The sequence below is a fragment of the Cupressus sempervirens genome, chromosome 4 (genome assembly GCF_028749045.1).
Source record: "Cupressus sempervirens isolate cs-2001-9-10 chromosome 4, ASM2874904v1, whole genome shotgun sequence".
In the NCBI taxonomy this organism is placed as follows: Eukaryota; Viridiplantae; Streptophyta; class Pinopsida; order Cupressales; family Cupressaceae; genus Cupressus; species Cupressus sempervirens.
The window spans coordinates 400294969-400367057 of NC_143121.1; the positions used below are offsets into that span (position 1 = coordinate 400294969).

General features: G+C 35.9%; 1 protein-coding gene across 1 annotated transcript; it reads left to right on the top strand.

Moving 5' to 3' along the window:
* Window positions 1–34354: 34354 nt before the first annotated feature.
* LOC149561741 (NDR1/HIN1-like protein 3) lies at window positions 34355–35104 on the top strand. The gene has a single exon (XM_089823830.1). It carries the CDS (start codon window positions 34393–34395, stop codon window positions 35023–35025), a length of 633 nt encoding a protein of 210 aa, XP_089679956.1. The 5' UTR covers window positions 34355–34392; the 3' UTR covers window positions 35026–35104.
* The last annotated feature ends 36985 nt before the right edge of the window (window positions 35105–72089 follow it).

A 72089-nucleotide genomic window follows, 5' to 3' on the forward strand; every position in this document is an offset into this window, starting at 1 on the left:
CTTGCGTCACCTAGGGACCCATTTTGTTGGTTCAATTGTGTTGAAAGGGAGCATAGGTTAACCTATAACCCCTTTCAACGTATTTCATGACAACATATGTCCATAGGTTATCTAGGACCCCTAGGGAACCATTTCTTTTTTTCAAATGCATTGAAATGGGTCATAGGTTAACCCATGACTCCTTTCAACTCATTTTATGACAACATATATCCCCCTAGGACCCCTAATGACCCATTTAGTTTGTTAAAATGCATCGAAAGGGGTCAAAGGTTAACCTATGACCCCTTTCAATGCATTTCATGACAATATATGTCCCTAGTGGCCCTAGGACCCCTAGTGACTCATTTGGTTGGTTTGAATGCATCAAAAGGGGTCATACATTAATCCATGACCCCTTTTGATGCATTTCATGACAACATATGTCTCTAGAGTCTGATTTGGTTGGTTTGAATGCATCAAAAGGGGTCATACATTAACCTATGAACCTTTTGATGCATTTCAAGACAAAAAATGTTCCTAGAGGCCCTAGGACTCCTAAGGACCCATTTGGTTGGTTCAAATACATCAAAAGGGGTTTTAGGTTAACCTATGACCCCTTTCAATGTATTTCATAACAACATATGTCCCTAGGGGGCCTAGGACCCCTAGGGACCCATTTGATTGGTTCAAATGCATCAAAATGGGGGCCCTAGGGGCCCATTTGGTTGGTTTGAATGTGTCGAAAGGGGTCACACATTAACTTATGATCCCTTTCAATGCATTTCATGACAACATACTCATTTTTTTGGTTCAAATGCGTCAAAAGGTGTTAAATGTTAACATATGACCCCTTTTGATGCATTTCATGATAACATATGTCACTAGGGTCCCTAGGTGTGTCTTGGGGACCCATTTGGTTGTTTTGAATGCATCAAAAGGGGTCATACATTAATCTATGACCCCTTTTGATGCATTTCATGCCAACATATGTCCCTAGCCTAGGGCCCCATTTGGTTAATTTGAATGTGTCAAAAGGGGTCATCTGTTAACCTATAACCTCATATCTCCCTAGGTCCTAGGGGCCCATTTGCTTGGTTTGAATATGTTGAAAGGGATCATAAATTAATCGATGACCCCTTTCAACACATTTCATGACAATATATGTCCCTAGGGGCCCTTGGACCCTAGGTACCCATTTGGCTGGTTCAAATGCATCAAAAGTGGTCATAGGTTAACCTATGACCCCTTTTGATGCATTTCATAACAACATATGTCCCTAGGGACACTAGGACCCTTAGAGACCTATTTAGTTGGTTCAAATGCGTCAAAAGGAGTCATGTGTTAGTTGTTTCGAATGCGTCAAAAGGGGTCATAGGTTAACATATGACCCCTTTTGACACATTTCATTACAACATATGTTCTTAGGAGCACTAGGACCCCTACAGACCAATTTTTTTGGTTTGAATGCATCGAAAGGGGTCAAAGGTTAATCAAATGTTAACCTATGATCCCTTTCGACACATTTAATGACAACATATGTCCCTATGTCTCTAGGGGCTCTAGGACCCCTATGGATGCATTTGTTTTGTTCAAATACATCAAAATGGGTCAGAGTTTAACCTATGACACCTCTTAATGTATTTCACGTCAACAAGTCCCTAGGGGCCCTAGGACCCCTAGGGACCCATTAGGTTGAATTGAATGCGTTGAAAGGAGTCAAAGGGTAATCTATGACCCCTTTTGATGTATTTCATAAAAACATATGTCCCTAGGGGCCATAGGACCCCTAGGGACCCATTTGGTTGATTTCAATGCGTTGAAAGGGGTCATAGGTTAACCTATGACTCCTTTCGACATATTTCATGACAACATATGATCGTAGGGGATCTAGGACCCCTATGGACCCACTTGTTTGGTTGAAATGCATCAAAAGGGATCATATGTTAACCCATGATCTTTTCAATGCATTTCATAACAACATATATATCAAGAGGCCCAAGACCCCTAAACCCATTTGGTTTGTTCCAATGCATCAAAAAGGGTCAGAGGTTAACCTATGATCCCTTTCGACACATTTCATGACAATATATGTCCCTAGGGGCCCTAGGACCCCTAGTGACTAGTTTAGTTCATTTGAATGCATTGAAAGGGGTCATATATTAATTCATGATCTCTTTCGATGCATTTCATAACAACATATGTCCCTAGAGGCTCATTTAGTTGGTTTGAATGCATTAAAAGGGGTCATACATTAAGCTATGACCCTTTTGATGCATTTCATGACAACATATGTCCCTGCGGACCCTAAGACCCCTAAGGACCCATTTGGTTGGTTTGAATGTGTCAAAATGATTCTTAGGTTAACCTATGACCCCTTTTGATGCATTTCATGACAATATATGTCCCTACAAGCCCTACCCCTAGGGACCCATTTGGTTGGTTTGAATGTATCAAAATGGGGGCCCTAGGGGCCCATTTGGTCAGTCTGAATGTGTTGAAAGGGTTCATAAATTAACCTATGATCCATTTCGATGTATTTCATTAAAGAATATGTCCCTAGAGACCTAGGACCCCTAGGGACACATTTGATTGGTTCAACTGCGCTAAAAGGGGTCATAGTTCAACTTATGACCCCTTTCGATGTATTTCATAACAACATATGTCCCTAAGGAATCTAGGACCCCTAGGGAACCATTTGGTTGGTTAAAATGCATTGAAAGGGGTCATACGTTAACCCATGACCCCTTTCAACTCATTTCATGAAAACATATATCCCTAGGGACCCTAGGACCACTAGGGATCAATTTGGTTTGTTTGAATGCATCAAACGGGGTCAGAGGTTAACCTTTGACCCCTTTCAATGCATTTCATGACAATGTATGTCCCTATGGGGCCCTAGGACCCCTAGTGACTTATTTGGTTAGTTTGAATATGTCAAAAGGGGTCATGCATTAATCCATGATCCATTTTGATGCATTTCATGAAAATATATGTCTCTAAAGGTTGATTTGGTTGGTTTGAATTTGTTGAAAGGGGTCATACATTAACCTATGAACTTTTTGATGCATTTCAAGACAACAAATGTCCCTAAAGGCCCTAGGACCCCTAGGGACCCATTTGGTTGGTTTGAATGTATTGAAAGGAGTCTTAGGTTAAACTATGACCCCTTTTGACACATTTCATGACAACATATGTCCCTAGAGGGCCTATGACACCTAGGGACCCATTTGGTTGGTTCAAATGCATCGAAAGGGGGCCCTAAGGGCCTATATGGTTGGTTCAAATGCGTCGAAAGGGCTCATACATTAACTTATGATCCCTATCAATGTACTTCATAACAATATATGTCCCTAGGGGCCATAGGTTCCCTAAGGACCTATTTGGTTTGTTTGAATGCGTCAAAAGGGTCAAACATTAACATATGACCCATTTCAATGCATTTCATGATAACATATGTCACTAGGGACCCATTTGATTTGTTTGAATGCATCGAAAGGGGTCATACGTTAACTTATGACCTCTTTTGATACATTTCATGATAACATATGTCCCTAGGGGCTCTAGGACCCCTAGGCACCCATTTGGTTGGTTCAAATGTGTTGAAAGGGGTCATATGTTACCTTATAACTCTATATGTCCCTAGGGCCCCTAGGACCTCTGGAGGCATTTTTGGTTGGTTTGAATGCATCGAAAGGGGTCATATGTTAACCTATGGCACCTTTCAATGCATTTAATGACAATATATATCCCTAGGGGCCCTACGACCCTAGGGACCCATTTGGTTGGTTCCTTTTCGATGCATTTCATGACAACACATGTCGCTAGGGGCCCTAGGACCCCAAGGGACCCGTTTAGTTAGTTTAAATGCATTGAAAGGGTTCATAGGATAGTTGTTTCGAATGCTATGAAAGGGGTCATAGGTTGACCTATGACCCCTTTCGACACATTTCATGACCTCATATGTCCTTAGAGGCCCTAAGACCCCTAGGGACCCATTTTGTTTGGTTTGAATGCATCAAAAGTCATCAAAGGTTAACTTATGATGTCTTTCGATGCATTTCATGACAACATATGTCATTAGGGGCCCTAGTACCCCTAGGGACACATTTGTTTGGTTCAAATGCATCAAAATTAGTCAAAGGTTAACCTATGACCCCTTTCAATGTATTTCATGATAACATATGTCCCTAGGGGCCCTAGGACCCCTAGGTACCCATTTGGTTGGTTTGAATGCATTGAAAGGAGTCATACATTATCCTATGACCCCCTTTCAACACATTTCATGAAAATATATGTCCCTATAGGACCTAAGACCCTAGGGACCCATTTGGTTGGTTCAAATGCATCAAAAGGGGTCATAGGTTAACCTATGACCCCTTCCGATGCATTTCATGACAACATATGTCCCTAAAGGCTCTAGGACCCCTAGGGACCTTTTTAGTTGGTTCAAATGCATCAAAAGGGGTCATATGTTAGTTTTTTTGAATGTGTCAAAAGTGGCCATAGGTTAACATATGCCCCTTTTGACACATTTCATGATAATATACGTCCTTAGGGGCCCTAGGACCCCTACGGATCCATTTTTTTTGTTTGAATGTATTGAAAAGGGTCAAAGGTTAATCAAAGGTTAACCAATGACACCTTTCAACACATTTCATGACAACATATGTCCCTGGGGGCCCTAGGACACCTATGGACCCATTTGTTTGGTTCAAATGCATCAAAATGGGTTAGAGTTTAACCTATGAGCCCTTTTCATGTATTTCATGATAACAAGTCCATGGGGCCCTAGGCTACCTAGGGACCCATTTCATTGGTTTGAAAGCATCGAAAGGAGTCAGAGGTTAATCTATGACCAATTTTGATGTATTTCATGAAAACATATGTCCCTAGGGGCCATAGGACCCCTAGGGACCCATTTGGTTGGTTTGAATGTGTTGAAAGGGGTCATAGGTTAACCTATGACCCTTTTTGATGTATTTTATGACAGCATATGACCCTAGGGGATCTAGGACCGCTAGGGACCCATTTGGTTGGTTGAAATGCATCGAAAGGGGTCATACGTTAACCCATGACCACTTTCGATGCATTTCATGACAACATATATCCTAAGAGGAAATAGGACCCCTAGGGACCCATTTGGTTTGTTCAAATTCATCGAAAGGGGTCAAAGATTAACCTATAACCCCGTTCAACGCATTTCATGACAATATATGTCTGTAGGGGCCCTAGGACCCCTAGTAACTCATTTGGTTGGTTTGAATGCATCGAAAGGGGTCATACATTAATCCATGATCCCTTTCGATCCATTTCATAACAACATATGTCCCTAGAGGCTGATTTGGTTAGTCTAAATATGTTGAAAGGGGTCATACATTAAACTATGACCCTTTCAATGCATTTCATGACAACATATGTCCTGAGGGACCTTAAGACCCCAAGGAACCCATTTTCTTGGTTTGAATGCATCGAAAGGGGTCTTAGGTTAATGTATGACCTCTTTCAATGCATTTCATGACAACATATGTCCCTAAGGGCCCGAGTACCCCTAGGGACCCATTTGGTTGGTTTGAATGCATCAAAAGGGGGGCTTTAGGGGCCCATTTGGTTGGTTCAAATGTGTCAAAAGAGTTCATATGTTAACCTATGATCCCTTTCGATGCATTTCTTGACAACATATGTCCCTAGGAGCCTAGGACCCCTAGGGACCCATTTGATTGGTTTGACTGCATTGAAAGGTTCATAGGTTAACCTATGACCCCTTTCTACGTATCTGATGACAACATATGTCCCTAGGGGGATCTAGGACACCTAGGGAATCATTTGGTTGGTTAAAATGCATCAAAAGGGGTCATATGTTAACCCATGAGCCCTTTCAACTCATCTCATGACAACATATATCCCTAAGGGATTTGGTTTGTTTGAATGCATTGAAAAGGGTCTAAGGTTAATATATGACCCCTTTCAATGCATTTGTTAACAATATATGTCCCTAGGGGCCCTAGGACCCCTAGTGACTCGTTTGGTTGGTTTGAATGTATCAAAAGGGGTCATGAATTAATCCATGACCCCTTTTGATGCATTTCATGACAACATATGTCTCTAAAGGCTAATTTGGTTGGTTTGAATGCATCGAAAGGGGTCATACATTAACCTATGAACTTTTCAATGCATTTCAAGACAACAAATGTTCCTAGAGGCCCTAGAGGCCCTAGAACCCCTAGGGACCCATTTGGTTAGTTTAAATGCATCGAATGGGGTCTTAGGTTAATCTATGATCCCTTTCAATGCATTTCATGACAACATATGTCACTAGGGGTCCTAGGACACTTAGGGACACATTTGGTTGGTTTGAATGCATCGAAAGGGGGGCCCTAGAGGCCCATTTGTTTGGTTTGAATGCGTTGAAAGGGCTCATACATTAACTTATGATACCTTTCAATGCATTTCATGACAACATATGTCCCTAAGGATCATAGGACTCCTAAGGACCCATTTGGTTGGTTCAAATGCATCGAAAGGGGTCAGACATTAACATATGACCCCTTTCAATGCATTTCATGATAACATATGTCACTAGGGTCCTTAGGACACCTAAGGTCCTAAGGACCCATTTGGTTGGTTTGAATATGTCAAAAGGGGTCACATGTTAACCTATGACCCCTTTTGATGCATTTCATGACAACATATGTCCCATTTGGTTGGTTTGAATCTGTTGAAAGGGGTCATATGTTAACCTATAACCCCATATGTCCCTAGGGCTACTAGGACCTCTGGAGACCCATTTGGTTGGCTTGAATGCATCAAAAGAGGTCATAGGTTAACCTAGGACACCTTTCAATGCATTTCATGACAATATATGTCTTTAGGGGCCCTAGGACCCTAGGGACCCATTTGGTTAGTTCAAATGCATCAAAAGGGGTCATAGGTTAACCTATGACCCCTTTCGATGTATTTCATGACAACATATGTCTCTAGGGGCCCTAGGACCCCAAGGGACCCGTTTAGTTGGTTCAAATGCATCAAATGGGGTCATAGGTTAGTTGTTTTGAATGCTTTGAAAGGGGTCATAGGTTGACCTATGACCCCTTTCAACACATTTCATCACAACATATGTCCCTAGAGGCTATAGGACTCCTAGGGAACCATTTTTTTTGGTTTTAATGCATCAAAAGGGGTCAAAGGTTAACCTATGATGCCTTTTGATGCATTTCATGACAACATATGTGCCTAGGGGTCCTAGGACCCCCAGGGACACATTTGTTTGGTTCAAATGCATCAAAATGGGTCAGAGATTAACCTATGACCCCTTTTGACATATTTCATGACAACATATGTCCCTAGGGGCCCTAGGACCCCTAGGGAACCATTAGGCTAGTTTTGAATATGTCAAAAAGGGTTAGAGATTAATCAATGATTTTTTTTATATGTTTCATTAAAACATATGTCCCTTGGGGCCCTAGGACCCCTAGGGACCCTTTTGGTTGGTTCGAATGCATTGAAAGGGGTCATAGGTTTGATGTATTTCATGAAAACATATGTCCCTAGGGGATCTACCCCCCCTAGGGATCCATTGGATTGGATGAAATACATCGAAAGGGGTTATACATTAAGCCATGACCCCTTTTAATGCATTTCATGACAACATATATTCCTAATGGCCTAAGGACCCCTAGGGACTATCTTGGTTTATTTTGAATGCGTTGAAAGAGGTCAAAGGTTAACCTATAACCCCTTTCAATGCATTTGATGGAAAAATATGTCCCTAGAGGCCCTAGGACCCCTAGTGACTCATTTGGTTTGTTTGAATCTGTCAAAAGCAGTCATACGTTAATCCATCACCCCTTTCAATGCATTTTATGACAACATATGTCCCTAGGGGCTCTAGGACCCATTTGGTTGGTTTGAACATGTCAAAAGGGGTTAGAGGTTAATCTATGACCTCTTTTGATGCATTTAATGACAACATATGTCCCTATGAGCCCTACAACCCCTATGGACCGATTTGGTTGCTACGAATGTGTCGAAAGGGGTCAGAGGTTAACCTAACCTATGACCTGTTTCGATGCATTTCATGACAACATATGTTCCTAGGGGCCCTAGGACCTATACAGACCCATTTGTTTTCTTTGAATGCATCGAAAGGGCTTTTGATGCATTTCATGATAGCATATGTCCGTAGGGGACTAGGACCCTTAGGGACCCATTTGGTTGGTTTCAATGTGTTGAAAGTGGTCAAAGGTTAACCTCTTACCCCTTTCGATGCATTTCATGACAACATATGTCCCTAGGGGCCCTAGGACCCCTAGGGACCCATTTGGTTGGTTTGAATGTGTCAAAAGGGATCATACATTAACCTATGATCCCTTTTTATGCATTTCATGAAAGCATATGTCCCTAGGGATCCTACGATCCCTAGGGACCCATTTGGTTGGTTTTAATGCATTGAAATGGGTCAAATGTTAACATATGACCCCTTTCATTGCATTTCATGATAACATATGTCCCTAGGGTCCCTAGGACACCTAGGGACTCATTTGTTTGGTTGGAATATGTCAAAAGGGGTCATATGTTAAACCTATGACCCCTTTTGATGCATTTCATGACAACATATGTCCCTAGCCTAGGGCCCCATTTGGTTAATTCAAATGTGTTGAAAGGGGTCATATATTAACCTATAACCTCATATGTTCCTCGGGCCCCTAGGACCCCTAGAGACCCATTTGGTTCATTAAAATGCGTCGAAAGGGGTCATACATTAACCTATGACCCCTTTTGACATATTTTATGACAATATATGTCCCTAGGGGCCCTAGAACCCTAGGAACCTATTTGGTTGGTTCAAATGCATAAAAAGGCCTTTCAATGCATTTCATGACAGCATATGTCCCTAGGGGACCTAGGACCCCAGGGGACCTATTTAGTTGGTTCAAATGCATCAAAAGGGGTCATATGTTAGTTGTTTTGAATGTGTCAAAAGGGGTCATAGGTTAACATATGACCCCTTTCAACACATTTTATGACAACATATGTCCTTAGGGCCCCTAAGACCCCTAGGGATGCTTTTTTTTGGTTTGAATGCATTGAAATGGGTAAAAGTTAATCAAAGGTTAACTTATGATGCCTTTAGACACATTTCATGACAATATGTCCCTAGGGGCCCTAGGACCCCTATGGACCCATTTGTTTGGTTCAAATGCATCAAAATGGGTCAAAGTTAAACCTATGACCCCTTTCGATGTATTTCATGACAACAAGTCCCTAGGGGCCCTAGGACCCCTAGGGACCCATTTAGTTGGTTTGAATGCGTCAAAAGGAGTCAGAGGTTAATCTATGACCCCTTTCGATGTATTTCATGAAAACAAATGTCCCTAGGGGCCATAAGACCCCCAGGGACCCATCTAGTTAGTTTAAATGTGTTGAGAGGGGTCATACATTAACCTATGACCCCTTTTGACATATTTCATGACAACATATGACCCTAGGGGATCTAGGACCACTAGGGTTCCATTTGGTTGGTTGAAATGCATTGAAAGGGATCATACGTTAACCCATGATCCCTTTTGATGCATGTCATGACAATATATATCCCAACAGGCCTTAGGACCCCTAGAGACCCATTTGGTTTATTCGAATGTGTCAAAAGGCTTCAAAGGTTAACCTATGACTCCTTTTGATGCATTTCATAATAATATATGTCCCTAGGGGCCCTAGGACCCCTAGTGACTCATTTGGTTGGTTTGAATGCATCGAAAGGGGTCATACATTAATCCATGATCCCTTTCAATGCATTTCATTGTAAGAAAACTTGGCAACAAAGAATATAACCGTTTCCACATAACCCATAATAGATCTAAAATAAATACGGAATTCAAATTCATATGCAAGAGAATAGACAACATACCCACAAAAATTGTGACATAAGATATACCCTGGGAAACCCTCATTGAGGGAAAAACCCAACCTCCAAAAGCATCCATCACCATGTATTATTCAGCAAAAATACCATTGCCATACAACCATGGAAGCCTTCATGGCCATAGCCATAACCGAGTAAACTATGTGAACAAGCATGAATCCACACATCCCATGCCATACTTCCAACTTTTACAAATGCTCCCTTGGCTAACCTGTCAAGCCTTGTCCCGCTCGACTCTTGCCTTTCTCACTCTTACTCTCTCTACAACAACTACCCTTTTGGTTGCTTATATAGTAGCAAGTCCCACAAAACCACTAAGTGGTATTACATAAACCATGTGCTACCTAACCCACTGACCCCACATTTAATATTGGGAATTTAATTCTTTTCTCCAATATTAAATAATTACATGAAATATTATCACAATGTCACAATACAACTCATCAAGTGTATCCCATGGGAATCTTTACATGTTGCACGTCCATCTAGGTGGAACATTACATGATAAAATAAAATAAAATATAACAATATTATGCAATGTGTGCAACACCCATTATCTCAACATTCATGACAACATATGTCCCTAGAGGCTGATTTGGTTGGTTTGAATGCATCGAAAGGGGTCATACATTAACCTATGACCCTTTTAATGCATTTCATGACAACATATGTCCCTAGGGGCCCTAGGACCCCTAGGGAATAATTTGGTTGGTTCGAATGTGTCGAAAGGGGTCTCAGGTTAACCAATGACCTCTCTCGATGCATTTCATGACAACATATGTCCCTAGGGGCCCTAGTACCCCTAGGGAGCCATTTGGTTTGTTCGAATACATCGAAAGGGGGGGCCTAAGGGCTCATTTGGTTGGTTTGAATGCGTCGGAAGGGTTCATACATTAACCTATGATCCCTTTAAATGCATTTCATGACAACATATATCCCTAGGGGCCTTAGGACCCCTAGGGACCCATTTGGTTGGTTTGAATGCATCAAAAGGGGTCAGATGTTAACATATGACCCCTTTTGATGCATTTCATGATAACATATGTCCCTAGGGTCTCTAGGACACCTAGGGACCCATTTGGTTGGTTTCAATGCATCGAAAGGGGTCATGCATTAACCTATGACCCCTTTTGATGCATTTCATGACAACATATGTCCCTAGGGGCCTTAGGACCCATAGGGACCTATTTGCGTTCAAATATGTCGAAAGGGCTCATATGTTAACCTATAACCCCATATGTCCCTAGGGCCCCTAGGACCTCTATGGACACATTTGGTTGGTTTGAATGTGTCGAAAGGAGTGATACGTTAACCTATGACACCTTTGGATGCATTTCATGACAATATATGTCCCTAGGGGCCCTAAGGCCCTAGGGACCCATTTGGTTGGTTCAAATGCATCGAAAGGGGTCATAGGTTAACCTTTGACCCCTTTTGATGCATTTCATGACAACATGTCCCTAGGGGCCCTATGACCCCTAGGGACCTATTTAGTTGGTTCAAATGCATTGAAAGGGGTCATAGGTTAGTTGTTTCAAATGTGTTGAAAGGGGTCATAGTTTGACCTATGACCCCTTTCGACACATTTTATGAAAACATATGTCTCTAAAGGCCCTTTGAAAGGGGTCAAAGGTTAACCTATGATGCCTTTTGATGTATTTCATGACAACATATGTCCCTAGGGGCCCTAGGACGTCTAGGGACGCATTTGTTTAATTCAAATGCATCAAAATGGGCCATAGGTTAACCTATGACCCCTTTTGACGTATTTCATGGCAACATATGTCCCTAGGGGCCCTAGGACCCCTAGGGACCCATTTGGTTAGTTTGAATGCGTTGAAAGGGGTCAAAGGTTAATCTATGACCCTTTTCAACGTATTTCATGAAAAGAGATGTCCCTGAACCCATTTGGTTGGTTCAAATGCATTGAAATGGGTCATAGGCTCAATGTATTTCATGACAACATATGTCCCTAGGGGATCTAGGACCCATTTGGCTAGTTAAAATGCATCGAAAGGGGTCATACATTAACCCATGACCCCTTTTGATGCATTTCATGACAACATATATCTCTAAAGATCCTAGGACCCCTAGAGACCCATTTGGTTTGTTCAAATGCATCAAAAGGTGTCAGAGGTTAACCTATGACCCCTTTCAGTGCATTTCATGACAACACGTCCCTAGGTGCGTGGTCATTTGGTTAGTTTGAATGCATCGAAAGGGGTCATACGTTAATCCATGACCCCTTTCGATGCATTTCATGACAACATATGTCCCTAGGGGCCCATTTGGTTGGTTTGAATATGCCTAAAGGGGTCATACGTTAACCCATGACCCTTTCGATGCATTTCATGACAACATATGTCCCTAGGGGCCCTCAGACCCCTAGGGACCCATTTGGTTGGTTCGAATGCATCAACCCATTTCATGATAACATACCTATTTGGTTCTTTTCAATGCATCGAAAGGGGTCATAGGTTAACCCATGACCATTTTTGACGCATTTTGTGACAATATTATATTTAATAATAATAATATAATGCTATATATTTTAATTTAATAATAAAATATTACAAGATTATATGACAATAATAATCATATATATTAAAATATTATATTTAATAATAATAATCATATAATATTTCTATATATTTAATAATTGTTATTATCATATATATTACTATATTATATTTAGTTATAATAATAATCATATATATTACACTATTATATTTAACAATAATAATCATAATAATTATTATATATTACTATATTATATTTAATAATAATAATCATGATAATCATAATAATTACTATGTCTAATAATAATGATATAGTATTATTATATATAATTATAATAGTAATAATAATCATAATCATATATAATAATAATAGTTAATTATAATAATTCCCACACCACCCAAATTTTGGTTTCCCTCCTAAATTCACCACTTTTCATGTACCCATTATGAAATCGGGTACCCAATTAGGCTTGGTATTTACCAAACCTATTTGATCAACTCCCAAAACATGTTTGGGAAAGGTTTCACTGACATTCAAACTTTGAGTAGCCATTTGACAATATTATTTTCATCGAAATTCAATGAAACAAAAAGGGTTTTTTATGACACTCTCAAGATTTCATCAATATAATTGTTGTCAAATAATGAGTTTGATAAGTATTTGTTAATTAAATTTTAATGAAAGTGTTTTTAAAGTGTTGATTGACATACTGGTTGAAAAATAGCTATAACTTTCAAATAGTATAACATTTTTGAAATCCAAAAGTTGTGTCACATTCTATGCTTTGCCTAGTATAAGGAAAAAAAATTGGTAAAGTTTTCAATATCGTTAAGGTGGTCAAACATGAGAGTATTTTATTCTAGAAAAGTTATAGTAGAAAAGTCATATTTAATTATTTATTTGGAATAAAAAATACACAAAAGTGTGTGTCATATCTAGGCATGAGTCTACTTTTTTTTATCTATAATTATATTAAAAAATATTATCATTTGATTTTGATTAAGGTAGTCAGACATACACCTACTTTTTATTTTCACCTTGAAATTTTTGTAGTACTACATTAAAATCCACAATTTTGACCAATCAAATAACTTTTTCTCTAGATAAGACCTACTAGTTTAGAAACTCCATTCAATTTCCTATAGATTATTTTCTTACAAATTTTTGATATAAAGTCCATAACCACTTTAAAACTATGTGTCAAGTTGACATAACCTTGATTTGTTGGTTTTTCACTCCCACTTAAGGCCATAGTTTGGTTGACCATGATCTTGCACATACCCTGTTGGCAAGAAAAAGTCAACGCAACCATAAGTATAAAAACTTGCCTAAGAAAGCTTATTTCCCTAGAAGGTTGTCTATGAAAAAGAATATTTTACCCTAACACTAATTTAATTATATACTTAGTATAAAACTATCAAGAGATTGTTATATTTTTGAAGTGGATTAAGCTCTATAACAATATCCATGTATTTTTTATTCACTTATTTATTCATTATGAATATTATTATTTTTTCTTCGAAAACTATACTTCTAAATTGCTAAACATCAACAATACAATATTAGGATTCTCTATTATGTATAGATAGATTAATTATTTAAATTAAAGTTTATTTTAGTATATTGATGTTGATTAATACTAATGACTGGTTGATTTTATGAACTATTGATTTTAATTTTGTATTTGAAAACAACAAGTTTACTCAATGAGTCTTCTAAAAAGGGGATATCAAAAAGATTATATAAAAATATTGTACAAAACATGAGTAAATAGTATCAAAGTGAGGCAAGATCAAACATATATTATATCACTAATTAAATGTAAATAAGTGGGAAATTAACAAATATTATATGTTTAATCAAGGTTGGATGGTATAATATCAATATATGTTATCTAGATAAGCACACCAAACCCTTGGACAAGAATCTATCAATGTCAATTTGACTTCTTGTGGAAAATATGTCCTAATCAATTGATGAGTTTAAGGGGATTTATAGCAAATGGTTGATATGGTATAATACTTGTTCAATATTTGGACAATGGGTTTGAAATAAAAGTGGGCTTACCTTGGAGAAAACTTTTTAGTTAAGTTCACTTAAGTTGGAGTAGTAATTTAAGATGGGTTACCTCCTCAAAAGTATCAATGTTTCACCTTTGTGAGCATCACCTAGATGAAATGAGTGCTCAATGCTCTATTCATTCCTAGGAGAGATGGGTTTGTGTGAACTGCTACTCATGAAACATGGATCAATGAGTTTGACTCAAAAACTACACAATTAAATCCTAGTAGCAATATCACAATTTGACTTGTAGAAAATTTCTCCTACTAGTCAAGAACCTATCAATGAAGCAGAAGGATAAAAGAAAGACCATGTTTGAAAATAAGATGTAAAAATGAGTAAATTATATCATTCAAAATTTCAAATTTGATGAGAAAATTTAGTGTAAAACTAGGTTGTATTGATCATATATGCTCATCAAAACTATAAAAGAAATATAAATTTTCACTAAGATAACCATAAAATATACACACACTAATCTAGAATGATTATTGATGGTTGTGATCATATATTTAATAAGTAAAAATTATAAAAGGTTTAGAAATAAATGTAATAAAACAATGGTACATAGTCCATATCAAAGAATGAAGATTTTGAAATTGTGATGTCTCAAGACCATTATCAAATAATGAAGTTCACTTTAAGAGATCAAAGTATGTTGATTTTTTTTGTTAGAAGGTCACATTTATGGGTTTGGGTTAGAACTATTTACAACTATTTATATTTAGAAATATATCAGAGGGTTATATTTTGTCACAAAAAGATATGGTCATCAAAATTGGCCATAAAAATGTGTACAAAAGAGGTTTTATCTTTTTTAAAGAAAAAGCCCTAGAATGTTGTATGCAACTTTATTACTCTTTTTGTTGCACCAAAAGAAATGTTCTACTAATCACTCTTCCATACTTCACAATCAAAAATTAAATTGAGTATTTTAAAATGGTGAAATGAATGATAATGAGTATCTTTAGGTACCAACCCAGAGCATCAATTTTTGGGAAAAGAAAAGTACTTAGGCATGTTAAGGCTGAAAATTAGAGGGGAAATCACACCAAATTTTCAATTTGATGTTTGAAGAGCCTTCAACTATAAAAGGGATCCATGGTCAAATAACTAGATATAGGCGTAAATTATAATAACTATATTATTGTATTGCTACCAAACCATGGGTAAGGGAAAACCTATGAAAGAAGAGTCTATTGAGGAGAAAAATTCTACTGACTCTAAAAGAAAGGATACTAATGAGTCTAGAAAAGAATCTACTCAAAATTACAATAGTGCCAAACATGTCTCTGCTAGTATAAAAAGAGAATCCTTCGACCTTACTAATAAATTGGGTGGTAGAAGAAAAATAATTTCCACAATGGATATCACATCCCTTGCCAAAATTCTAATGCACAAAGGAAAGAATATTGTTGAAGGTAACAAGACTATAATTGATGACGATTGTGGATCTTTGTGGCTAATTGCAAAGAAATTCAAATGATAAAAATAAATATGGATTTTTGCTTGCTGATTTTTCTTTAAAACTCATGCACTTCTCGGCCGTCGCTATCTATCTTTTGCAGGAGAAAAAATCGGACACAAAGGACCCAAAGAATGATGCTTCCAAGGATCTTTTTAGTTTCTCACTAAATTCTACACCTAGTTGTCACTCTCCAAGCCTAGGGAGAAGAAGAAGAAAAATTAATCTTCCATGGTTGTTTATAGTTTTGTTAGCTCTCTCAATTAGGCTGCCATGTTTGTGTATGGACATTTAATAACTCAATCTTTAGATATGTTAACCTTTTGGAACATTTACTGTTTCAGACATAGTCCTGGATGGCATTATTGTAATCACCTAAAAATGGTCATCTAGACTATTAGCCTCCTTCTCAGCATTTTGACTAAATTAATTTAATCATTTACTGAGACCAAATTGCTAATAATCAATTTATTTGATTATAACATATAGTTTGACTATGCTATCCTAAGTTCATTACTTGATTAAAAGAACATGTCCCGTTTTAATTAAATAAAACAACCCTTTCTTCTAACCCACTTAAAGTGCACACATAAAGTCCTTTTTATATTTTACAAATAAAAGAAAAGGCTTGTGAGACTTTTTTCTAATATGATAAGTCAACTCATAATATATTGGTCGACTTGTGTGCACACATGGATTCCCTCTCATTTTTAAATTCAACCATTGATCATCCACCATCTTCATCTTGAGCTCCACCATTTGTATGGCTTTAAAAGAGAGAGCTCTCTCCTTCCCAAAGGATCCATCTTTTGAGTATTGTTATGTTGCAAGTTTTCTAATAGGTTTCCTTGGAGCTTTTGGAGAATCTCTCATTTCTTGTCTCATTCTTTCATCCACTTCATATTAGCCTTAAGATCACATTACATGTTAGTGTAGTTTCTTTGCAAATAGTTAGATCACATAGCATAATAGTGGGATTTTTAATACTCTCATCCATGCTTAGAATCACTGCACTTTACATATTCATTCTAGCTTAATCTTCATTTGCATTGCATCCTTGAACTCCTTGGGACATTTGCATTCTTGCATCTTGTCTTTGGAACCTCCCATTGCATGATTTACTAGCAAGAAGAGTATTCCTAAGGCTTAGTTGAGAACCCTTCAACTTGAAATACACTCTCTTGCACTCCATGGATAGGGAGCTCTAAGCCAACATCCAATCATTCCAATTTCATGGAATCATTTGGATAGAAAGGCTTAGAGTGGGACATTTTTTAGTGTAAATTTTTGGCACCCACCATGGGGAAAAACTATATGTTTTGTCCTTCATCTTGCTATTTTTGTTTCTTTTTCTTCACTGTTCTATATTTTCTTTTTTCTATAGTCACAGCTTTGGGCAACATTTTTCTAGTTTCATACGATAGTTCACAGTACTATCATGTGATACTTTTTGTGGAAATTGTTTCGCGTGTCCTTACTATGCTCTGTCACCTATGTATTGACATCTCTATCATAAGGCTTATAAAAAAGTATCACCTAGAAAAATTCTATCACATTGTTATACTATGAAGTATCACATGACATTTGTCTAGCAAAAAGTATTGCCTGATAGAGATTGCTTTTTTTTTAGAGGTTTTAATCAATTTTCCCTTGTTGTTGGCTGGTTGCTGGTTTTTATAGTCTTTAAGTTGTTTTACAGGGGTCTATTTACAGGTTATTATTATTATTTTTAAGCTAACTCGTAGTACTAATAGTTGTGGTTGAAGTTTTCCATTCTTTTGAAGACTTGAAACATTGCCTAAAAGATCGCATGTCAAAGCTTCAAATGCAAAGGGGCTACTAACACTTGTTTGCAGGGCTGCCCAAAGCATAAAAACCCAAACTTGCTTGATTTTTTATTTTCATGTGTGGCATTGACTAATTGTTTATTTTTCATAGGCATGTTAAACTTGTTGGATTTATTTGGTAATAGGAGAGTATGCTCTTCACCCTTGTGGTGAATCAAAAATCTAGACTTACCTTGGGATTTCAAAAGCAAGTGGATAATTAAATCTTCTTGGCATGTTTGGGAGAAAACAATTGGAATAGGAGAGTATGCTCTTCACCCTTGTGGTGAATCAGAAATCTTGACTTGCAAAAGTTGATTCACTTCTTATTTAGTCTAGAATCCTTTAGAGGGCCTGCTCTTGGGCAACCAAGAGGAATGACCCAAGTGGGGACAAGTGAACTTGACTATTCCAACCCACTATAAACTCAAGGCTACCAAGGACACAAAACCTTGGTAGACATAGTGTTTGTCTTCACCTAGTGTGATCACTAGGAAAGAACACTTAAGGTGCTCTTGTGACCGTGAGGTCTGTTACCCATTGCAAAGTGGGGTGTCTCCTAATTGGGTGTAAGAGGAACATTATGAATGGAAGCCCTTTCTAAACACTCTAAGTTAGTAACTACCCTTTTTAGCAACTCAACTTCTTGGTGCAAGGATCGATCCTAGTGGACTACCCAAATCACCCCAAGATTTTACACTCACCATATGTGTTCCCTTAGTTGTGCTTATGGCACTTCCATGAAAAATCCAATATCTCTTGTGGGCAACCATTTGGTGTGAGGTGAAGGAGCATCAAGCATAGGCCAAGCTGTTGAGTAATGAATCGTGATCTTAAGGTGGATTGATTGGCTACTATTTTTGAATGTGTTGACCTATGTTAATGTTCTTACAACATAAAAATTTTGGTAAAATTTCTAGGAAGGTTGTTCTCATATCATGAATGCATGTTGACAAGATTGTTTTTACCCTTGTTCAATTGTTTGAAGACATGTTAAAACACCTAGTATTTGCAAACCTTGCTAATAATTGACACAAACTGGAAAAACACACTATCTGACTTGAAAAACCATCTGATTAACAAACTAAAACAAATGTTTTAAGTCAAAATTTGATCTTTTTTTGCACAAAACTAGCACTATGTCACCTGTCTTCAAGAGAAATATCATGCAACATTATTTTTAAAAATTTGTGTTGCCTTTCAGTATAAAACTCTATCGTACTTGGCTCTAAATTCTACCACCCTAATTAGTGCGAACTATCACCAATAGAAAAAGTGTCACTCACAGTTGAAAATTCTATCGCACGATACTTTATGCTATCCTACTATCACCTGCTTCTTCAGAAAGTATCGCCTAAGGCTATTTTTTGCCAAAATAGTGTTTGCAGTTAGATTTTTCTAGTTTAAGGTACATCACACCAGTCTTCCTTGGTCTTGGCTACATATCCATGTGTTAGGAATTTTTCCTAACTTGAAAAGATGGGTTTAGTGCACCAAATATAAGTCTTAAAACATCCTTAATGAATCACTTGTCAAAATCTTATTATTATTCTATTATAGCTATTCGCTATTGAGCTTCTTGCTCACTCGCTCAGCTTGAGTCACTAGTGTTGTAAGCTCTTGAGTACTATTTGACAAGCCATCTATTACACTTTGACAAGTGACTAGTCCTAGTTGTGAAAGCTTCAAATCCTACATACTTCTCTTGTCCTATTAAACAAAGATGAATCTTTACATGCCGGTCACAACTAGACATCAAGTTGGTAATAGTAACCATACACCTTTCATTTTCAAGCAATTGGAAACACCACCTAAACATCCACACAAGCAACCTTGTGATAAAAATCTTGAATCTGCTCAAATGCAAATGACTAACATTCAACATAACCCACTTTATAGTTTTGAAAATCCATTTGGTACACCCTCTGAGACACCCAAGGATACAAATGGTATAGTCACTAGATGGTGCACCCTAATGAAATCAAACATCGCTTAGAAGAACAAGCATGTGAAACTCAAAAGACCTTGGATGCTATATACACTATGGAAAGAGAAAATCAATGAGTTGACATTGATAATCAGGTGCCCTATGAAGGACATAAAGGAACTTGTCCTCAAAATCCTTTTGATGTCAATGATGAAAACCACATGCCACCAAGGACTCTTAGAGTTTCCACTGGCACATGTTCTTCACCACCTAGACCATCCCATCATGATAGTGATGAAGAAATAACTAGTAAAGATGTGATCAAATTCCAACAAGATGGTTGTGCTAAGAAACTAATGCTTAGATCCTTAGAAGAAAATGGAGAGCAATACTTCTGATACATGGTAGCAACGGGATGGAAACTACCCCAAGGCTTTGATGTTGAATGTATAATTCAAAAACGGGAACCCACTGAGGCTGAAATCTTGAGGGAAGAAATACAAGAACTTAGGAAGTAATTTACATATTTACAAATGTAAAAAGAACAACCTAAGACTTCCTTTGTTGACTCAATATGTGCTCTTCCATTTGATAGGAATTTGTACATGCTACCATTTCCTAAGGATGTAGAGGTTCCAAAGTATGACAAATATGATGGAAATGGTGATCCTCATGATCATGTGAGACATTTCTATGCTATTAGCATGGAATTTATGCATGAAGACACCTTTCTTATGCATCTATTTCCTAGAAGTTTAAGAGGACAAGCCATGGAAAGGTTTACAAAACTGAGTCCCCCTCTTAACACATTTGACAAGCTTGCACAACAATTTATCTAGCAATATTCTTACAACATTCAACATCATGTGACTGTGTTGGATTTATGCCAAATTAAGCAAAAACTAGGGGAACCTTTTGCAATCTACCTCCAATGATGGAGATTTTTATACTCATGGTATCCTTGGCAAGTTCTTGAGGCTAAAAAAATTGACATTTTTGTCAACATGCTTATACATGAGTTATACTTCAATCTCAGAAACTAGTTATTCACATCCTTCAACACCATGGTTGAAAGTGCATATCGTGTTGAGGATGTTGCTGTCAAAAAGGGAGACATTATAATGAACAAAGACAAGACTAACAATGGAAATGGTAAAGACAAAGGAAAACCTTGGAATAAAAATAAGTATGTTGTCAATGACGGAGTAGTGGACACTCCTAAGACTAAGGAACCTATGTTTAATCATTCTAAAACAACAAGAAGGTTCAAAGTCACAAACCTTTGATAAGAGATCTAAATTTGCAAAAAAATGACGTGTTTGTACACCAATAGTTGAGCCTTATGAGGTGGTCCTAAAAACCTTAATTACAAACAAAATGGTTACCTTGCCAGACAACTCACATCCTTATGATCCACCCATCAGACCTCCATGGTGGAGAGATGATCACACTTGCTATTATCACCGAAGCAAAGGTCATAACACACAAAATTGCTTCAAGCTCAAAGACATGATTCAAGATCTCATTGAAGCTAGAAACGTTTTCATAGATAGCCTTGTTAAAAATGTTGACCATAAGTGTTTTAAACAACCATTACCCGAATATGAAAAAGGTGAGACCTCAAAGGCTACCAAAAAGAATCATGATGCCAAAATCAGTGGTGCTTATGCTAACACAGATAATGTTATAGGCATGCTTGAGCCCATTGAATATGTATGCATGGCAAGTCCCAACAATGAAAACTAGCCAAATTATAATGCTGAGGATGAACAACCAAATGTGGTTTTAAAAACAAGATATTCTTCTCAATATCACGCTGACACTAGACCTAAGGTGGTACTTCGAGTGATTGAATCTTCCTCTTCTTAGAGTGAACCACTTAACATTGTCACTAGGGGGCAATCCAAGGTTGTCTTAAAAGTTGCTCATGATCCTAAAAATGCTTCATCATCCAAGCAACTAATTACTTCCAAGATCTCCAACTATGATCTTTTTAGCCAACTACAACACGCACTAGCTCAAATCTCCATTTTTGTGTTACTAGAGTTATCTCCTTTACACAAGGATATCCTTGAAAAAGCTTTACACTCTACCAACTTTCCCACAAACATTGATGCAGAATAATTCCAAGCTATGGTAAATCACATCTCTTCACCTCACTACCTCACCTTTTCTAAAGAAGATGACTGAGCTCTCAGTCATCCCCACAACCTTGCTCTCTATGTTGAAGTTCAAATCTTCCATACTCACATCCGTTGAGTCTTGAGAGACAAAAATACAGGGTTTAATATTATCTCATTCAATGTGATACAATAGTTGGGCATGTTAGAATTTACTATTGATCACCATAAAATCCTATGATGAGGTTGAACAACCTTCTGAGGGTCTAATTGTGCTACCAATTAGAGTTGTTCCATTGGAAAAGGATGTTGTTTTCCAAGTCCTAGATATACCCCTTGCATATAATTTGTTGTTGGGGTGACCATAGATTCACGACATGCAAGAAGTACCTTCTACATACCATCAGTGCATCAAGTTCCCTTTTAATGGTACTAAAATAGTTGTCCCCAGTGAAAACTCAATGTCCATCAACACATTGTCTATAGTTGAAACATTGGTTCCACACAATCTCTCTTCTCATGAGCCAGAATTGTCCTTTATAGAGTGTGAAGAAAAATTGAAAATGATGAGCCTTGGTATGGGCGAGTACACTCTAGACTCTATTGTTGCCCTACCGGTTTCCCCTCAGTCTTATGGAAAACCATCTACCACAAAGAAGCCTTCTGCTTCTACCATGATGCTTTTTGGCACTTTTGTGCAGTCATTAGTCCCTCTAAAAAGAAGAAAAAGCCATTAAAGAATGGGTCTATAGAGAAAAGGAAAATGAAGAAGTTACTGTGGCTACTCCTATTTCTCCTAAAAGATATGGAAAGGCTATAAAGTTCTGGCAAAGATGGGCTATCAGGGCCATGGGTCCTTAACTGGTTATAAAAATGCTCTAGTTGAACCTTTAATTCATACTCAAGGTTGTGATACTTGAGACACTACCAATTTAGGTTTTGGGCTAGAGAATGATATACCAACATATGATCGAAGATTGCCTATGTCTAGTGAATCAAAGGATGATGATCCTCCCATTATTTCTACCACTTCACAAGATGAGGACATTGTCCCTCTCACTTCCCTCCTTTGGGGAGGAGAAATACCAACTAGTAATAATGATGTGGAAGCTTCCACTTCTCGACCATAGGAACAAGAGGAATCCACTCATGAGGACATGAATAGAGGATGGATCAGACAAAACATTGCTCATCTAATTGCTAGGGATTAGAGTACAAATTCTCATGAATATGAGCGGGAGAGTCTTTTAGATGCATCTTGCGAGCTAGGGGTGGATGTAATTCATGCCTATGCAACCCAACCAAATGTAGTTAAATGGTCTAGTATAGGGTTGGATGAGTTTAGCTTGCAACATGTCTTAGTGGATCATGCTAGTCCCTCTAGGTCTATTCCTAAGCTAGACTCCTTTGCCACATTTTCTATAGGCTCAACTTCGCAGGTCACCAGAGATGACTCTTTTCATGTCAATCACATTGAAGCTTCCACCTCACTCTCACTAATCCACCCAGATTTCATAGATTGGTCTCTTCAAAATCAAAGACCTTAAATACAGTCTTTTCAAAATGACTATGAGATTGCTTGTTACTTGAATGCCATTGAACTTGTCAATTCTTCCACTAGCGAACCCACGGTTAACATGACGGAACCAGATATCAAGTACCTCAGTCAAAAAATTAAAAGAAAAAACAAGCGGTCAAATGGAAAAAACCAAACTGTGGTGGTATCTAATCCTCAAAAAAGTAAAAATAAAGATGTATCTAATGGTGAAAACCTCCTTGAGGCACCTAAAAATGAGGTACTTGGTAGTCTTCCAAGCTATTTTTAGGATAGATCTTTAGTTCTCATTAAACCAACACAACCTATCAACTTGGGTACAAAAGAATCTCCTAAGATTATTCATATAGCTCAATCCTTGTCAACTGAGGAAAAGACATAGTTTGCGAATAATTTTCAAGACAAGAAGATCAACTTTGCATGGACATACTCTAATATGGTAGGGCTTGACATAGATCTCATCATGCATCACTTATCAATCTCACTAGATATAAAACCTGCCAAACAAAAATTGAGAAAGATGCATCCACATGTGGCCCTATTGGTCAAGGTAGAGTTGGAAAAAATCTTAAGTGCAAACTTTATCAGGGCCATTGATTATGCAGAATGGATTTCCAACATTGTACCTATCTCTATGCATGACAAATATATCCAAGTTTGGACTGATTTTAGAGACCTCAACAAAGCATGCCCCAAGGATGACATTCCACTACCAAACATCAATATGCTAGTCGACATGACTGTGGGTTATGAGATGTATTCTCTCATGGATGGTTTTTTTTGGGTATAACCAAATTAAGATAGCCCTAGTAGATCAAGAAAAGATAGCTTTTACATGTGCATGGGGTACTTTCTGCTGGAATGTCATGTCTTTTGGGCTTAAAAATGTTGGCGCTACCTATCAAAGAGCAATGACAACCATCTTCCATGATATAATGCATAAAAATATGGAAGATTATGTTGATGACACACTGGAAAAATCTAAGATACAAGACACACATCTCAAAGACCTTAGTCTGATATTGGACCGTATGGAACAATTTCAACTTAGGTTGAATCCAAAAAAATGTGCCTTTGTGGTCACTTCTAAAAATTTGCTAGGTTATATCATTTTAGAAAAAGGCAATGAGATTCATCCTAAAAAGGTCCAAGCTATCATGGATATGCCCCCTCTGAAAAATATCAGTCAACTTAGAAGTCTGCAAGGATCTCTACAATCCATAAGAGGATTTATCTCTCAATTGGTTGATAAGGCTCAAGCTTTCAATAAAAATCTACATAAAGGATCTACCCATATTTGGAACAATGACTGTCAACAAAGTCTAGACCAAATCAAAGGCTACTTGGAAAAACCTCCAATTTTGATGCCACCCATTCCAGGCAAACCTTTGATCTTGTCTATTTTAGCTACAGTTTCTTCTCTAGGAGCACTCTTAGCCCAAAGTGATGAAACAGGTAAAGAAAGAGCTATATACTATATCAATCGAACTTTGGTTGCTTATGAAATAAACTATACAAGTATAGAGAAAGCATACCTTGTTGTAGTCTTTGCTTCTCAAAAACTTTGACATTACATGTTAGCTCATACAGATCACTTGATTGCTAAAATTGATCCTTTGAAATATATGTTGAGAAAAGCTACACTTACTGGTCATCTCGCTAAATGGATGATGATTCTTTCCAAATTTGACATTCAGTATATCAAACGTAAGACCATCAAAGGGTAGGCCATAGCTAACTAGTTGGATGACTTTCCACTAGAAGATATAGCACCTATGCAAATTGAGTTTCCAAATGCCTCAATCATGTACATTATTGAGAGAATGTGGAAAATGTTTTTTGATGGGTTTCATACACAAAAATGGAGCTAGAGTAGGTCTCTTGTTTGTTTCCCCTCATGGTTATACAATCCCCAAATCCTATAAACTCCTATTCCCTTGTACAAACAACATTGCAGAATATGAGGCACTAAGAAATGGGATCAAAATGGCTCTTGAATGGTGGATAACTGAGTTATACATCTATGGCAATTCTCAAATTGTTGTAAACCAAGTAAACAATTAATATCAAACAAAGGATGACAAGTTGATCCCTTACAAGAAGTTGATAGATGCTCTAAGGAACTGTTTCACCTTCGTGACATTCCAACAAATTCCTAGAGCAGAAAACAAGGCTACTGATGCTATGGCCACCCTAGCATCTATCCTCCAACTACAAGAACATGAATCATGATTTGAGTTCCTGGTGGAAGAACTATGTCATCCCACCTATGATTCCTCAGATAGCCAAGTGATTTGCAATGTTGTAGGTCATGATTCCTCCTGCTACATGGCTATCTTCTCTTACCTGCGTGATCAGGTTATCCCTGAAACCCTCACGTGCAACCAAAAATGCCAACTCCTCTGTAACACTTCACATTACACTTTGGTCTCTGGTGACATGTACAGGGAAGGTATAGATAGAATGTTGCTTAGGTGTTTAAAGCTAGAAGAGTCTAAAAAGGCACTCACTGAAGTACACGATGGCATTTGTGGGGTACATTCTAATGGCCTTGCACTTGCCCAAAAAATTCTTAGGACAGGTTATTACTGGCCCACCATGCAAGCTCATGTTGTTTGTTATGCCAAGTCTTGTTAAAAATGTCAACTCTATGGCAACTTAATCCATGCTTCTGGGTGAGAGTTGATCCCTTATGTGACATATTGGCCATTTCAACAATGGGCCTTTAACTTGGTAGGTAAAATTCATCCAAGTTCATCTAGTGGTCACAAATTCATCATTATAGCAATGGATTATTTCACCAAATGGGTTGAAGTTGTACCACTATCTACTGCTACAGGCAAACATGTTGCCCTATTTATACTAAATCACATCATTTATCGATATGGTATCCCATCCTCTATTATTAGGGATAATGGAGGAAAATTCAAGAATAAGGACCTTAGATAGTTATGCAAAAAAAATTGAATCTAAAAACATTGGTCCTCTGTCTACTATCCCCAAGGGAATGGCCAAGTTGAGGCCTCTTACAAAACACTGCTGAAAATCCTACACTGAACAGTTCACAAGTCTGGGAAAGATTGGCACCTATAGATAAATTCGACACTTTTGGCCTATAGAACTACTATTCATACTCCTACAGGGGCTATGCCCTTTTCCCTAGTCTATGGCTCTAAGGTTGTTCTCCCCTTAGAGGTTGAGATACCTTCCTTGTGCATCTCCTTACATGGGTTAATAATCGATTAAGACCATAGAGCTATGCGAGTACAAGAATTAGAAACTCTTGATGAATGTCATAGGGTTGCTTTTGATCACATGAGGGCTTACCAGAAGTGCATGTCTACTTAGTATAACAAGAAAGTTCACCAGCGTGAGTTTCAAGTTGGTGAACTTGTGCTCTGAGAGAATCCCAAAAATCAGTAGCATAGAGAGCAGAAAGGAAAGTTTGAACCTAACTGGTTAGGCCCATACATTATCACAACAGTATTTGGGTCTGGTGCTTAACAGTTGTCTACTTCCAAAGGTGAAGAACTTGCAGAGCCTATCAATGTCCTACATTTGAAGAAGTTCTATGCTTAGAGGCTTATTGCTCAGCTATCTTGTACATATCTATGACCTTGAAAAAATCTAAAAATTTAGAAAATGTACTAAAAAAATGATCATCTTAGTGAAAACCTTGCAATAGGTGCTTTGATGCATCACCAAAAAAATCAAAAAAATCAAAAATACAAAAAAATTGAAAAAAGTCATAAAAAAAATCTATCAAGTGGTGAAAACCTGGAAAGAAGCGCTACTTGAAACCCTTGCACCTATGTCTATCAGTCTCCATCACCCATTTTGCTACACATTTCCTAGCTTGGAATTATTTCTTGTCCTTGTCTCGGGGGCACAACTGCTTAGCCTATTGAGGTATTCTTGTGCATTAGGTTTTCTTTGACAACTCACAAAACAATATTTTTCAAAACTACCCCTAGCTTGACATCAAGTGTTTCTCAACACTTTTCAGATAGTTTACCTACAGTCTCTAATGTTATGATATTTCTCACTATCAGGATCAAGTCTTGAAGAAATGGCCAAGTGGCTTACACACACACACACACACACCTAAAAATTTAAACAACTAAGCTATGCTAATCTTTATCTACTTTGTGTGCTATCTATGATGATTTCTTTACTATATGTTCCCTCCCTAATAGTCTTTCGAGGATGTCATTAACAAGAAGACTGGGGGCATGGAGCATGTTTTCTTGATTTCTACTTGTGGGTATACTTTGTTTTTCTATAGTGCTGTAAGCATTCATGCTTTTCCTATTCAACACTTTGACTTATAAACATATCATCATTGACAGTTTCACAAGACCACACTTTGGGGTTATCCTAGCACTTATGCCTTGGTACAAGTGTAATCTTGCTAAATCAAGCTTAGGGAATCTAATCGCATAGTTATTGTGACTTACATGTCTCTGATGCTTAGATTGGATTTCCACATACCTATCTAATATTGATCATATTCATATTTTCATAGTTATACTAGTGATAATTATATGATCTCATGATGCCCCTAATAGACGCTCAATGATGAATTTAGAGCCTAAAATGTTATGTAACCCTTATTGGAAAGCCACTTTTCATATTAGCTTGCATTTTAGGTTCATTCATTTTAATCTAGTCGTGCATTCCTGCATATGGGGAGAGCTCTCTCTTCATCTTTTTTGCAAACATATCAGCTAAGTGCTTTCATCTTTTCTTTCTTCTTTATCATATCTTTTTTTCCATCTTCTTGATCTTTCATTTCATTTCTTTGCTATCCTGTCATCACAAGGGGTTAATCTAAGCATCACATGCGATCTATCCAAGTGTCACACATTTTCAAAAAAAATTAAGTCTATGTCATACATGTGAGAGCTAAAACATCATACATGAGAGAGATACATGAGCATAGACATAGAAGTATCAAAACAAAACATACATGAGCTGAAAATAGAAACTGAAACATCACATGAAACTAAAAATACTAAAACATCAATTTGAGACAAGTACACAAAACTATCGATAAAATCTAGTATCTCATTTATATATCAAATGTGTCATGGTACATATACAAAACATGAGATCCAAAATCTAGATATCTATCTCAAAAATACATAGAGTACAATCAAAACTATCATGATTAGTCTATGATTGACTGCCACCCTCTATGGTTGGTGATGGCCCTAGTGGAGGAGCCTATCTCCAATTAGGCAGCTGTACTCCACCCTCTGATCTGTCGGCCAGCTCAAAGTAGTTGAGAAGTCCCTACCCTAGCGGTACCACACCTCTATAAGTGGCATAATAATATGTAGCTTGTGCACCATGATGTGCTACCTCTCACCTTGTCACGTCCCTCTCTCTTTGAAGCTCATCTTCTTGTGCTCGCTCATCTATCAACTGCTAGTCTCGCATCACAATCACCACGCAAGTTGTCTGAAGCTTTGCCTCTAAGGCATGGATCCTCACATCTTGATCATCACCCCCCACTGGTTGCGCTACCTATACCTCCACCCTCACTGCTCGTTGCTGCCTCAATGGCACCTCCTCCTCCTCCTCCTCCTCCATCTTCCTCATAGCCGGTGCTCATGTCCTCCTCCACCCTAATTAGGATCCCTCTCCCACCTCCATCCATTGACCACCTCTACCTCCACCACCTCCGTGTCCTCCTCTTGTGGGTAGCACATTAGGCTCAATAAACCATGGGAATGGGTGTCTCTGCATCTCGTATAGATATACAGGATCTACCCTTACATCTGCCACATCTAGGGGATAATCCCTAGGAGTCATTACTAGAGCCACTATATCTCGAACTACTTTCTAATAGTCCAGTATTGGTAGCCATCACAGTGCCTCATCAAAATGCATCCGGGCTTAGGTGGCAGTCTCCATTGATATCCCCTATCACTCTGCAAACTATTGCCATATGCAGCTGATCACAAATCGCTCTACTATATCTATTCTCCAACCCACCAGTGGCCTACTATATCTCATAAAATTTAGCTCCCATGAATTTGACCATCTATGGCACTCTTAGTACGGCCACCATGTGAATGCCATCAACTCATCAAAAACACAACGATAGTAGGTCACATCCCCACTATGTCTCTATGGGATAAAACCTCTATACCCAAAAATGTAGGGTTGGCTCTACTCTCATGGCTGCACCTATGGTTAGATCACAGCAATTTGCTCCCAAACCCAAATCTATGCCAGCACTGCGCTGCATGCCCATGAGCTACCTCTGTGATACACTATCTCATGTAGCTAGTGATACATCTCTGCCAGTATCACCATCCCCCATGCCATTCTATTTGGCCATGAAACTAGGTCAAGCACCAATTGACCCCATCCTAATGGGAAGCCCTTTTGGCCTCTATCTATCACTAGGGTCTAGGCTACCAATGAACATAACAAGATCGACAAAGGGAAATCATCTTCGTACTTAGCAATCAATCTCTCCTAGCCCAAATGATGGTCTAGGATGGTCAAATCATAGAACAACTTCTCCATCAATGCTCACCCCTCTATCGAGGTCTGATCATAATACACTTGTGACATCACCAAAACTTGGCATTAGTATACCCAACATCAAAAATCAAAACTGCTAACACCTGACCAAGAACTATTAATCAAACAACTTACTAGCTAGCCATGGCATGACACTCAAAGAATGTGATACACATCCTCTAATGTAATCGAGGCCTCTTTAGTTGGTAAATAAAAAGTGTTATGCTCACTATGCCACCACTCAGCTAGCATAGTCAACAATCCATGGTTTTCCCGTATATGGGGCATCCGTATGACCCATCACAAACCCATTATAGATATGGTGGCCTGCTCATCATTGCTCAAATAATCTATGACACACATCCCCACCATTGGGGCTCTGATATGTGATGCCAAAAATACCTCCTGTCAACACAAAAAGTGCAAACATCAGTAACATATCAAAAACCTGCTCATAATGCAAAAAAAATTCACAAACACATGCTACAAGCAATACAATTTGCTGAAAGTTTATCGTGCGACACTTTTTCTAAAGGTGTGTGACACAATTTTTTCATGCGACATTTTGCACTAGCTCGAGCGACATATGGGCATGTCCCAAATGACATTTTATATAACATGAGTGTGATACTATTTTGGAAAAATTCTATCGCGCAACATTTACCAAAGTAACCGTGTGATATTTTTTAAGTATTGCATGCTATTTTGTGCAGAAACCCTTTGTATGTCTGAAAAAGTATCAAAAAGCTTGAAAACATGACAAAAAAGAGGTTACTTACTAGTGCCACATACTACTCTGGTTGGTTGTGCAATCAGTTGCACTCGAAATTGTTGGTGAAGAGGAATGTTCGCCAATGCCATGATGCTCTCTAGACCACTCAAAAGCTCTCACCAAATCACAAAAGACAAAATGATTTTTGAAAATTTCACTTGGGCCCCTTTTATAGCCCCCAACCTCATTTTTCACCTAATTTCAAGCTCCTTGGAATTGCGTGACAATTTCACCCCTGGCTAATTTATATGTCCTAGATCCATTTTTGGGATCAAAATCAAAATTTGAGTTCATCTTGATGGTCAAAATTGCCTTTTAAAATTCTACCTTCTTCTGAGTAGTTAGCTAACCGTTTGAGGTCTAATCTCTAAATCATCACCGGGGCATCTTCATTTCTTCATATCTTCACCATTTCCATGCTTCATATCTATTCCAATTCACCCTTTCATGTCTAAAATCACCTTTCTACTCATTTTAACCTAATTTTTATGCTATATACTTCAAGGTCAACTCTATTCAAATTGGGGCATTTTATCAGTTTCTTATAGTCATTCTTGGGTTCTAATCAATTATCTGTCATCTTGGACATTGCTATATTCCAATTTTCTCATGTCTAGCTAGTTTTTGCATCCCCTTACCTTATTTTGATTTTGATCTCAGGGGGGCAAAAATACCCTATCACTGATTGCTACAGCTATCTATTTCTTAAGAGCATTTGTTTGATCTTCTCACTTACTCTCAATCTATCTGCTTTGATAGGTGTTAGCATTCTTCTTGAATTCTGACATCATCTTTTTTTAGTGTTCAGTACTACTTGCATTAGGATGTTCATTCAGGACTCGCTATCACTTTCTGCATTTCATTCTTTGGAATCAGATATCTATATCTATTTCTGCCTACTTGGCTTATGTTTTCTTTGACATAATGTGTTCCTAGATTGATCATGCATTAGTCAAAAAGGGGAAAATGTAATCACCTAAAATTAGTCATCTAGACTATTATCCCCCTTCTCAGCATTTTGGCTAAATTAATTAAATCATTTCCCTAGACCAAATTGTTAATAATCAGTTTATTTGATTATAACCTATAGTTTGACTATGCTATCCTAAGTTCATTATTTGATTAAAAGAACATGTTCCCTTTTAATTAAATAAAACACCCATTTCTTATAATCCACTTAAAGTGCACACATAAAGTCTTTTTTCTATTTTACAAATAAAAGAAAAAGCTTGTGAGACTTTTGTCTTATACGGCAAGTCAACTCATATTCTATTTGTTGACTTGTGTGTGCACATGGATTCCCCCTCATTTTCAAATTCAACCATTGCATCTTTTGAGTATTGTTATGCTGCAAGTTTTCTAACATGTGTCCTTGGAGCTTTTGGAAAACTTCTCATTTCTTGTCTGATTCTTTCATCCACTTCATATTAGCCTTAAGATCATATTGCATGTTAGTGTAGTTTCTTTGCAAATAGTTAGATCACATAGCTTAATAGTGGGATTTGTAATACTCTCATCCATGCTTAGAATAGTTGCACTTTGCATATTCATTCTAGCTTAATCTTCATTTTCATTGCATCCTTGAGGATCTCCTTGGGACATTTGCATTCTTGCATCTTGTCTTTGGAACCTCTCATTGCGTGGTTTACTAGCAAGAAGAGTATTCCTAAGGGTTAGTTGAGAGCCCTTGAACTTGAAATACACTCTCTTGAACTCTGTGGATAGGGAGCTCTAAGTCGACATCCAAGCATTTTGAACTCATGGAATCATTTGGATAAAAGGGCTTAGAGTGGGACACTTTTGAGTGTACAATCATAAGCTTTATTTTGCTTATTTGTTTAACTATATGTGGTAGGAAATCTTAAGATGAACACTTATCTTGACTTGATACTAGTTATATGACTATGTGGTTTGGTAATATGGCAGTGTTAGCGATGACACCCTTTTTGTTGCTAAGACATGACTTTGGGTCTAAATTTTTGTATTAAGTAGCCTGACAACATGTTTTTAGTGTTTTGATTAAGTAAAAATAGGTTTTGAAATGACCTGAAACCTTTTACAAAGTAACCAATAGAAGAGAAAAGAAAGCCCATAAGAAAATGTGTCTGGGCACCATACAACTAGACAAGCTAGAACAATATACCATAAAACATCAAACAGGAAGAAGGAAAAGAAAAAGACAATATCAAGACAGCTATAAGGTCTTCAGTATTTGAACAGCCTTATCAGCTAGGATGTTTGTGTTGGTAGCAGAGGTCCTCATTTCATCAATCTCTTTCTCATCCATACCCTCTATCTTATTTGAATTTGCTTGTGTGCTTTTTGGGTCCTTGGTCCTCATTCTTATCCTTTGTGCCCTAGCTTCTCCCTTGTTCCAACTTATTGAACAAATTCTTGATGTTTTCCGCAACTGCTTTCAATATGGAGCAGCTTTGATCAGCAACATTCTTTAACTCTTTCTCAATACTGTAAACTATTTTCTCCGTTATATCCATCTTCTTTTGCATGTCCTTCAAAATTTATTCCATAGCTCTATGTTTGGCTTTAAGAGGTGGGATTCTCTTCATCAAGTTCTTAACCTCTTCAGCATTCCCAATCACCTCCGAGAGCCTATTCAAGTGCTAGCCTAAAGTCAGCTTACCTCTATTAGTCTTTCTCAATGTGTTGATTTTGGTTTTTCATGGTATTGTCTGCCTTTGGGCATTGTAATTAAGAAACAAGCCCCTCATTTTTAGTTGTCTTAATATCAAAAACTACCTTAGGATAGGTCAATAATAGCTACATTTAGATCTAGGTATATGGTGAAATATAATCATTTCAAGAATAGATGCACACACATGAATAAAATAAAATCTAAATGTGTAATTGTGTGTGTGTCTACCAATAGATATATATTGAACTAATTAGTTAAGCTTCACCAAATATAACATTATCTATCAAATTTTACATATATCAAGACATTTTATCAAAGTTAAAAAAAAACACCAACATAAAAATACTAATAAGACCTTTACGCTATTAAGTTTCAAACACAAATGTTTTGTATTTTGTTTGAAAACATTGATCATATTATTTTTTTAAATTGTAACATATCATTCGTTTCCAAATCGTTTATTTTAATGAGTTGGAGTATCCATGAAGGGAAGCAAAGTGAAGCTAGGAATCTTCGCCCTTCCCCAATAGGACAATTCCTTTGACTTAAACATAGGCTGTTTTTCTAAAAACTAGCCCATAAAAGGAAACAAGGAATATTCAGCCATGGAAACTAAAAACAAAAGGCAATTTCAAATATGTTCTCTATTTAAGCATTCTTATTTCACCAAGTTCTGAACAACCGGCCATGACAATCTCAGAGTTGCCTATGTAAAATGGTGGACCTCTCAATAAAAACATTACTTGGCCAAAAGGTAGCATAATTGAAAAGCCACAGAATAAAAGAAATCTCAACATGAACCACTGTAAAAGGAGAAACCCATAAAGAGAAAACTTGTGCTCTAAGATTTTGCCGACCTGTCAAATGGAAACTAGTCAAAAATCTTGCATGCCATCCTAACAAAACTAGTTAATATGTTGCCAATACGACACTCTATGAACATATTCCTTGTCTACGTTGGTCTCCAAACCACCTTATATAAATATCAATGGGAGAGGCAATTACAAACCATAGAGTTATCTAAAATCACTCAAATTACAATCCATAGAGTTGTTTTAATGGCGGATGCATCTCGGCCTCGTTCTCCGTATGCAGAGGTGTTTGAAAAACATACAAGGAGGAGAAAGAGTAGAGCCCAAGTAATATTATTATGGCTTTGTGTTTTAGTTTTGGGTTTGCTGATCTTTGGAGGCATTGTGGTGTTGTTAACATGGATTGCCCTTCAACCCCACAAGCCAATATACTATGTAGATTATGCTTCTCTTTCCAATATCAGCATTTCACATAATGTACTAAATATAAGGATGACCTTCAACATCACAGCCCACAACCCAAATGACTGTATTGGGATACATTATGATAAGATGGAGGGTTATTCTTATTATGGGTATCAAAGGATTGCAGGGGCTTACATTGCTCCATTTTATCAGGGGTTCAAGAATACTACCATTCTAAGGCCCATTTTGACGGTGCATTCTTTTGTGTTGCGGGAGGATGTTGCAAGAGATTTGGCATTGGAGAATTTCTTTGGAGGTGTGGAGTTGAGGCTGAAATTGTTTGCTAGGATAAGATTCAAATTGGGCAGATGGAAATCTGGTCATTATAATATGAAAGTTAGTTGCCATGTGAAGGTTCAGATGAATGGTGGGTCTGGTTCTTTTAAGCCCAAGAGATGCAATGTGTACTTCTGATAGAGTGGGTTTTTCTGTAAAGTACATATTGATAGAGAGATTGAATAGAAAGAGGGATTTTGCAGGTATTTTTTTAATGTATTGGTTTTCTTCTGTTGGATTGGGATACCTTTTCAACTATGCTGTGATTGGAATCTACTTTTATGGTTTTCCAATTGTTCCGAGTGACTAGATATTCGTTGCTTCATTGAGAAATGGAATTATAGAGGATGCTGTTCTGATCAATAAGCTTAAATTAGTTTTCTTTATATAACGTTTTAAAATTACTGATAAATTGAGGATACAACTATAGAATTTAAACTTATTGTTTAAAACTTCAAATAACTAATGTAACAAGAAAGAATGGTATCGTTTAAGAATGGGTAAGCAGGAAATGAGCTTTTGAATCTATAATAGACATGTAAGTATTCAGTAGTTGATTGATGATTGGACGGTTATTCGGAGTAGCTTTTGAATTATAATAGAAGCAATAAAGTATTAAAAAGTTCATGGTTAGTGTAATGATTTATAAGATACAGATCATTCATATTAATGTGTTACATTTAAAAGTCTTTTGAAAATGAAAAAATGCGGACTAAATTAATTTTCCTAATAAGTGAAAAGAGTAAGAGGCAATAATATATATTTTTAATTTAAAGGTCAATTTCCTCTATTTTAAGATCAAATCTATATGCTATGAATTGATCAAATAAAACATGATAAAAGTATCTAGGCGGGAAATAAATGTATTGATAATAGAACATTATAATATACAATGTATTTTTTTAATATTAAACAGTGATAAAAAAATGAGTGTTGGTTCTAGACCAAAAAGATCATTTATATCAACGTTAAGAAGAAGCTATTAACAACACACTGGAAACAAGAAGTAATCTACATCAAGAATGGGTAGACAATACTTCTAATGTAGAGAAAAGAATGAGAAATAATTGTCTTTTCTATACCCAAAAATAATTGTCCAAACAACATGATCTCTTGGATACTCACAACAAGAAGTAGCAAGTGAGGAAATCCTCTTTATAAGACTATTAGCACTAAGGGATAGAAACAAATGATATGTGTTCCACAAATTGTCTATCTGAATAAAAGAAATGCAAGTTTAGCATCAATTGACCATGTGATAGAATGTCATTAGTTATCAATCATATACATCTTTGTCATTGTGCTATTAGTTGGCTATATCATGTCATCTTGCTCTGCCTTCTAGTTTTTTCTTCTCTAGTTTCCCAGAGCTAATAAAAGTAGGACAAAGATCCAATATGACATGTGGAATATTGATTAGCATTTCATAACAATTTTTAACCTAACAATGGATTACAACTATGTTTTTTATTAAGTAAAATAGGTTTTAACGGGTGCCTAAAACCCAATAGTAAACAAAATAAACTGTCATTATGTCCTAAGCATGAAGCAATTCAAAAAGAAACAATAGGCATAAGAAAATATAGCCTCTTAAGGAGCAGGCAAGCCTAGCAAACAAAAAACCATAGGAAAAATAGAAAAGCCAGGAGAACCAATCAAGGCACTGTATCTTTGACCAACTATGTTGCCTTGAGCTCCAACTTTTCCATGGTCTCTACCGCTTCACTCATCATCTGTATGTCATCTGAAGAGTCCTCCATGTCCCTCTTCTTCTTGTTCGATCTCATTTTGTTTCTCGGGCTTTCAATGAGGGGGTTGACATCCTTTACCCCTATGCTAACCTCCATCATCGTATGCAACTATTTGATATTATCATTTAAGCCTTTGATAATATTGAGGCTTCGATTAGCGGTATTGTGGAGAAAGCTCTTCATCCTTTCCATTCTTTTTTCCATCTCAATAACCGTGGTATCCAAATTGCTTATTATGTTAATCCTGCCTTCCCCTCCCTTCCTTTCCAAACCCTACAACATGTTCTTTATCTCCTCTGTTTCATGAAAATTCTACTTGATAGACCAAAAATTGTCCACCATGTTGTTTCGAGCATTGTTGAGGAGATTCATCCCCACCTCCCTGGCATTGTCACTGAGAATCACCATGGCTAGATCAATAAGTTCCTCCAAATGAATTTTACCAACATTTCCCTCCAAGACGTTGGGTTGGATAGTTTCTCTCACAATGTCCATTTTCCCAATCTGAGTTTCAAAGTTCCTCTAGACTATTTTCCTACCTTAGAGTTGTAAGTACAAGTCATTTTTTTCATGCCATAATCCTCATTTCTCTCCTCCTAGGTGTGGAGAGGGGTCTCCTATCCCTTATCAAAATCTTGATCAATGTCTATTTCATTGCTCCTTCTCCTCTTGGCTAAGTTTTACACCTTCCTTTGAACTGGGACCTTGCTAGTACCCTTATCTTTCACATTATTCTCCTCCTCTGTTTCCATTCCCTCATCCTCTTCATTATAGTGCTCAGTGGAATTAACCTCATAATTAATAATTTTACCTGTTGAGCCTTTCCCAACCTTTTTCTTCTTATTTTTACCCAAATCCTTTATAATCTTGGTTGCCTCCACTTCATCATATGAATGAAGCCCAACACTATCCTCAATGTCATATGGGAGATAGGAGCTTTCGATGTCCTCCAAGGACTCTACTTTATGGTCTATGGATCTACCATAGGTTTGAGCCTTAAAGTTCTCATAAATCAGTAACAACAGGCCCTCATGGAAAGCTAGGTTAGCATACAATTTCTTTTTATAACTCATGATATTCTTATTTATAGAAAAAAAGAGATAGTAGGGGATGGAGAACTTAGTGTCATGTACCTGAAGTTGTTAAGGATGACAAAGTGATGGGTACAGACTCTATCATACCTAGTGTCTAGTGTAATCTAACAGATGATCACCCTAAGAATGAACCTCCATGATTTTTTAATCAAAGCTTGTTGATCTAGTACGCTCCTATCTTCACCAAAACTTTTATTTCCTTGGCATTCTTGGCAAAGTCTTTAACACCATTGAGGGAAACTTTCTTATCCCTAAATAATTTAATGCCCTTAGAAAGGGAGTTAGTGGCCTCTACAATAACACCTTCATGAACCTGGAAATCAATTCTGTCAATTTTCACTTTTCCTTATTTCCAAGATGTGGCCATAAGTTCAGTAACCATAGGGTTCTAGCTATACAATTTCTCAATGAAATTGTAAATGTTACCTTCCCTCGGCTTCTCCTAAACCTTCAACCTCCTTTTCCATTTCATCGTTTCATCCTCTAGCTCTCAATGGTGCCTTTCACCCACCATATCATTATTAAGAGCAGGGAAAATTCTCTGTGAACTCCAAGAGCAAAGTACAGAACTTTGGTAAATCTCACCAAAACAAAACGTTCTTTTGTCCTCAAGAATACAATAACAATTAAGATTACAAAACACCTAGAAAGCATGCCAAAAAGCCTCCAAATTAAGTTTACTTGTGTTCGGCCCATGCTTAGCTTTCATTAAGTTAAATGCAAAATTGACAACATTACCTTTCGTCATTACTATTAATACTCTCATCCTCCACTAGATTCTTTCAATCTCAATAATGCTTTTAGCTTCCACCAAGAACCCATCACCATTAATCCACATGTATGATGTATCCCTTTTGACCACCTCGTTAGCCATCTAGTCAGCTACTGAATTTGCCTCTCTATATTCATGTGACACGTAGACCCTCTCAAAAGTAAGTAGGATTTTTTTGGTTTATTCCACCAAATTCTTAATACACCAAGAAGGAGGATGTTTACCTTTGAGGCATTTTATGATTTTATTAGAATCCTCGTCAAGCTAAAGGCATTTAACACCAATATCTTTTGCCAGCTTAGTTGTATGAATGGAAGCACACACCTCAGCAAAATGGTTAGTTTGGTGCCCGAGAGGGAAGGTTACTCCCACTATGCCATAACCAAAACTATTTCTAATCACCCCACCATTGCTAACTTCACCTAGATTACCTTTTGCTACCCCATCAAAACTTTCTTTATGCCACCCCTCTAGGGGCAATGACCATTGGCATTCTTTTCTTATTTTTTGTCTGTCATTACCTCTTCTAGTGACTCCTACAAACGGGATAGATCCTTTGTAAAAATGATAATTTTCCATAAGGGTATTTAGAATTTTACCCAACACAATCTTGACAGGAAGGCTGGGATCCCTAAAGATTTAATTATTATGTTTTTTCCATATTCCCCAACCAAAGCGGGGAAGAGCCCATTTGCTAATGGCATGAAGACCAAAACCCTTCCAAGAACCATCCCATTTCCTAAAGAAGTCAATAGTTGAGGCAAGGGCACACTAGTTATTCGGTCAACTTAATACCTTAGAAACAAAGGATTGTACATCCTTTCATAGTGACTCAATGATTAGATAGAATCATGTGTTTTCCCAAAAAGAACATACTAACTTAATTTTATTTTTTCAACCTGGGAGCATAAGCTTGAGAGGGTGGCTACAAAGTATATGCTCTAATTCCTCTTTAAGTCATTACAACTAAAACAAAGGGAATGTTGAAGGAGACTTAAGCTAGGAATTGAAACAACATCTTATGTTAGAGATTAAAGTAATGTTGCAAATAGTAAACCTATCTATGCACCTATGTTGCAGGAAGAGTTCATTGATTTTTTTATTAATGGTTGCAGAAATAGCTAAATTCTACCTTGCAAAGAAACAAACAAGGAAATGAAATCTATTCTAACAGAGCAGTTCACTCACCAAGTGGACCCCCTTGGATGAGTGAACAAAAAACACAATCAATACAAAAGATGTAAACTTAAACTGTGTATTTTATTCATTCATGGTAAGACACTACATCTGATTAAAATCAAGATCACACGCTATTTTTATGAAAATCAATCCATTATATCTCTTTTTAAAACTTCTTTCAAAGCTACAGCAATCATTATTTAAAGCAAAACTACAACTTCCTAACTCTATGATCACTCCATTAATGAGGATCAATTATAGATTCATAAAGTTTACAACAAAAATATCATTAACTATGATTAACTCCTCCAAGAATATAGTAGGTTGACAGAGCTATATCTATGCACTGCCATAACAAAAATCACACAATAATATGTGTGTTGCAGTGATTCAGTAATCTAGTTGGCTTTGACTCAGCGGTAAAGTGTTGGCTTTGAATATGCACTACAAGTACCTACAAAACATTGAATGCATACAACTTCAACATGCATATATTCATTTCATCATCAATGTTAGAAAAAGGTATAATGTTCAAACTATCACTCTTTGCAAATCCTATGGCTATAGGAAGGAATTTACCCAAACATAGCATGGATGAGGAAACATTTATCAGTATGTAACTTCCCTTCATTATACCATAGAAGTACATAGATTCAATCAAACATAGCATATCTGAACTATCTATTCTTCAACTTCATGTCTTAACATATAGATAACATATTCATAAAAACATAAGTTTGTTTGCTTAAAATCATAGAGTCATAAAAGTTTTTTCAAGATAATTTTCTAAAAACAAGATTAAAAGGATCTTAAAATAATGGCCTTTTAGAGGCTCATCATTCCCCCCAACTGATCTATTGTTGGTCCCCAGCAATCATGAAGTTCTTGATTTGAACCTGCATTCACCAATTAATAGGCATCCTTTCCCCTAGCTTATTCTTCACATAGTTGAAGTAACCATAATTTTCCTTGAGCCTTTTCCAGCATTGTACTTTACTTTTCATATCATAATCCTTTGCATTTTCATTTACTGCTAATAGTGGTTACAGGAGAACAAGGGGTTGATACCTCAATGGCAGCCAATGTTTGCACTAATTTCTCCCCAAGTCAATATACCATGAAATCTTAATTTTAGCAAGAGTCAAGTTATGAGGAGAGTGGGGTTCTCTTATCCTTAAATCATGTGGCATCCTAATCCATCACTACCTTGAGGCAAAAATTATTGTCTCAACATCTTGAGATGAGTGTTGTTCCCAGTCTATAAAGGCTTGTTCTCTGACTGAACACACCTTACTAGATCCTGCATGATTTCCTAGAATAGAAATCCAATCCAAATATGTCCATCTAGAATGTTGAACTTCTAGTCTCATGAGCAGCAACATTGTCATTTCACTTTCCTTGTAAGGTGCACTTATCACATTTTTTATCCATGACATCACTGCTCTCAACTGCACATCCCCTACATATAGGAGTAAGTTCCACTATATGTCATTAGGTACTCCTAGATTATGGAGAAACAATTCATAATTCACATTGTAAATTATTCAAAGCCATGGGAACAAATTGAAATGCATCATAAAACTCATGTGGGGTAGAAATAGAGGGATTAAGACCTTCCACAATTCTAGTCAATTTAAAATTTGAAAATTGATCTTTAAGAAATAAGGAAAACACTAGTGATGGTGACCTGCATTACATTAATTCAGGAATCAATCTTGTGATCTATTCAATTCTTCTTTTCAAGATGACATTATGGTCTAAACTTTGTTTCAACTAGTAGCTCTACTCATTAATAACATGTTTTAATTTTCTTTCTCTGGTTTCCTTTGAGCTCTCTCCCATAACAATTGTTGAAACAAATTAATACCTATGAACAAAGGTGTGGATAGATTGGGTGGTGGAAATGGTCCTTAATTAAAGAGGTCTATCCATTTGGATGCCAAATGGGAAGTTTTCTTGACACTTTGTGGTGTGGAGCATTCTCCTTTTTCTATGACAATTGTTGTCACCACATTTTCTTCCCTATTAGATTCAGTAGCTATTGTAGCTAATGTGTCTAGCCCATCTTGATCAAGTTTTTCTATTACTTAACAATTTTGGGCCTAAATTCTAGATAGTCCTCTAAAGGAAACTCTACAAAATTTTCACCAATATCTTTCATATGAGGACTTCCTTCAAACTCCTTAGATACTTCAATCTCACCAAACACCTTATCATTGTCAATAAGCACATAGTCAACACTACAATCAACTTCCAATTGTAGATTTTGAGATTTGTACTCATTCTCACTGGCTATGTTTTGTTGCAATTTTTCTCTTAGAGAGGACTCCTTTTCACATTCAAAAAACTTAGGGGTAACTATTGGAATAGAGGTTTCAAGAACCCTACCCTTGGAGAGCCTCGCACTTCACCTCATGGGTGGTGTTGACAAGCATGGAGGAGTCTTTCATTTCCTCTTGCTTATAGGTATTTCCACCATAGGTGCTTCAGGAGGTTTTTTTGACTCTTCCTCCTCTTGTGAGTGCAGGGTTTCATTAATGTTACTCTCCTCATTTGGTTGTTGTTCTAACATTTCTACTTTAGGTCCCATAGTTTTATCTTTACCTTCATTAATGGTAGACAAATTCTTAGCAAATGATGGGGTCTTAGGGGCACTAGCAACTTCTATATTTTTGCTTCTCTTTTTGTTGACAATAGAGGCTTTAGCTTTTTAAGTTCTCTTCTTAGTTGATCTAGAACTAGAGGAAGAGGCTTCAAGTTTAGTTCTGGGAACAACCTTATAGAAACCAATAGATGTTCTTTGCCTACATTCAACACCCTGGCCTCTAGAGCTGACCAACCTAGTCTCTACCTCTTTTAACTACAAAAACAATTTCCATGTCCCAATTGCTTGCTTATTCAACTCCCTTTCTACGATTAATTTTATTAAGCAATGGTGAGAGACACACTGATCCTTTCTTGATTGCACTAAAGAAAATTGGTTCTTAACAATGTTAAATAGGAAATTTGGAGGATTTACCTATCTTTAATCATGTCATAGGTGAGCCAAAATCTTGAAATGTAGGGCATGCAAGTATGTGTAATGTCCTTTGCATATGAAGTACTAGATGATTAATGTTGTTGACTGAATAAACTCCATTGGGAAAGATAATCTAGAAATACCTTATTTATTGTCAATTTCTAATGGTGGGTCCTATTGTACACTAAATTGTGCCCTAGCTACCCTTAGGTCAAACTCATTTTCCCAATTTTTGCCTTCCTAGGGTAACCCAATGACCTTGCTCAATTCTTAGGCCTTTAACTAGTGCAATATCATCCTTTAAGGTGCTCATGAATTGAAGAGTGATCTCTTCATCAAATCCTTTTAGGCTAAGACAACAATCCAACCATCCCCTTCTAAATATCTCACAACTGTCTGCATCACCCAAAAGAAATCAGTGATCAATTGGCTCGTACCTCTAGAGATGACCACCCATTATTGGTTTTAGTAGAATTTTGGCAAAATCATGATGTTCAAAGCTTGTTGAATCAAATTTTAAAATATTACTACACTGGTTATTTCAGAAAAAATAGCGTCACTTGGAGAGTTCAATGCACAATATCTCATAATATCCTTCTTGCATCAAGTTTCATAATTCTGCTTGTGTATAGGTCTATCACCTAAACATGTTGAAAATTATCATTATAAGTTAAGTAACTTCTTTTAATGTACTTATTTCATAATGATGCAATCATAGAAGGACAAGTCATCAACATGTGACATTAAGCATTCAATTACTTCTAGTCATCTCAATTAACTTTTAAAGTTACATGTGATTTGAAATGTATTTGAAAACAAATATTTAAATATTTCCTTCCCCCCAACTAGGAAAAGGCATGGGTCCCACTAGGCTAGGATTATGCAAGAGTGAATAATTATAAACAATACCAAATCCTAACAAAGCATGAATAAAATAAAATAAAATAAAATGCAAAGTTATGCAGTATGTACCTAGAAACTGTTGCAAGAAATATGTTTAGGAAAAGACCATTGGAATTGATAGAGTGATGGGATGGAATGGTAAGATGGGAAAGAGAGAAGGTGAAGTGGAGTGGATGGTGAAGAAAGTGTTTATTATAAATGCCTTGAATAGAGTCAAGAAGTATCAAGAGTCTATTGAAATCTAATTGAGAAAGAGGGAGATTGTTGAAGAAGACTATGTGTTTCAATCATTGTTTTGTCACTGATGTCAAACCTGTTATTTGTTGGTAAGAAAATTTCTTATAAGATTCAAGTACTATCACTTAGTTGATTGATGAGAAGGACTTGATCAATAAGATGTAACAAAAGCACATAGAGGAAAGGTTGAGTTATGATTATGTAATGAAGTACAAGGATCAGTTAAGACAGTGATGACATGATGAATTGATGATCTACTTAAGGTTACAAAATGGTTGGCTACACTTAGAAATTTTAGAAGAATAGAAATTTTAGAAGAATAAGTTAAACAAAGTTTGTCTGCCAAGCTTGACCGAGTGGATAGTAGGTGTCGAGATAAATTTGTGCAAGCCGAGCATAAAGTCAATTGGAGCCGAGTAAAAGAAAAATTTAGTGGATACCAAGCAAAACAGTTGATGCTGAGTAAATTTTAGTTGATGCCAAGCACCAGTAAATTTTAGTTGATGCCGAGTGATTTTACAAGTTATTTCGAACAACGCAGTATGTGCCAAGCATCAAAAGGTTGATAATGTCAAGCTATTGCATTATGATAAAGATTGAATATTTGCCAAATCTAAGCCAACAAGTTTGTTTTCTTGGAACTTGTAAACGAGGAGGAAGATAAGATTGATGAGCTGGTGGCATAGAATTTGATGTAAACCATTTTTAAGACAATTCAAATGGATTCTAGGAGAAGTTTCTAGAAAAGACAAGATATAGAGTTGATAGATTGTATCTTACCTAATCCATCCAAAACCCTAATTTGGATGATGGATAATGAATAGGAAAATATTCTAATTTCCTATCTATAGGAATGTCTAGTCAGGAAGCAAAGAGAGATGTTGGTGTCATGTGTAAGAACCTCACGAGGAGAAGGAATTAAAGGTTTTGCTTCATCAAGTGACCCAAGAGAAAATTTTGCAATGGCATATTAAGCAAGAAAGGCTTAAGGAGATGAATGCTTGTAGGGTAAACAAGCTATCAGAGTTACAAAGTATGAAAGCCAAGTAGAATTGAGGACTAAACAAAGAATAGTAAACTGCAAGTGAAGTTTTAAGTTGTATCATATCAAAGCTCTACATTTACTCTCTAACAATTGTATTAGTCTAGGGTAAATCCTTTGGAGTAAGGTTGACCTAACAATCATTGGAAAATCCTTTAACAAGGTGGCATTCCAAGTGCATGGCCCAAAGTCCTCTAACAAGGCTTAATTTTAATAGGGTGATTGAAATCCCTTAATTGGGTCACATTTAATAGTGTGTATTGTAACCTTTAACAAGGTTGTCCTTTCATAGGGCATCACTTCAAAAGAGTGAAAAAGGAGTAGCATGTTACTACTGGTTTTTCCCAAGTTGGGTTTCCACCTAAATCATTGTGTCAAGTGTGCTGATGAATGTGTTGTGTCTCATGCTTTAAATTTCTTTTTAAAAAATTTGACAATAACATACATGTTTTAGTAAATACACAATGGATACATGCATGGGTATGAATTTTTATGGGTTCACTAAATTATGCAAAAATTTATTTATATATCTAGACCTTGAATAACTGATTGACACCCCCTCTCAATTATTCTAAGGTAATTTCAACAATTGGTATCAGAGCCATTTGCTTAAGAGGACTAGTTTTAAGGTACTAGAAGCACAAAGATCGAGATGTCTAAAAGAGAAGTACCCAAGCTCAACAGAGATAACTTTCCTGCATGGAAAAGCTTGATGAAGCTAAACCTTGGAGGATGTAGTGCCTGCCCCTAAGTTGCATTTCAGTTATCATTGCCAAACTCTTTTAGGCTAGTTTTATGTTTGATGATTAGTAGTATTGTTTTAAGATTATCATGTATTGTTTCAGATTTAGTTGATTATATGATGAGATTACTTGGTACTCTATATTTCATGTATGTATGATGATTATTTAGTGTTTTCAGTTATCGATGATGATTAGTTAGATGGTTTATTATCACATGTGTTTTCTTCTGGATACTTACCTCGTACTGCATGTGTATGGTGCGCGTGTTTATCTTATTTATGTATGGCATTTCTGATGTGGATAAGGAAGGGAGTTGTAGTCACCTACTAGTCGAGATCTACACAATGCACCACTTTCTACCATTGCTTGTTTAGCTTAGAATATTGTGTCTATACATGCATGGATTTTATGCAGGTTGCAGGTACCAGTCATCGACTTACCTGAATTGCCAGGATGAGCGTACCCTATCACATTATCTCAATGGTAAGAGAGGGGAGATAAATCTTAAGTCCAAATCCTAAACCCTTAAGCCTCTAAGTCAAGTACCCTCTGAATGCGTCAAATGACATTAATTCATGATCATAATTCATTTTGTTTGATTTAGTATGTGTTTTTCTATGATGGGTTTTCGTATGTTGCTTTATTAGTCCTTGGTGTATTTTCTATTAATTAAGTCTAATTAAAAGATTAATTAATGATATAATTTAATGAAAATCATTATGAAATTCTAATATTTAATTATATTTAATTAATTGAGAAATTAATTAAATAAAAAGAATTAAAATTTGGAGATAAAAGTTTAAGGATAAATTTAGAACATGATAATATTTATTTAATTTAATAATAATATATTTAGAGTTCATTTATAAATAAATGCTAAATATTATTGTTATTTAAATTAATTAAATATTTTATCAATTAAGTTTCTAAAATAAATTAAAAGTAAAAGATATTAAACTATTAAAGGATTCTAGATCGCATGATGCGAGCATGAGTTGAAAATAAAAGAAATTAATAAGTGAAAATAATAATGTTATTTTAATTTTATAAAGTGCACATGGGATTAAAAGTAATAAATTAATTAAAAATAGAAGTCAAGTGGAATATTAAATAAATTTATTTAATAATTCAATTTAAAGTGCATGAAAAGATTAATGCAAGATAAAGAAAGATTAAGGAAAGTCAATTTTGAGTTTGATTCTTGTGAGCAAGGAGTCCTCTTAGGTGAACGCACAATTAGTGCCCCAATTTGAGGAGAAAACTCCTTATCACAACTTTGGGGGTTCATTTTTGAGGACTGTAAATTTTGGAGATAGGAATTTGGAGAGACAAATTTTGGGAATGATTTTGGAAACATGAATTGGGAGACGAGATTTGGATGTGAATATTAGGAAGCGATTTTTGGAGAAGGCAGAAGATTTTCGAACGGGAGAAGGTTTTGAGAGAAGAAACTTCTCTCACAAATCTTTTTAGGCGTTGCATTGTTAGCATCAGAATCCAGGTAGATTCTTGTGTTTTAATTCCGCATAGTAAATTACGTTTTCTATCCTTCTTGTCTTCGTCGTGACTATGAATTATTTGTGCATACTTCTCTGCGATGAATCTTTCAATATTATATTTTGAATTTACTGAAATGCTTGTGGGGTTCTTCTCTATACGTGGGGATTAATATATTGTTAAAAACCTTCTTTCAGTAGATGAAAAAAAATTGTAAATTAATCTGGGAAGGGTTTATTTTTGAAAATGGAAATTTTGAGTTAAAAAAATTGAATGGTTACACATAATTTTCCTACCAGGGTAATATTGCAAATATTTTTTAAAAAATAATAATAGTAATAATAAATTTGGGAGGTTTGTTTATTTATTTTATAACATAATATATATATGAAAAAAAAAAGATTTGTATGAAAAAATTTATAAAAATTAAATTAAATTTGGGAAGGGAGGGAAATTAACCTCACCCCGTCCCCTTACTTGTCTGCATTTATTATACCTTGTTGTTGACGCAAGGTTGGCGACAGCGGCAGTACACATTACTACAGCAACCGCAGGCCCTGCGACAGCCGCAGGGAAGCTGCGGCCAAGGCCGGCGGGCCTTTAAATAAATGCCTGTATATTTAATATATAGTGCATGGTTAATTTATGCACTTTTTGATATGTAATTAGATTTATTAAATATTTTTAATATATTTTAATTAAAACTATTAAATGTTTTTTTTTAATTTATAAATATATTAAATTATTAAATGTTTTAAATTTGTTAATATATTAAAATTAAAATTATTAATATTTTTAAGTTATTAAATTTTATTAAGTGTTAAATATTAAATGCTTGTTAATAGTTATAATGTCATTTATTAATAATCATAATTAATTGTTTATCGATAGAGTAAGATTACTTTATTTTATTAATTTGTTTAATTAAATGAAACCTAATTAAGTCTAATTAGTATACAAGAATATATAGTGGAAATTAGACTTATAACTGTTGACTTTAATAAAATTAGAATTATTTATATTAGAAGAATGATCATTATTATTTTAATAATTATCGATCCTTTGATTATTTTTAGGGAAATGACTTAATGGGGTAATTTTATATTTAAAGTTGAAGAGATGAATGGGCTTAACTATAAGGATTAAGATGTAATCTTTTAAACTCGAAAAATTTACACTGGGAATGGAAACTAGAAACCTTACTATAAATTAAAATATATGTGTTTTCAAGACTTGACCAAATTGAGAGATTATCTTGTCTTCCATGTGTTATCTATGTTTTGGGGTTTTGGGGGTTGATTTAGCTTGGCCAATTTAGGACATTTACCAGAGGCTTGGGGTTATGCGATTGTGATATTATGATGATTTGTTCTCAATCTTTTTACCCAACCATGGTAATGTGATGGTTTGCTCTATGATATGGTTGTATTTACTATTTGTTATTGTTTCCAATCTTCTTGTGTGAAGCTGAGGTGTATGTGTAAGAGATACCTGACTTAACCATTTTTGAGTCATCGATCAGTTATACTTGAGTTGCTTTCCAGTCGCCTTGATGGGATTGAAGTGTTTTGCTACACCCTTGATGATGTTATGTTGTGACATGTTTGACTTGACCATTTTGGAGTCTTCAATCAATATTGTGATCTATTATTGGGATACTTGTTGGTTACTCGTTGGAGAACCATTGGATATTGTGATTTATCACTGATTCCTTCAGTTGCTTATAGAGAACTATCGTGATCAATATGATTATCATTGGATGCTTTTCAGTTGCTCGTGGAGAACTGATGTGATTATTGTGGATTATATTTATGATGCTTTCAGTCGCTTGTATAGGACTGATGTGATTTTATTATGATTCTTGATTTGTGATTTCATGAGCCTAAGGAAGGTTATCTATGTGTAGTGTTAGGAAGTGCCTTGCAATGGGGGTCGGGGCCCTAAGAGGCTGCCTGGAGAAACCCATTGTAAGTTGTTTTAATAAGTGAAAACATCTCACCTAAATACTAACTTAAATGAACCTAATAAGATAATTGTATGTTCTCTCCCATGCCTTGAGTGCTAGTGTAGACTAGGATGGGGTAGAGAGAATGCTTGGTTGTGACCTTGCATTTCGTAGTATGCCTCGTCAGTACAAGAGGATACTAGTGGCTGCAAGAACATAGGGGACCCGAGATTCCTAGGGGATTGCTCAGGTAACTTTCAACATGATTTGTGCGATGACACTTTCCCACTCGCATAGTAGGTTTCCTACATGTCTTTGTGGTGCCTTTGGGTCTAGATGTCGATCTATATTGGAACCTTTGAGTTAGTGTACTTTTAAGATTTCCCAAACTTAGAGAGTACTTGTGTTTTGGGTTATGATATCCTATTTGGGACTTGAGACTATCTCCTCAGCGCAGTGGGAGTGGGCCATTTAAGTTCCACACGATTGAGTGGTAGTGCTTTTTACTCTTACCATTGAGATCCGTCCGTGGTCACCGTGGTTGGAGCTTTCTTGGTTGGCATTTACCTTCATTCTATTCATGGATTATTATGATGGATGGTTAGATTTTATGATGGATGTTTTATCATTATGGATGTATGAATGTATCATGTATGGTGAATGATTTCATTTATTTTACTGTACTTTGTATCATAGATTTGAGGATGATGTATCTTTATTTTTACATATGTATATTCTTTTAAGCTTTTAATACCCTGTGACATGTACAGTGGATGAATGAGCATTCTGAATTAATTTGCCAAGAGGCATTCGGAACAACTGTATATTATGGACATTGGACTTTCTTAATATTCTTTCATGAGGATGCGATAGTTGTTAGACTTAGAATTAATTAAATTTAAATGTGACTCAACATCTTGGGATCCTTAAGGAATGTAACCTGTTATGTATGTTTGTTGATGATTACATGTTATTGCTTCTGCTGCTATGTGTTTGATGTGTATGTTATACTTTCTCATTTTATTTTTTTATTTTTTTTTAAATGTTTAGCAAACTTAGTAAAACTTTAGGTTAATTCTTTTGGATCCCTTGGCGGGGCGTTACAGAGGACTTCTAGATCATGCACAATCTACCATTATAGTGGAACATGTTGATCTAGCAAGAGCCCTAACTACTGAAGATATGAAGAAGAAAAAGGAACACAATTAGGCAATGTTTGAGATTGCCTCTGCCCTTAGCTATGTCAAATTTGAAGATATCAAAGGCTCTAACACTACAAAGAAAATGTGGGATGCCCTGAAAAATGTTCAAAGAGCCTTAGAGGTAATTTTGATGATATCAGAATGGAAGAAGGTGAAAATATTGCTCAATATGTTGCTAGGATAAAAGAAGTTGTTAGTGCAATAAGAGGAGCTACTAGTCATATAGATGATGATAATGTGTTAAGTAAAGTCTTGAGAACATTATTGCCTATTTATGCTATTAGAGTTTCTATAATCCAAGAGTTGAGATGTATTCCAGGAAATGATCTAACCCTTGAAGGTCTAGTAGGTAGACTCATTGCTTTTGAGCTATCTAACTTTGACAATTACAAACTAGAGACTTGAGTCTACTTTCAAAGCTAAGTTGTTATTGAAGGATTTTGATGAGGTGAAGTAGAAGAAGAAGAAGAAGAAGAAAAGAAAGATAAAATATGCATCCAGTGACAATGATATAGATGAGAAAGATATTTAATAATTGGAAGCACTACTAGGAAGAAGATTTCATAGAGGTAAAGGCAAATTCAAAGGTAAGTTACCCATCATTTGTTTCAATTACAATGAAGTTGGTCATATCGCTGCAAGATGTACATAGATAAGAACTACATAGAAGGAAAAAAGTACAAAAATATAAGAGAAGATGACAACAGAGATTACAAAGACAAAGGCAAGAAGTCATGCTACATTGCTAATGAACATGATTCTGATGAACATGATCATGAAGTGGTATATGTTGCAATGAAGGATGAATCTAATGAAGATGAGGCAACTGCACTTGTGACTTGTGTGAAGAAGAATGATAGACGGATCATTGATAGTGGATGCTCACATCACATGACTGGAGACAAATTAAGTTCATTACCTTAACTTGTTATGATGGAAATAGTGTAAGATTTGGTAATGATACACCATGCTTGACAAAAGGAAAAGGTTCTATCAAACTCATAGACAAGATTTCATGTGACAATGCTTACTATGTTGAAGGACTAAATTATAACTTGTTAAGTGTGTCACAATTGAATAATCTAGGATGCAAGGTTGAATTTGGAAACAAAACTACCAAGATATATGACACAAATGGGAAACTAATTGGAAAAGGTAATCAAACTAGAAGTAATCTGTTCTATCTGGATATAGAGGATGCTAATTGTTTTGTTGCAAAATTTGATGTTGCATGGCTTTGGCACAAGATATTATGTCATGTTAATTTTGATAACTTGGTTAGTATCAGTAATATGAAGAGAGTTAAAGGATTGCCTAAGTTGAAGAAACTTGATAATATAGTGTGCAAACTATCATGTCCTGAATTTAACAAGGTAAAATGCAACCCAATTTTTTAAATTTTTTTTAAACTTATGTATTGATTATAATTATTATTATTATTTTAAAGGGAATATAATAGATAAGTTTGATAGATACTTACATTGAATACATTGCAAGAAGTTGATGACTAAGTAAGGTTGAGTCGAAGTTGCATGAATAGTTTACTAGAGTTCTAGGGTCTTTAGTTTCTAATTACAAAACTTGATTTGGTTAAGGGTAAATGAGTATGGTTAAAGTATGCATAAAATATTTTACTCTTGTTTCAAGGTTTAAGAAAATAATTGAATTCCAATTTCATTTCATTAAGATTCAGAGTGGGTATTGAAAAACATATTGTACTAGCTCAACCATAAGTGGTGGTGCTATAGGAGCTCATAGCATGGGGTGATCAGGTTCAATTATTTGAACTATAATTTTGTGATTTCAAAGGTATGTCATCAAGTCAAGGGTTATTTAGAGTATCCAAGCTCCCAAATTGGATTTGAGATAGTTAGGTACAATTTAGTAAAGTTAGGATCACAAGTTTCACCTTCTGACATGAGGGTGGAAAACCCACCTCTTCATTGACACACTCAATTTTTAATCCAAATTAACAACTTAATAAACCTTACTTAACTATATTTAATTTCACATAATTATATTTGATCAATTGCATGAATTATATTGGGTTTTACTTCGATACCATACATGTATTATCATATACTAGATATATCCCTTGGGAGAACTAAATTTGCACTTAGAGTTAACCTATCAATCTAATAATACTTGGCTCCTATTATGACTAGAACTATAGGAATACATTAAAACATTAACTACTTACCATTAAATCAATTTTGACACAAAATGCATCTTCTACCATACACTTAAATCAAGTATCAAGTTGTCTATGCAATTCTTCCTATGACACAGCTTATCATTTAGTATTAAACCTTCCATTGACAACTTTCCATAAAAAATCTAACTAAATTTAAATATATAAATCAAAATGAAATTCACATTCATTACACATATTAAGTACCTAAGAAAGAAAAATAATAATTAACATTTATTCTGAACTTAATTTTTTTTCCTACTACTACACATTATTAACTATTCTAAATGACTAATTATTAACAACCATTCACCATCCCTTAACATCATCACTTAGGTTCATAAACAAAGCACATGACATTTAATCCTTCTTACTTATTCCTAAATACATAATTTAATTATAAATAAATACTTACTAATCCTAATACTATCCTTTTTAACTATTTCATTTAGATCAAATAAAAAACATTTAATCCTAACAACATTAAAGTTAATCCTACTAAGAATCCTATACTTGAATTCATAAATTATTAATTTATTTAATACCTATAACTTCATTTTAAAACCTTGTTACTAACTCCCTAACTCACCTAACATTTCTATTCCTACCAAACAAGCACTAATCCTAAGGATATGTCCCGTCCTATGGATTACATCTACCCTTAACATAAATACACATACCCACAACCCCACTAAATTAATATTTTCAAATTTTTCTCCCCTAATTCAAATCCCTATACCATGGATCACGTGTGCACTTTACCTTCATTCAAAAATGTTTGGATATGGGTTATCTTACCTTCCCCATGTGCACCTAGTTGGAAGGGTCTTGTCAAGATGTCATATTATGACATGGGCATATTCCCCAAAGCTTAATTCCTTCTCCCATTTTTTGAAACACCTAACTCTTCCCCTTTTTTAGGTGTGATGTATTTTAAGAAAGACAAAAAATTTATTTTTCACCATTCCAAATGTATTAGGCGCATAGGAAGATGTAAATCTCATGTCATGTCAAAAGTCTTCCTCTTTGCCTTGACCATTAAGTTATGTTTTCTTTTGTTGTTGTTATTTATTATTAATTGTCCCCTTCTCACTCTTGGTGCCTAGGTAGGCGCATTGATAGAGGTTTTTATTTATTTATTTTGTTTTAAAAGTTTTATTGTTTAACTTTATTTTTTTATTGTTTTAGGATGGGGTTGTTTTTACCCTTAACACCTAGTGTTAAGGGTTGATGCTTGGGTACTAACATAGCCTTGACATAGTTTTCAGACATATATATATTTATATGAGGAACATGTGACAAAGGTCACATGACTCTTATGGGTCACTGATTTTTCAATTGTTCATAAGTCAAAGTTTATTATTTGTGTGATTCTATATTCTGATGTCCTAGTTCTTATTATTTTGGGTGTTGGATTTCCAAGGGTATATTCTCTTTGAATATTTTATTGTTTTGTATTGTAGGGGAACAAAAAAAAAATCTTCCCCATACATTTTCCAGAGAGCATAATATGCTCCTACAGCAAGTTTCCTCTTAGTTTTGGACTATGTATTCATTTACTCAAGGTGATTTCCTTTTATTCCTACCATGGGATTTTGGTGAATAGGTTTGGTGGTGTGATTGTATCACCTAATATTTTTATTAAAACTTGAAGTCCAAGTGACCTGATTCTTCATACACATGAATGAACTAATGAGATATATTAACTTTCTTCCATCATATTGCATGAAAAACATATATATATTTACAATACAACCATTTATGCATTGAATTTAATCAACTATATCTAAAGGATGTAACCACTATGAAATATTTATAGTAATTGAATTGTAGGAAGAAGTGTTTCATTTACATGATCCTCCATTTTGCACCCATTTACATCATGTGAAAACCCACAATAAATGTTTCCTTATAATTAAACTATATAAATATATTTCAATCCTTACACATTTTCAACAAGATACAATAATAAGAATATCCCTCTTTACATCACAATGAAATGAACATGGAGACTTAACATCCTAACACATTTACAATGACATGGAGGATTTACACACACTTGGTTTCCAACATTGCAAAGAATAAACCCTAATATCTCCAATAAATCCATCTTCACAAAACTTGCAACACAACACAAAACTTGGAACCATGGAGGCTCACCTCTCATCCTAGGCTTCTATGAAGCCACCCACCGAGCAGGGGAAACATGATCCAACTAGGTTTCATTCCAATCTTTAAAATGCATGATCATCACATTACAAGCTTTAAAAAAAAGAATCTCATCCCAAGGTTTTCCACAATGGTTCACCAATGGAACCTTAACCATAGGGTGAAGGTGTGCTCTCAAGAAGGAGACTTGCCATATCATACCATACCTACAATAAGAAATTTTTCATGCCCTTTCAATTATTTTCATAAATCAACAAATTCCATGCCCTTTTCGGGATTCCACAAACATCCTCCAAACATATTTCCAAAAGCTATAGCTTCCTTGAATCTCATACTCCATTGACTTCCTTTCTACACCATTTTTCCTTATCACCCCAAAGCAAGATATGGATGAATATGGCATACAATGGAACCCATACTCCAAGGTTCTCAACTATATTTCAAACCCAACTAAGCCATTCACCCTAGACTTCTCTTCCCTTCCCAAAGGGTGAGTGAAGTCGTCACACCCATATCAACACTTGACATTCAAATCAAACAAAAATATCAAGAAAGAAAATCAAGAACTACATGAACACAATACTCATTCAAAAACATCACAACACAATGCCCAAATCCATAATAAAAATTCACAAACATCACAACACAATGTCCAAATCCAAAATACAAAATTCACCATACATTGCATGAATCCATAACAAATCTCTCCATACTTGTAGATTCATTATGAAATACAAAAGAAGGAAATTATCATGTTTTGAAAACACTAACCTTGGTCCAAGCTAAGGAAAAGAAAGTTTTTGTAGAGCTTCCTTAATCTCCCTCCAAAACCTAGCTGTCTCTAAACTTAGAGAGTGGGTGAACACCCCTCTAATTTGTCCAATACTCTCCAATAAGGTCTTCCCACTATCTTTTTTAGCAAGGACACTAAGCCACCCCCTCTTACAATTTATCTCCCTCTAAATTTTCTATATTTGACTTAGTGGGAACATGGAAAAGAACACATGTGACAAGTCCATTTTCGAATTGGTGGAAGAATTCATGGGTAAAGGGGCCCCCTAGGCTGTCTAGTCACTATCATGGTCAAAATTAGGTCCCTAACATGTTATACTATCACAAGGGTAGCTCATTTTCACATAAAAGACACTTTGGGACCACTTAATGACCCATCAAAACCCTATTCAAGTCCAAATTCTAATTTCCTTTGATTATAACCCATCTCACCCCTTGTCAAGTGGGTTTACTTACTTATTAAAAAGTTAATTAGGTTTAGAGTAAAATGTCACCATGACCAAAACCCTAATTGACATGTCACCACACACAAAATCCACAAGTGTCAAGTGACACATAAAAGCACATTCCACATCACCATGAAATGCCCTAAATGCATCCTTATGGTTACGCATTCCCATATACAAGAAAACTTAGATTTACGAAGCAAAATACTTTCACAATGAGGGTTTTGAATCTCCCACAGATTTGCCTTGGTTAAACTGTGTTCACAAATGTTTGGATCCTATTCCCCCCAAAATTTCCATGGTTCCACTTCTTGCACATTAAACTTGAGCATCAGTAGTCCAAGGGGGTTATATAAATGTGTATCATAAATGCATTAAATTTCAACTATTATGTAATACTATTAACATAATTCAATTAATTTCATTTCCTAAACATTTCAAATAAATCATTTAAAATGTTAAGATATTAAGATCTGCATATCATAAACCATCATGGTCAATCAATATTTATCTACATACCACATTAAATCATAAATCATCATAATCATCCTAATCAAATTAACGTTTATTTACATATCACATCAAATTAACATTGAATTAACATTTCCCATCACATCATAATATAATTCTATCCTGTCATAAAGTTGCATCTATATGTGTTCGATCATTCCATTCACAATTTCAGGTTCATAATACATATTATAGCTATAGAATACTACTGCAAATATCAAAATCAATGAATAAAATTAGCCATTGTCCTCCTAAGTCTTGAATAATGTCAAAATATTGAAATGCAAGTAACATACCCCCACTTAAACCTTACAATTTCACATCACAAGCATTTCTGCAACTCAACTTCTATCAAACAATTGAAAAGGTTAGTACATGAATGAAATCATTAATTATATCATTTAGGTCTTAATGTGCAAACATACGTATAGGTTATCCAAGTGTAGATGTTAAAATAACATAACCCTATAGTCTCAAAAATATATCAAAACATCAAATTAGAAGTATCATAATGCAAATACATCATCTATACCATGACAACCTGGGTGAGGCCTCACACAAACAATGTCAGTTGGGAAAAATGTCAAATTCAAGCTTTAAGAGTAAAGCTTATACCTCTAAAGAAATACTAGAGATTGTTCATACTAACTTGTGTGGACCAATTGAAGTGCAAAGCTAAAGAGGAGATAAGTACATAATGCTATTTGTTGATGATTACTTTAGGATAATGACAGTTATGTTTCTAAAATAGAAATCTAATGCTTTTCAAATGTTTAAGTGGCATTTGGCAAGAGTTGAGAAAGAGACAGGTAAGATTCTGAAATGCTTGAGATTAGATAGAGGAGGAGAATTCACTTCAAATGAGTTTGAGATGTTCTATAATGATAAAGGAATCAAAAGACAGACATCTGCCCCAAGACCCCTTCACAAAATAGAATTTCTAAAAGGAGAAATAGGTCTATAATGGACTATGCCATAACACTTATGATGGAGAAGAATGTTGCTCCAAAATACTAGAGAGAAGCTGTAAGTACTACTATATATACCTTGAACTGTGTGCAAGTCAAGAAAGCTACTCATTCAACACCTTTTGAACTATGGTATGGATATCCACCTAATTTAAAATATTTTAAGGTATTTGGAAGCAAGTGTTACATTCTGAAAGATGTTAGGAATGAAATTTTTGATGCAAAAAGTGAAGAAGGTATATTCCTTGGATACTCCACAAGAAGCAAAGCTTATATATGTTTAAATACTAACACTAGAAAAATTGTGGAAAGTGCAAATGTGCATTTTGATAAATTTATAGAAGTATATGTAGCTGAGCCTATGAAAGAACTAGATGAATACAAATCATTTGTATAATTTTATGAAGGAATTATTGCTGAAGAAGATGATAAAAATCAAGTTACAAATCAATAGCAAGTCTCAGTAACTATTGAGTCACATCTTTCGAATGTCAAGTTGCATTCAAGAACTGAGCTACATTCATATGCCAAGTTGCAAAATGAAGAAGATGCACATTCTGATTCTGAAATTAGTATACATGAAAGAGATGTTGAGATACCTGACAAAGATGTACATAGTGACTCTGAAGCTGAAAGACAAAGTGTAGAAACAAGAGCTAAGCCAAGATTGTCTAAGTATGTCAAAACACATCATCCTATTGATCAAATCATTGGAAACAAATATGCTAGGCCAATGACAAGAAATAAATTGAGAAGTGAATCATGTTTGTTAAGCATGAAGGAGCCCAAAATAGTAAAATATGCATTAGAAGATGATGACTAGTACAAGGCCATGGAAGAAGAGATTCAACACATAGAGAAAAACAAAACATGGAGTCTAGTTCCTAGACTAGAAGACAAGAATGTGATTGGTACATAGTGGGTATTCAAAAAAAAGTTAGATGAAAATGGTGAAGTCACAAGAAACAAAGAAAGATTAGCTTGCAAGGGATATGCACAAGAAGAAGGAATTCACTATGGGGAGACATTTTCTCCTGTTGCAAGAATGGAAGGAGTAAGAACTCTACTTGCTAATGTTGGATACAAAGGTTGCAAAGTTTATCAGATGGATGTTAAATCTACATTTTTGAATGGCATACTAGAAGAGGAAGTCTACATAGAACAACCAAAATTATTTGTTGATGATAACAATAAGAACATGGTATGTAGTATAGAAGTTGATGAAAGCCAATTTCACAGTGTGCCAAGATCACCTACATGCAAATAGCTTGCTGAAGAGAAATCGAAGAGGAAAGGAGCAAGAGAAGATATTTCATAATAGGAAAATGAAATTTTTATGTGAATGATGTGAATTTACAATGAGAGAGACCAAATATAAAGGCCTCAAGTAAGCTTGTAGAACAAGCTAGAAAGTGCTAAAAGATAAGGTTGACAACTAAGCATACATCCACAAAAGGTGGGATATCCTCAATCAAGGTGAGAGGATAAGTATGACTAGATAGGAACAAACTCCCATGTTGTCAACAACTCCTAGACTACAACTATTAACTAAATGCATTAACCTAAGTAAACTTAAGTAAAAGTGTAAATAATAATTATTTACTCTAACACCCCCCCTTAAGTGCAACTTAGGGGAATGCACTTAAGCTTATAAAAAACTAAGATGAAATGCATAATGGGTCTCGGCAACAAGGCCATGTTAAGTACCCATGTACAATTCAAAGAAATGCAACATCTGAAAATGGGGAAAGAGGGAAAACCTCATGGCAAAAACCCTCCCCCAAAAGGAGGTAAGTACAAACATGTTGAGAAAATGAAGGAAGGAAGGAAGGCCTCAACAAGACCCCCCAAGGACAACTTCCATCAAAAATATTTCAAGAGACTCTCTCAAAACCATAAGTACAACCCCCCCCCCCCCCATGAGAGATAGAAAAGACATCAAAGCCCCCCAAAATAATGGAGCCCCTAGAGAAAAAATTGAACCAATGAAACTCCAATGTAGAGTAAACAAGGGAACCCCTGAATGAGAGGAAAAACTAGAAGGCCTAGTTGATGCTCAAAGGATAAAATATGAGGATCTTGAAAGGGAATCCCCAAGGAAAGTGTGATGATATTGTCATGAATGTCCACTATAGAATCTGTAACAAGTGCACTTGGAGGCTCGATGAATAAAGTTGGAGGATCAGGAAGAGCAGAAGAAGAATCCTACTAAAGAGAAAAGACCTCAACTAGATGTGGTGTGGTAGTCAAAATAGGGATCTTAGGAACAATACAAAGGTTCAAGTATCTTGACTGCACCACATGATGCTCCTGCAAAAGAGAAGTAGTGTGCTCTAACAATAGAGATGGTGGACCAAAGTGTGAGAAGATGTAGAGGCAAGTGGAAAGATCAACTACCCCTATAGAAATAAAACCTCCTATTGCATGATCCTAAATAGAGACTAAATCAGTAGTGAGCTCAATTGTATTCCCTAATCCACTGCCTATAATTTGAGAAATTGAGAGAAAGTTTGCAGACAGAGATGGATCATACAATACATCATTGAATATACCATCCTGGATGCAAACTAAACCTTTCCTATAGACTGGTAGGGTAGTGTTATTCTCCATGAGAATATGAGGAATGGGAGAAACCTCAATAGTGGAGAAGACACCTTGAGAAGATGTCATATGGTGAGAAGCACCTAAATCCAGTATCCAAGGGACCTGTGAAGGGGATGCAATGGAAGCTCGTAATGTATGACTCTTTCCAAGATTTGGTGTAGATGTCAAAGAGGTGGAAGAAGCCTAAAAAGAAGACCCTTGTGAGGTAGAAGAGGATGGAGAGGAAACAGTGATCTTCTGAAGGAGAGCTTGCAAATCAGCAATCTATTTCTCATAGCCATCAAATCTCTTCTAAAAACAATGTGACTCATCGTGAGATCCTTTCTGAAAATAGGAACATGTAGGAGTCTCATTCTTCTTTTTCTCCTTCTTCTTAGAACAAGAGGATGTACTAGTAGTGTGCTAAGAGGATGAATTAGATATTTGCTTCGAGTTTTGCTCCTATGTATCCTTAGCAAGCAATGCTTGTGACTGTGAATGTGTAAGTGACTCCATCTAAGTGATGTTGGACTATTCTTGTGTTAACCAATCACAAAATGTCTCAAAAGAAGGTAGCTAATGTTTGGTACCCAAGACATCCATAGTGAAGTAGAAAGTGGAAGAAAATATTTGATATTGTCCTTGCAACTTTGAGAGTATTAAAAAGATACATTCATCATCTGTTTTGTGTTTCCCACATCCCTACAAAATTGCACACAGAGATTTGAACTTCATCAGGAAGTCTTCAATGGTGGGAAAGCTATCAAGTGTCAAAGAGATCAACTATGCATCGAGCTGAAGTGCTCAGAACTCATTCATTGTGCCAAACAAAGACTATAATTTCATCCAAATAGCCCACGAAGTGGTCAAACCATCTAAGTGAAATAGAAGACTGTCTGAGATATTCAGTGCAATCAATCCCATGGCCTTGTCCATTTTATTCCTATGCTAAAGAACCTCAAAAGGGCACATGAGAATAGGTTGGTTCTCATCTAGACATGACCATAAGCCTCTTGACATGAGAAACCTAGTCATTTGTGCCTTCCAAGTGTGATAGTTATGTGGTATGAGCTAGGTCACAAATGGATCTAACATTGAGAGAAGAAGATGGAAGCAGAAGGGTCTTACTTTGAAGTAAATTATAGAGAATAAAATTCCCCCCCCACAACATATAAAGTTATCCCTCAACTACCACAAAAACAACTATAGAAAGCACAAAAACTAAAAAAGAACCTGGATTCTAGATGCAGAGAAGGAGGAAATAGAAGCCTCTACTTTGACACCAAAAAATGGGAGCTCAAGAAACTCAAAATATGATGAAACCAACACCATTGTCTTCGTCTTTGAGCTAGCTTTTCAACACTTCTTTCAAATCGAAAAAAGACCTCTGTATACTCAAGTTATGGCCAAAAAACCAACTACAGCTCCAAAAGACTAGCTCACTGGAAAAAATATAGTCACTAAAAAAATTTGACAGCCATATGGCCATCAAGAGGACATCATCAAAAAAAAGAATCAACGATCAATTTGCTAACATCAGCACACCAAAAAGTGATGTCAACACACTGGAAAATGATGTCAGCAAGCTGGATAGGGCTAATTATGTTAGCCTGACATCATGCTAGAAAGTGATGATGTGTGCACCAAAAAAAGCTAACATGGCAGACAAGAAGGTGATGTCATTAGCTAAGAAGATGACATAGCCAGACCACAAAGTGACATCAACATAGTAGAGAAAATAGGTGGCGGGGTTGCTGGCTATGGTGGCACCTAGGAGGAGAACCTGGTGGTGTTACAACATCACTGCTGGAGGGTTGGCAGCCCCCTGCCACTGGCTGGGCCTGAGCATCAGGGCTAAGAATAGGTGGCGTAGGGGCACTGTTGTGGTAGTGCCCTTTTTTATTTTATTTTTGCTTCAAAATTTCATACAGTCCATACGGCCAACCTGTAGGGGCTTTAAAAAAATCTAATAATGCAATAGAAGCCAAAATTGAAGAGTTTTATATGAATTTTGACTGTAAGTAGCCTTCTACACTCAATGGAAACATCTATTTAGGCCCAAAGTACTCCAAAATTTTGATTTTCCCCTCGATTGAAGAAAAAAAGCACAAATAAACTAGGGTTTGTGTCTTTGAATCGTGGCTTCAAAAATCCTTCAACCAAGAAGTAGTAAGGAGGCTCTAATACCATGTGGAAGTTGATGAAATCCAACTTTACAGTGCACCAAGATCACCTGCATGCAAATGGCTTGCTAAAGAGAAACTGAAGAGGAAAGGAGAAAGAGAAGATATTTCACAATAGGAAAATGAAATTGCTATGTGAATGATGTGAATTTACAATGAGATATCCCAAATATAAAGGCCTCTAGGAAGCTTTTAGAACAAGCTAGAAAGTGCTAGAAGATAAGGTTGACAACTAAGCATACATCCACAAAAGGTGGAATATCCTCGATCAAGGTGAGAGGATAAGTATGACTAGATAGGAACAAACTCCCATGTTGTCAACAACTCCTAGACTATAACTATTAACTAAATGCATTAACCTAAGTAAACTTTAGTAAAAGCATAAATAATAATTATTTACTCTAAAATAAAGACTACACAAAGCCCTATATGGATTGAAGCAAGCACCAAGAGCATCGTATGAGAGACTTCATACTTATCTTGTGAAGATTGGATTTGAAAGGATTGATAATAATAGAAATCTATACATAAAGGCAAAAAAAGGAAAAGGTATTTGGCTATCTAAAATATTTGTTGATGATATCATATTTGGAGGATAAGATGTTTTATGTACAGACTTTGCAAATTAGATGAAGCAAGAATTTGAAATGTCTATGTTTGGAGAAATCAATTTTTTTGTGGGATTGCAAGTATATCAAATGAAGTATGGTATATACATCACTTGGTCAAAGTATGTCAAAGAGATGTTGAAGATATTTGGACTAGAGGATTCCAAACCAGTAAGTACACCTATGGTGATAGGACATAAGTTGTCAAACACTGATGATTCAACTGAGGTGAATCAAACATTGTACAAGTCTATGATTGACAAATTGTAATATGTAGTACATAGAAGACTTGATATTGCATTATCTGTAGGGATAGATGCAAGATCTTTGCTAATCCTAGGGAGAATCACTTGATGGATGTGAAGAGGATAATGAGATACTTGAAAGGAAAAGAAGATTTAGGTCTATACTACAAGAAGAATGAAAGGTTTGACTTGAAAGCCTACACTAATGTTGACTGGGCTAGAAACATTGATGACAAAAAGAGCACCAGTGGAGGAGCATTTTTCTTAGGCAAGAGACTAGTTACATGGACAAGTAAGAAACAGAGTTGTACTTCACATTCTACTGCTGAAGCAAAATATGTTGCTACTACTATAAACTGCAAAAGAATTGTATGCATCAAATAGCTACTCAAAGGAATGAAGGAAGAAATCACAGAATCAGTGATACTTTATTGTGATAATACAAGTGTTATCAATATATCAAAGAATCCAGTGATGCACACAAAGACAAAGGACATTGCAATCAAGTATCATTATGTAAGAGAATTAGTTCAAGACAAAGAGGTGAAGATGGAATATGTTAACTCAAAGGAGCAAATTGTTGATATCTTCACAAAACCATTACCTAAGTATGGTTATGAGTATCTAAGAGGTAAACTAGGGGTGATACCCCTATCAAAGACTATTTAAGAAATAGAAGGATTGTCCTACATCAAACAAGTTGATGTTCATATAATACAAATTGATGCAGTGGATCTTACTTTAGGAACTGCCTAAAGAAATCATAGAGCCAAAAATTCAAATCAGTCACAAGCAAGGTGATAGAGGGAGAAACTAAGGAATCTACAAAGTTTATATCTCAATATTTTAAGGATGACAAGTTTTTGGTATAGGTCTTTGGCATTGTTGTCAAAGAGGGAGAAATTACATTAAACTAATCATCATCAGAAGAAGAGTTTTAGTGATCAAGTGCAAGAGATAAGAGGGAGAAAGCCCTAAACTGATCTATTGATTAGAGAGGGAGAAACATATCAAGAATTGAGTCAAAACAAGGAGGGAGACATTGATTAGAGAGCTAGAAAGATCACATCAGAGGAAGATCCTCTGTTGATCAATCTAGTATAACAGAAAGAGGGGAAAGTCCTAATCTACCTAGTAAGAGGGAGATACAAGAAGAAACTCAGAGAGAGTTTTAAGAAAGAGTTTTGTAACCTAATCAAAAGATGGAAGTTGTTAATAGAGGAATACAAGTTTTATCTTTGGTATTGCCTTACTGTTTAAACACAGTCAATTTGGTTGAACAAGATGTTCATCATTTGATTGAATTGGTTGATCAATTTGGTTTGCCATCAATGCCAAAGAGGGATATTGTTGAAAAGTAATTGAAAAAAAGGGATATTGCTGAAGAAGACTATGTGTTTCAATCATTTTTTTGTCACTGATGTCAAACCTGCTTTTTTTGGTAATAAAATTGCTTATAAGATTCAAGTAATATCACTTAATTTATTCATGAGAAAGATTTGATCAATAAGATGTAACACAAACACCTAGAGTAAAGGTTGAGTTATGAATATGTAATGAAGTACAAGGATCAATTAAGACAGTGATGACATGATGAATTGATGATCTACTTAAGGTTACAAAATGGCTAGCTACACTTAGAAAGTTTAGAAGAATAAGTTAAACAAAGTTTGTTGGCCAAGCTTGACCGAGTGGATAGTAGGTTCTAAGAAAAGTTAGTGCAAGCCAAGCAGAAAGTCAGTTAGAGCTGAGCAAAAGCAAAATCTAGTGGATGCTAAGCAATGCAGTTGATGTCAAGTAAAGTTTAGTTGATGTCTAGCACTAGTATATTTTGGTTGATGCCAAGTGATTTTACAATTGATGCCGAGCAATGCAATATGTGCCAAGCATCAGAAGGTTGATAATGTTGAGTTGTTGCATTATGATAAAGATCGAAGATTCACTAAATCTAAGCTGATAAGTTTTTTCACTTAGAACTTGTGAACTAGAAGGAAGATAAGATTGATCAGCTGGTGGCAAAGAATTTGATGTAAACTATTTTTAAGCGAATTCAAATGGATTCTAAGAGAAGTTTCTAGAAAAGACAAGATACGGGGTAGATACATTGTATCTTACCTAATCCATCCAAAACCCTAATTTGAATGATGGATAATGAGCAGGAAAATATTCTAATTTCCTATTTATAGGAATGTCTAGCCATGAAACAAAGAGAGAGGTTGGTTTCATGTGCAAGAACCTAACAAGGAGAAGGAATTAAAGGTTTTTCTTCATCAAGTGACCCAAGAGAAGGGTGTGCAATGGCATATTAAGCATGAAAGTCTTAAGGAGATGAATGCTTGAAGGGTGAACAAGCTATCATAGCTACAAAGTATGAAAGCCAAGCAAAATTGAGGACTAAATAGAGATTTTTAATCTACAAGTGAATTTTTAAGTTGTATCAGATCAAAGCTCTATTATTACTCTCTAACAATTGTATCAATCTAGGGTAAATCCTTTGGAGTAAGGTTGGCCTAACAATCATTGGAAAAACCTTTAACAGGGTGGCATTCCAAGTGAATGGCCTAAAGTCCTCTAACAAGGCTCACTTTTAACAGGGTGATTGAAATCCCTTAACCGAGTCACATTTAATAGTGTATATTGTAACATTTAACAGGGTTGGCCTTTCATAGGGCATCACTTTAGAAGAATGAAAAGGACTAGCATGTTACTGGTGGTTTTTCCCAAATTAGGTCTCCAAATAAATCATTTTGTCAATTGTGTTGATGAATGTGTTTTTTTCATGCTTTACATTTCTACAAATTGATTTGACAGTAACATACAAGTTTTAGTAAATACACAATAGATACATGCATGGGTATGAATGTTTTATGGGTTCACTAAATTGTGAAAAGTTTTATTTATACATTTGGACCTTGAATAATTGATTCAACCCCCCCCCCCCCTCCCCCCTCTCAATTATTCTAAAGTAATTCCAACAGAGTCAGGGTAGGAGACCTAAACTCTTTGGCTATAGGAATGAGAGTATCCTCACTATGCTAGAATTGGTGCAGGAACTCCTCACCTAACTGGTTTATTGTAAATCTTGAGATGATGCCCATTGACAAGTAACTTGAAGTGGATAGGGTCAATGGTAGATAGTGGAACTACACCATTTAGAAATATGGAAACAATCTCATAATGTCCTAACTAGTGTGTTTGAAACTTTCTTATATTATGTTGGTAGTTGGAATCATAAAGGAGTGTCTAATCTCCTATAGCAAACATTTTTTATTTGATAAACCTATCGTGTCACTTTTTTCTCTAGTGTTGAATGAGTTTAGTGTTGTTCAATACAGATGTCCTCCATTCATCAAGACTATTTAAACTCAAGATTCGGTCTTCTTGTGCAATAGTGAGTTCTATACTGAGCTTCAAGGAAGTCCTCAATATTTTATGTTCAAATTCTATAGGCATTACTTTCGACTTACCATAGACAAGTTCAAAGGGAGTAAAACTAGTTGTGGACTTGTAGGTGGTTCTATAAGCCCAAAGAGCTTTAGGAAGGTGTGTGGCTCAATCCTTTCTATGGTGTGTTACTATCTTGGTGAGGATGGATTCTAGCTCCCTATTAGTAACATCTACTTGAACAATAGCTTGTGGATGATAAGGTGATGATTTACCATGCCTAATATTATACTCTTTCATAAGAGCAGTTATCAAATTTGATGTAAACTAGGCCCCTTGATTGAATGTCAACTCCCTAGGGACTCCAAACTGTGTAAAGATGGATTCATACAAGAATTTGGCCACATTAGTATCCCTTGGGTGTTTCATGGGTTTAGCCTCTACCCATTTGGTTACATAGTCAATGCAAACCAAAATGTAGAATTTTCCTAGTGAAGAAGGTTCAATAGGTCCTACAAAGTCAATCCTCCATTTGTCAAAGGGTGCAACAACTACATGGACATTTCATCTAATTCAGTGGGTCTTCCCATTCGTTGACACTTGTCAAGATTTTGAAAGTAGTTCTTTTAGCTACAAAGTGACCTGCATAGGGCTCGTCATGGCATGCCCTTAAGAAATCACATGTTTTATCCTCTCTTAGACATTGACACATGACTTGATCAAGCCCAGTATAGAACATAAACCTAGCAATCCATGAATGGTGAAAGCTCTTCTTTGCTAGTAACTTTCTTTCTTTGGTAGAGAAGTGAACTAGCATTTTACCTATGGTGAGATAGTTAGCAATATCTATATACCATGGGTTTTGTGCTAACAATAGAACAAGGTGTTCATCTAGAAAACTATCATCAATGGCTGCAGGATCATCAAGGACATGTAACTGAGAGAGAAAGTCAACTACCACATTGGCCTTTCTAGTTTTATCTACTATAGTGATATCAAATTCTTACATAAGTAACAACTAGCAAACCAATCTTCTTGATATCGCAGGCTTGTTCACCAAATATTTTATAGTAGAATGGTTAGTGTGGGCAAATATTCCATAGCCAGTAATAGAGTGCTAAAATTTATTGAGGGCATAGATGACTGCAAGTTACTCCTTTTCAATAACTGTGTAGTTAAACTCTACACCTTGTAAATTATTACTGATGAAATTAATGGCATGTTCAATTAAGTCTACGTTTTGGCCTAGCATGGCACTGATAGCATAGTCTGAGGCATATGTATGAATGTGAAAAGGAAATCCCCAATTGGGTCCTCTCAAAATAGGCGTTGTGGTAAGAACTTCCATAAGTTGTAGGAAAGATGTAGCATAATCAGAGTCCCAAGAAACTTTTGACTCCTTTTTGAGCAGGTTGTAGAGGGGTGTTGCAAGTTGACTAAATTTTTTAATGAATCTTCTATAATATCCAGCATATCCGAAAAAATTGTGTACATCCTTTTTCTTCTCTGGCATAAGCAAGGTACTAATGACTTCAATCTTTACTGGATCTACTTCGATGCCCTTAGATGAGATGAAATCGCCTAGCACTACAACTTCCTCCATAATCATAAAACATTTTTCACTATTTCAGGAAAGGTTATAGTCTTGACATCTTTTGAGTATCATTTCTAAAGTTTCTTTTGCTTCCTCAAAAGTAGTGCCATAAATAGTAAAATCATCCATGTAGATCTCCATATAGTCAACAAAGATATTTGAAAAGATACTAATGAAAACTCATTGAAATGTGGTTTGAGCATTGCACAAGTCAAAAGGAAAAACTGAGTAGGCAAACATTCCCCATGGGTAGGTAAAAGTTGTTTTTTTCTTGATCCTCTAGGGCTATTTGTATCTGATTATAACCATTGAAACCATCTAGAAAAGAAAAATACTTTTTTCCAGCTAGGTTGTCAACGACTTGGTCTATAAATGGCAAGGGGGAATGATCTTTCTTAGTGGCTAAATTGAGCTCCCTATAATCTTCACAAACTCGTCATTTTCCTCCCTTCTTAGGTATTATAACTAGGGGTGAGACCCATTGACTATCAAAAATAGGGTATATTAAACTAGCACTTAGTAGTTTCTGCAATTCATTCTTAACTATATCTTTTAGAATAGGGTTAACTCTCCTCTAAGGCTATCAAATAGGTTTGAAGTCAAAGCTGATATAAATATTGTGAGTGAGAGTATAGGATCTAATCATTTCATGTCCATGTAATCCCAATCAAATGCTCTTTGATTCTCTTGTAGTAACTACAACATGATCTTCTATTGGGAGGGTGATAAGGCATTATTTACATTCAATTATTTTATTAGAACAACTTCCATGTTAATAACCTTATATGCCATGAATAATTAGGCAACCAGAGAAGAATCCATCTCATGAGGTAATAATGAGTGGAGAAACTGTGAAGCTTCTCAATGATGTGGTGAGTCCAAGGATGGTAATATGGTATCTAAGATACATTCATCTTGAGGAAACACTTGAGATTCTATTCCATATTCATTCAAAATAATAGATGAAATTATTTCATCTTCTTCTCAAGCAACTATAAATGATTATCTACCTATCATCATCTACTAATGGATGGAATTGACTTCTAGATCATCATCACCCAAGTTTGGCCAGATTACTTGGTCATCTAGTAACAATGGTTGAGCAAGGGAGTATAAATTTTGGTTTTTGGTATGAATACCATTGGATATTAACATCTTTCTAGATTGGCAAGCTATATAAGCATCTACAGTGGCCAACCATGGTTGTCCTAAAATTAAGGGATATCATCCAATATTAGCCTTTTGGGAGAGAAAACAAAATCAACTAGATACTCCCAAGAGTTTAAGGTGACTATGACATCTTCTATCATCCCATGCAGCTTAATGGTAGAGCTATTAGCAAGCTGAAGTATGGTGGGTGTCTCTCTGAGACCAATGATATGCAATTGACACAATACCTCCTTTTGCATGACATTTATAGATGCTCCTAAGTCAATTAAAGCATTTTGAACTTGGATCCCATGAATAGTGATTGTAACTACAGGACTCCTAGGTTTGAGTATTTAGGTACAGTTAATTTCTCCAGCATTAAGTTAGAAAACTATCCTCAAACATGAATTATTTTTGGATCTTTCTTCTTCCTTCTTGGTTGTTTAATGCATGCTTCTTTAATAGCTTTAGTATAGGTAGGGACTTCTTTTATAGCTTCTGTTAATGGTATTTTTACTATCATATACTTCAGTTAATTAAGTAAATCAATGATTGCATGGTTTTATATGGGTTGGCTTTGTTCCATCAACCTATGGGGGAATGGAGGTTCTTTGGCTATAGGAGAGGTCTATTCATTTGACTCATCTATATGCTTAGTCAAAGGATCTTCAACTTCAGTTATGATAGGCTTTTGGGGTGCAGGAAGAGTGGTGTCTGGCCTTAAGTGAATATCATTCAATGAGATAGTATAGCTTTGTTGTTGAGCCTACTATTTAGTATTTTTCAGATTAGGATTTGGCTAAACTAGTAGTTGAGTCTTCTTGGGAGGAGTATTAGTGGCTACATGAGGAGTCATTAAAGCTTGTTACAGAGATTCTAGGAATAGGGTTTTCTAACTAGGTTGGGCATTCCAATTGTGAGTTTGATGCCAATCCTATTGAGGTTGTTGCCAACCTTGCTAAGGTTGCACTGCCAACCTTGCTAGGGTTGTTTCTAACTTGACTGAGGTTGTTTCCAACCTTGGTGTCAACTATTATTTCCATTGAAACTAGTATTCTACAAAAATTTCCATTGATTATTATTATTATAAATTTGAAGAGGATCTTGTGGCATACCTTGTCTTTGATCCCATGGCCTTCATTGAGTGACATAAATCACCTCTCCATTTTCATCAATGGCTTTGAACTCGATAGGCATTGGTTGTGTCTCCACACTTGCAACAGACTTACATCTATAGTGCATTTTCTTTTTCCTACAATGTGGACAATATTTAGTCAACATGGCATCAACTTCATCTTTCTTCCTTCTAGCTTGCATGGTGTCTAGCTGAGTGGCTACATCATTAATGATGTCTTGCTTGAAATCTGATAGAAAATTGGATAATTTCATCTTGGATACTTCTGAACTACCATTGGATTTATTTGGTAGATCTCTAAGTCCCCTACCTTTCTTCACATTGGCTTTGGAATAATTCAGGCATATATTTTGTATATCAGTCCAAGTCTTTTGAGTGATATCTTCTCGTGCCATGAGATCTAGAGCTTTAATGGTTCCATCATTCACACTTCTCAGAAAAAGGTGTTTATTTGATTCCTCATTCAATTGGTGTTTTACACTATAGGTTGAACATGAACCGAGAAACATCATCCTTTTGGGACATTTTTAAAGTGTCATGATGTCCTTTCAAATCTCAACCCCTATAGTATTCTCTATACTTTGTGAAAAATAAGTTACTCATTACAAGCCAATCTACTACAACATTGGCACCCAACCCCATGAACCATCTTAGAGTAGCTTCTTGTAGGGTAGAAGGAAACAAATTCAATTTATGAGCATTAGTTGTATAGTAATAACTTCTATAAAGTATGTCAAACTCAAAGAGAAAGGTTCTAGGGTCTTCACTAATTAGGCCATAAAACTTGGGAAGTGCAGCAACAAGTATGCTCTTCAAATTTTGGTTACCCTACTAAGGAGGAATAGGAAAAGGAAATGTAGGTTGAGGCTGAGGCTAAGCCATTCCTGGAGGAGGTACTAGCAGTGGTGGTTGATAGATAACAAGGGAAAGTGGATTATCTTGGTATTTAGGTTCAGCAAAGAGATTATTCAAATGCAAGGATTCATCAAAGGATGAGGGTATTCATTCTTGAGTAGCAGGTAATGGATTTTCAAAATGTTCTTCTTTGTTCTTGTTGTGAGGTTCTTCAGGTTCATGATTAAAAATGTCTTCCTGAATATTACGGGGAAGAAATCTCCCAAGGAGGTATCTTCTTTTGTGTATGCAAACTCTAAACTAACATAATGACTTTAGGGTTGAATTAGATTGAAACCTTCCCCAAAAATGATGCCGAAAATGGAAGGTCGTCTTAATACCTTAGAAAGAATGGATTGGACATCCTTTTACAATGACTCCATGATTAGACAGAATCATGTGTTTTCCTAAAAATAACATATTGACTTTATTTTATTTTGTCAACCTGGGAGTGTAAGCTTGAGAGGGTGGCTACAAAGTATATGTTTTGATTCCTCTTTAATTAATTAGAACTAAAACAAATGGAATGTTGAATGATACTTAAGCTAGGAACTGAAACAACATCTTATCTTATAGCTTAAAGTAATGTTGCAAATAGTAAATCTATCTATGCACCTATGTTGTAGGAATAGTTCACTGATTCTATTATCAATGGTTGCAGGAACAATTGAATTCTACCTTGCAAAGAATCAAACAAAGAAATGAAATCTATTCTAATAGAGCAATTCACTTACCAAGTGGTTCCCCTTGGATGAGTGAACAAAAAAGACAATCAAGACAGAAGATGTAAACTTGAACTTTTTATTCTATTCATTCATGGTAAGAGATTACATTTGATTAAAAACAAGATCATGCATTGCTATTATGAAAATCAATCTATTCTATCTCTTTCAAAACTTCTTTTAAAGCTACAAAGGGAATTATTTAAAGGGAAACTACAACAACTTCCCAACTCTATGATCACTCC

What these genes read in the sequence shown, in the direction of transcription:
- LOC149561741 (XM_089823830.1), top strand. Translation starts at nt 34,393, where the DNA reads ATGGCGGATGCATCTCGGCCTCGTTCTCCGTATGCAGAGGTGTTTGAA.